This window comes from Cupressus sempervirens, chromosome 10 (genome assembly GCF_028749045.1).
Source record: "Cupressus sempervirens isolate cs-2001-9-10 chromosome 10, ASM2874904v1, whole genome shotgun sequence".
Lineage (NCBI taxonomy): Eukaryota > Viridiplantae > Streptophyta > Pinopsida > Cupressales > Cupressaceae > Cupressus > Cupressus sempervirens.
Window position 1 is genome coordinate 247932421 of NC_143127.1, and position 72089 is coordinate 248004509.

The 72089-nt window shown below is 35.4% G+C and overlaps 1 pseudogene; it reads left to right on the forward strand.

The window, feature by feature from the left end:
* Positions 1 to 23079: 23079 nt before the first annotated feature.
* LOC149533557 (septin and tuftelin-interacting protein 1 homolog 1-like) lies at positions 23080 to 49390 on the forward strand (annotated as a pseudogene).
* The last annotated feature ends 22699 nt before the right edge of the window (positions 49391 to 72089 follow it).

Below are 72089 nucleotides of genomic sequence, written 5' to 3' on the forward strand. Positions count from 1 at the left end.
TGGAACCAAGATAGGGGGATTGGCAAGGTATTGCTTGAGCTGATCGAAGCCACGTTGACATAAAGGATCCCACTTGAAGTTTTCATCCTTCTTCAGTAAATGTGTAAATGGCATACACTTATCTGCAAGCTGGGAGATGAAGCACCGAACAGATTGGAGCTTTCCTTGAAGAGAGCAAAGCTGTCACAGTGTCTGGGAAGGAGGCATGTCTAAGATAGTCTTGACCTTCTTGTGGTCGATCTCTATAACTCATTTGAAAACTATAAAGCCTAGAAGCTTGCCAGATGTGACCCCAAAGACACACTTCTTGGGATTTAGCATGAGATGATATTTGGCTAACCTATCAAAGAATTTCTCTAGGTTAGCAAGATGATCCATGAAGGTGTGAGATTTAACCAAGATATCATCCACATAATCCTCCAAAATGCTATGGATAAGATCATGGAAAATGGCTGTCATAGCTCTTTGATACGTAGCCCCTGCATTCTTTAGGCCAAAAGGCATCATGTTGTAACAAAAGGTTTCCCAAGGGGTATTGAATGCTATCTTATGCTAATCCTCTTCTACAATCTTGGTTTGATTATATCCAAAAAATTCATCCATGAGGGAGAAAATTTCATGTCCAGCTATAAGATCTACAATCATATCTATGTTGGGCAAGGGAAAATCATCTTTTGGACAAACTTTGTTAAGATCTCTAAAATTAGTGCAGATTCTGATGTCATCAGAAGGTTTAGTGATGGGGACCATGTTGGAGATCCACTCTGAGTAGTCGATAGGTCGGATAACCTTAGCAGCTAACATTCTTTCTAATTCAACTTTGACCAGTAAAGCCACCTTGGGGTGCATTTTTCTAAGCTTTTGTCTAACAGGCTTGATCTTTGGATTGATTACAAGATGATGAACTACAAGCTTTGGATCCAGCCTTGGCATGTCTTGATATGACCATGAAAATCGGCCAATGTTCTCTCTTAAGACCTCAAAGAGGAGATCAGCTTGGTCTTGTGATAGGGATGCAACAATGTGAATAAGTCTGGGGATCTCTGAAGAACCGATGATGACTTCTCTAGTATCCTCAATTAGAATAGAAGATATCTCTGGTCAATTATCTTGAGGAGGCAATGCTAAATCCTCATGTTCTGCTTGTGACTTTGGATTTTCTTGCTGAGGGGTTCTCTTCATTGCCTTAACTAGTCTCGGTTTCACCTTAGTTCCAGTTTTGGGTGTATCAAAACTAGGTTGGGGATTTTCTCGAAAATACCCCTTGGGATCTAGCTTATAGATATAGGCAGAATCTAGCTTTTTTTTCTTGTGAGGAGTTTCGGCTCCCATGAATCTCAAAAGTGCTTCCTTTGATGTGACCTCATTAATGTGTATGACGCTTGGTTGGTCCCAATCTATGAGTTGTGGATGGGCGAGTGGTAGGTCAATGAAATGGATGGATAGTTCTTGGAGAACAGAGTCTCCCAGGGAGATTTGGTCTGGGATATCTTCATAGGCTCTCTTTTCAACTTCCTCAGGAATGTCTTTGATTTTGACAAGGTCGCAGTGAATGTTTGAAAAAGCGCGACTATCCTCATTGGTGCCCCAGTTGTGGGTATGCCAAAGCCAAGACCTAACTTTGATTCCCACTTATGTGTGTTGATGGGGCACTGCATGCCTCTTTCTTGTGGTCCTAGACCACCACCTTGATAGTTCCATTTGTTAGTGATGAGCTTATGTTCTTGGGGATACTTTTGGTTGAAGTGATCAAGGCATGCTTGATTTCTTGGAGGTGCATCCTTATGTAACCAATTGTTGATATCTGGAGTGAGCTCCTCATGAAGAGGGATTTTTGAGCATACAAAGGTTGTTGGACTAAACTATTTGTATCGAGGAGGTAGAATCTCCTTAGCTTTGTGATATGTCGGTCATCCATGGGTGTGTGTATCAAGTGGGAGTACCCCGACAAGAAATGCATCTGACACACTATACTCTCCACAGCCTTTGTTATTGATCTTCATGGTAGATAGGGTGGAGGTGAGGATGGTTTCTGGGTCATTACAAGTGTGGGATGAGTTGGTGATGGCTGTGCTGATATCAATTCCAGGGAAATGGTTTGCATATGAAGCTTCAACCACATTGCATTAAGAAAAGGGTTCTGGATCGACATGGATGGTTACCTCAGTGCCCTGATGCAAAAATTTGACGCATTGATGGTAAGTGGATGGAACGACTTTAATGGCATGAATCCATGGGCGACCAAGGAGGATGTTAAATGGTAGATTTAGATCAATAACATGGCAGAGTATTTCTTGGATGACTGGCCCAACCTTGATTGGCAGAAAAATAGTTCCTTCTATGGTTCTTTCCAGGTTGTCATAAGCTTTGATGGTGATAACCTCACTGATGATATCTACCTCAGTATACCCAGCTTGTTTTATGAATTTTAGGGTGCAAATATTCAAGGCTGATCCATTATCTATCATTACTCTTTTTACAACAAAATTGGATACCATAATGGCTATGCAAAGCGAAAGGGTGTGATCTAGTTCGACCACCGGTATGTCAGTGGGTTTGAAAGATAGGGCACATGAGGAGGATAGGTGTCCAACGAGATTATGAAAATCAGTAGTGTTGATATCTAAAGGGACATGAGATTCTATGAGAGCACTGTCAAGGATGTTTTTATACATAGGACTAGTGTGGAGAAGGTCTAAAATGGAGATTTGGGTTGGCATGTTCCCAAGGTGTTCCAAGATATTGTACTGGCTTTTTGATGGAGTTGATGGTGCTGGTGAAATGGGTGGGCCTATGCTATTAAATCGTGCTCTTTGAGTGGTGATTGCACACTCATTGTTTGCTCCTTGGATATTGATAACATTGACAGAAGGCTCTTTCTCAGATATACAACCTATGAAGCTACCATAGTCTATATAGGATGAAGTGTGGTTATTGTTCTTCCCATGCTATTGGTTTGGCTGGCGGTTGTTGGTGTTGTTGTTGTTGGTTTGGATAGGTGCTTTTCTAGGATTTTGGTTGTTGTGAGGAGGAAAAGCATTTTGATAGATCTGTAAGCCTGCATTGGGAGAGGTTTGGGCACCAACGGTGATTTCTTTCCAATCAATGAGGTCCTACACATAATCTTTCAGTTTCATGCATTTGAGGGTAGTGTGACCTTTTACCCTATGAAATTTGTAGTACTCATTATCTTTGTACCATACAGCTTTGGATTGGCTTGGGTCAATTTGCTGGGTAGGAGGAAATTTGATGAGGTTTTCCTTAGTCAATTTCTCAAAAATGACATCCAATGGCTCACCAAGGGGTGTATAGTTTCTAGGTGCAGGTTGGAATCTGGGCTTTTGCCCTATAGCTACATTGATGGCATTAGCTTGATTGTTAGACCTTTGAAAGTTGGATCCTGGATTGTGGCTTTAATAGATTTGGTGATTTTGCTGTTGGTAGTTGATAGCTTGTTGATTATTTAGTTGATAAGGTGGGTTGGATTGATTTTGGGAAGGACCAACAATATTCACATGTCTCATATCAGTAACCCCATCTGTTGTAATGTTCTTTTTTTTTTTCCAATACCTAGACTTGTCATTTGAATGTGTTTGATTTTGGTTGGCTTCTTTGTAAATCTTTACCACACCATCTTTAATGAGTCCTTGCTCAAGGATCATTCCTTTCTCTTTGATATCTTTGTAGGTTTGCAAATAGTTCATGGTCATGTGGTGAGCCAAGCTAGGATGGGCATTATCAATAAAAATTTTCACCAAATGGTGCTCTAGCAAGGTACAAGATATGTGGGTGGTAAGGGTTTGACATCTTTGCAGATATTTGGGAAGGCTTTCTCCACCTTTTTTCTTAGTGTGGACAAGATCAACTACTGATAGCTCTGTTTCAACAAGATGGGCATATTGGGCTACAAATGTCTCAAACAATTCAGTAAAGTTTCTAATTGTGCCATACGGGATTCTATAAAACCATTCAAGAGCTGGTCTGGCCAAGCTTTTGGGAAAAAAGAGCAAGAGGAAGACATCATTGTATGCCACTTCTTGGCAGTGCATGTAAAATTCTTTGATATGTGTGACAGGGTCTCCTTTTCCTCTAAATTTGTCAAACTTGGGTACCTCAAAGTGTTTGGGAAATGGTGTCATGGTAATGGCTCTATCAAATGGGTAAGGAGACACATTCTCAAACTTGAAGGTTTTTGGATCATTTCCCTACTAGATGTTCTTCAAAGCCGTCTTCATGGCTTCCCATTCTGAACTAATGGGTGATGGTTGGGGTGCCCCCAATGTAGGAGTGCCCTGAGGTAGGTATGTGCTAGATGGGGCAATGGAATATGGATGGCTTTGGGGTATGGTCTGGTAAGGATTGTACATGGCTTGGGCAACTGAATGGTGGATGATGGGTTGTTGAGGTGGAGGTGGCACATATGTTGCATGTGTTGTGAGGCTTGCTGCTGATATTGGATTTGAGGTTGGGATTGAGGAACATAAGCTAGTTGTGGGAGAAATGGATTGCTTTGTGGAGATAAGGTATAAGATGGGTGTGAAGCTTGGGGAAAGAATCGGGGAGCTTGTGGAACTTGACTTTGGATTTGAGGAGTTTGACCAATATATGTGGGTTGTGCCCCCATTTGGGAAGGTATCTGCATGGAAAAAGAGGCCAAGTAATTGGTGGTTTGTGGTGGTGGATTTCCTCCTAGAAGTGGCATAAAAAAATAGTTAGTAATAGGAGGTAATGGATTAGTTGGTGGTGGAGGTGGTGGGAATTGAAAGCTTGGGAATGGAACTGATGGGGTTTGATAGCTTGGTGGCTGGATTTGAAAGCTTGGTAGAGTGGTGGCAAGAGCTTGGGTCACTTGAGAGCTTGGCAAAACATTGGTAATAGCTTGTGGGGTTTGATAGCTTTGTGGAATGAGGGTAGTAGCTTGTGGATTTGTGGCTGATGGCACTGAGCTCCAAGGACCTACTGGAAATGATGGAATTATGTTCTAAGCTAAGGTAAACAAGCTGGGGGTGATAAAAGGTTGATTACTTGGCCCCATGGGTGGCATCCCAGTTGTATATTGTTGCAATTGGCCAAAGATGCTAGCACTGATTTGGGAGAGGGGTGGATTTGGAAGGCTGGGTTGGAGAGCAGCAGAAGCAATAGTGAAGGGAGTTAATAGTGAGGTGTTTTGGGTGAAGGGGGTTTGGGATGGAGTGGTATGGACCAAGGTGGAGTGGTGGTGGTTGGATTAGCTTGCAGAATATAGATTTCAACTTGGGTGGAGGATGGTATGTTTGGGTCTATTGGATCATATAGATTGGCTTGAGGCTCTTCTTTTGGTGCAAATTGAGGATAATTCAAATCATAAGAGCCTACGGGTGGTGGGAGTTACTCAAACAAGGGATGAGATGGATCTAATAAGGGAGGAGGTCTTCCAAAGTCGAAGGCTCCTATGTTGTCCCTTCAAAAGTTAGCCATGATTGTTTCTTTGTTCTTGTCTATAATGGCATTCACCAATACTGCATTTCCTGGTTGGTTCATGAAAGCTTCAATGTTAGTAGGTGATGGTATAGCTTTCTCTAGGCTAAAGGATGTTTGGGTACTCAAGGGGAGTGAAGCTATTTGATCCAAATGATAGGGCTCCATTGTTTCCTTCTTCTTCTTGGCTAAGCGAGTGATAGGTGGCATGAAAATGCAAAATGTTCCTAGGGATGAGATACAACAATGCTAATGGATGCAAAAGGGGAAGGCTTTTCTATGCAAGTGATTTCCTAGGTTGAGGAAAAGCTATATGATAAAACCTAAGGAGGATTGGGTTGGGAATTCTAACTTCAAAGATATGTTACTAAAGAATGAAAGGTCTACTTTCCTATGTGCAAGCTTGGTGGTGATTGTGTCAACTTAAGGATAGACTGATGATCCTTTAGGAAGAACACGAGATTGACCACTTGTGGATCCCAACCTTTAGCTCAAGGTGATGAGGGATAATAAGTGACAAATCCAGATTACCCTAGACAAAGCTCTGTCAAAGGGATAACCTTGGTGAGATTGGTGGATTTGGAAGATGTTAAGAATGGCAAACTTTTGGCAAAGTGACAACAATTTTGAAGGCTTGGATGTGAAGATTTTGGATTGTTGGCTAGATTGTTTGGTTCTAAATGAGATGGATGAGCTAAAATGCTTAAGGGGAGGACTAAAGATGGCTGGATTACCTACAAGGATGACTCTAAAGTGAAGCTTATGCAAGAATATGTGGAAAAACAAGGGGGTCTAATCAGAGAAATCATGCCTAGTTGGTAATGCATAAGCAGGGTTAACTCTCGATGTTGGTTAAGTTGGATAGTGCGATCTAACCAGGTGTCTTGAAGGGCTTCGTTGATAGCTTTGTCCTCTACTTTGTGGAGTTTAGAAATTCAAGGGCTTGGTATTATTTCCTTTCTTTTGGATGAAATTTCTTGGTATGCCTGAGATGGCTTGAGTTTGACTTTGTGAAACTTCTATTTTGGTTTGGGTTGTTCTGACATAAATTCTTGAATGTGCTTGGCTTAGAGAGATTTTGGTTGTCTAAACTCATTCAACTTTTGGAACAGGCAGTGACTACGCTAAGTGTGCCCTAAGCTAGGATTGACCAAGTTTGGCAAACATTCATTCAACAAGTAAAAAATCAAGCAATAGATATGAACAACTAGATAGAATGTGATACTTGTGCCACAGAGTGTGTATGTTCTACAAATGTTTTGATTAGTCACTTCAAACACATTAACATCTTAGATGGTTGTCTACAAGGCTGATAGTTGGTTTAGCTAGGGATTCCTTGATATACCCAAGGTACATGAGGCCTGAATCCATAGATGAAACAAAAACAATGTCACACAGCCAAGAGGAGCAGTAACCCACTTCTCCTCTTTCACTTCTCAAGGGTATAAAGTTCCTTGAGGCTTAGCCTGAGTGACAATCTTGATTCCAAGAGAGGTGTCTTTGAATTTAGCTCTCGATCTTTATACTCCACTGAAACGTTGGAGTTGAGGTCATCCCAAGGGGTGATGAAATCCCCAATCAGGCCTCCTAAAACTTAAACAAGATTTTGGATCCTAATCTTATGCACCCAAGATGGCCTCAAAAGATGACAAGGGGAGAGAAGACTTGGATGATCTTGGGCTAAAAGATAGAATTCTTTTCCAACTGACATTTAAGTTTTCTAATATAGACCTTGCAAACACACATGTTTAGGATGCAAATGTTCAATTTCAACTTGAAGCATTAACAAAAGTAAAATTGATCGAAGAATGAATACACCAAGAAGATTTAGGGTCAACAAAAGTAATCTCACGTGCCCAGAGGCCCTCCACGTCAAGTATCGATTGATTTTTCTTTAAGGCATTCAAGATTGAGTGTGAGTTTGTTTTAAGTCCAAAACAAAGATGTGTGAAATTCAATTTCAAGCGTATGCCCAGAGGCCCTCCATGTCAAGATTTGTTCAATTTTTTTAATGCCCAAATGAAGTGTTAGCAAGAATAATGTGCATTCAAGGAATTTTCTAACTTAGAAAAACCAATAAAAACTTTAGTGAGTGGAATTTGATTTTTGTGGAGCACTTAACACCTTATTAAGTAGACCCATCTCCATATATGGCATTGATATTGCAACCAATGGTTAGAATGATTTGTGATTAAAGAGGGTGAGTCCAACAACAAATTCACTCAAAGTGTCTTTATTTGTTTTTATAACTTATAAAGTTTCTAAAATGTAGATTCTTTTTATGCCCCAAAAGATGAAGTGTGAGATATTGTAATGATTAATTGACCTTTTTCATTCAAGATTGGATTTGTTGTTTTAATCATGCATTCATAAAAAAAAAAAAACTTAATTTTAATCCATGGCACTCAAGAGTGATTTTAGCAACATGCATTCAAAGACAAGTGATTCAATATTCAAGTTTTTCTCCTTTGAGCATTCAAGATTGAGATTTTGTGTGTTGTTTTAAGGACTTTGAAGTGCTTTGTTTTAACCTTAGATCATTCAAGATTGTTTTGGACTCAAAAGTGAAAATGACTCTTTGGACTTTGCTTTTCATTCAAGATTTTGTGTTCTAGTTTGCATGTTTTAAGCCCAAAAATGATATTCCTAGATTGTTTTGATGCATGAAAAACCTAAGAAATATTCAAGATTTCACAACAAGACATTTGTTTGGAACAAATAACAAAGCTTTTAGGAAAATTTTGGCAACCATTTAGGACTCTTAGTTTCATGAGATTTTTAAAAGAACTTTAAAATATTTGCAAATGAGGTTCATTTTATCCTTGATTGATGCTTTGAGTTTGATTTAGATTTTAGTGTGCACTTAGTGTTGATTTTGAACTTTTTGAAATAGAAACTTGAAGTTCTTTTTAAATTTCCAAAAATGAAGTGTTCCTAACTTTGAATGAATGCATATAAAACCTTGATGTTGCAAGGATGCAAATGATTGGATTGGTTTAGTTTCACTTGTTAAAAGATTTTTTATTGTTTTGCAAATTTTTAGTTTTTAATGGATTTAAGTATGATTTGCGGGTTCATTTTAAGCACTAAAAAGAAGTGTGTATGATTTTGCTTCTTAAAAAAAAAAATGGCCAAGATCTCTCACAAGAAGAAGAAGAAGAAGTAGATGGAATAAGAAGAATATAGACAAGAAGAGGAAGAAGAATTCCAAGTGCTTTGTCCACCTATAAGCTTAAAAAATCTGCAAACACTATGAGATAGACTATGAGTTCCTTTGTCTTCTTCATGCTCATGTGGACCTACAAAACCAATTTATACAATCCTACCAATCACAAAAACAAGAAAAATTAGCCAAAATTAGCAAATGACATACAAAACTTGACTAAAAAAGCTAATGAAGATGACCCATGCAGGGTCTCACCGGGCATGCCAAAATGTATATGAGCAATGTTAGTATGCTAATAGAAATAAAATTTAAATAAAACTTCTACAAACTAAACAAAATTCATAAACTTCAAGATAGACTAAGATGAGCTCTCAATTGAGAATATGAGCCATTAATGGGCTCTCTCAATAAGAAGCTCTCTTGTTGAGTGGCTTTGTCTAAATAGATAGGATGTATGCTCAAATTTTATGCTTCAAAAAGGGCTTCAAATGGAGTTGGAATTTGGGTGTGAGTGTATGGTTTTGATGTAAAATGGCTTCTTAAAATGGCATTATGACTTTACTTCATGGATTGTGTTGTTTTGCAAAGGGGAAGGATCCAATTTATAGGCAAGAGGCTTGAGGGATTGAGGGCTAAGATGCAAGGATGGGGAAAAGCTCATGGAGGGCTCAGATTGCATGAGAGGAGAGGACATGGATTGTGCTTCCTTACAGCCAATTAGGGAGTGACACATGTCATAGGGTGAGAGGATGGAGGAAAGGGGAAGGATGAGTCAACAAAGGAGGCTCAAGGGATAAAATCTTCATAAAGACCCTCATAATGGCTTGTAAGAGCAATGAAAGAGCTTGGAAGAGTCATTTATGGCCTAGTGGGCTTCATAAAGTTTTATGGTTGGGATATTTTGAGGGAGATGAGAGGAATTTCGACTTGGGCTTGATTAGGAAATTTTTAAGCTTTCTTAAGATTGTGCAAATGATTAGAGGATGGATTAAGATGGTTTAAGATTAGCTTAGAGATAGGCAAGTGGATGGCATTTAATGAGGGTGGGTGAAGGAGGAGATATTTGTTAACTTTGGCTTGGGTTAGTAAGTCTTAACCCATGTTTAGGGAATGTGACAAGGTTAGGAGGGGATTAGGATTAGGTTTAAACACATCTTCTAGAAGAGTCTAGACTTTGGATGAGGATAAAGACTTTCTAGAATAGTCTAGAACTTCCTAGGATGAGGATGAAGACTTTCTAGAAGAGTCTACAACTTCTTAGGATGAGGATGAATTAGATTTTAGGAAATAAATAAAGTTTTATTTATTTCAAGGGTTTGGGTCGAGGAGATATTTATTAAAACTATTTTAATAAACATGAGGATTAATATTTAATCTTAATTAAATATTTTGAGTTGGGATTAGGGGTAAGAAATGATGGGATTAGCCTTTAATCAAATTTAAAGAAGGATTAGAAGATTTTGGAAGAGGTTAGTGGTCTTAAGGAAATTGGCCAAGTTTTGGGCAAAAAATAATTTTTTAAATTTATTTTGGGTTTTTTGGTCAATTTATTAATTAAATAATTAATAAATAAGGAAATAATGTTTAAATAAGATTTAAACATTTCTGGGAGGGATTCCTTGATTAAATATTTTTAATTAAGATAAAGGGATTTAATGGCATAAAAATAAATAAATAAATTAAATAATTAATTAATTAATAAATGATGATGTCATTAGGAATTTTTTTAGAAAATAAAAATACTTTATTTTCGAAAGGATTTAGGTGTCTACAGACATATGTTACACATTGATGCAGTGGATCTTAGTTTAGGAGCTACCTAAAGTAATCAAAGAGCTAAAACTACAAATCAATCATAAGCAAGGTGATAGAGGGAGAAACTAAAGAAGTTCATATCTTCATATTAAGACGATAATTCTTTGGAATTATTGTCAAAGAGGGAGATATATACAGGATAAGGGGGATTGCAACTAATTAGAAGAGACATATAATTGAAGAGAGATATACATAGTATGGGAGAGACATTTTGTCCACTAATAGAGAGTTGATTACATCTACCTAGTAAGAGGAAGATAATGTAGAGGGAGATATAAGAAGTAATTTAGAGGGAGTTATAAGGATGAGTTGATTATTTTTTGATCAGAGTAGAAAATAATTTTTTAACCTATTTAGAAGATGAAAGTTGTTGATAGAGGAAGATTTCAATATAAGGAATTATTTTCTTTTTGGTATTATGTTGGTCTTACTATTTAAACTAATTCAATTTGGTTGATCAATTTGGTTTTCCATCAATGCCAAAGAGGGAGATAGTTGAAAATAGATTGATACAAGTATGATAAATGTGTTTCAATCATTTTTTTGTCATTGATGTCAAACCTACTATTTGTTGGTAAGATAATTGCTTATATGATATAAGTACTATCACTTATTTGATTGATGAAGAGAATTTGATCAAATGACCTAGCAATAGCACCTAGAGGAAAGTTTGAGTTATAAAATGAAAAGGAGTACAAGAATCAGCTAAAATAGTGATATCATAGTGCATTGATAATCTACTTAAGGTTTCAAAGGTTGGTTGGACTAAGCATGTTTAGAAGAACATGTTAAACAAAGTTTTTCTGCCAAGTTTGACTGAATGGACAATAGGTGTCGAGAAAAGTTAATGCAATTCAAGCTAAAAATTAGTTGGAGCCTAGTAAAATTCTATTTTAGTGTATACCAAGTAAATCAGTTGATGCCGAGTAAAGTTTAGTTGATGTTGAGCAATAGTAAACTTTAGTTTGTGCCAAGTGATTTTATAGAGGATGTCGAGAAACACATTTATGTTGACCATCATAAGAAAGTTAATATCAAGTGTTAGCATTATTAGAAAGATCATGAATTCAATGGATTTGAGCCAACAAGTTTTTTTTCTTGAAATGTGTGAACTAGGTGGAAGATAAGGTTGATGAGACAGTGGCACATAATTCATGCTAAAACATTTTGAGGTGAATTCAAAAAGGATTAAAGGATAATTTTCTAGGAATAAAATGGAATTAGGGGTAGATTCATTAAATTCTACCTAATTTGTCCTAACCCTAAATTGGATGATGGAGAATGAATGACAAAATATCTTAATTCTCTATTTATAGGGATGGTTGGTCAGAAGAAATGGTTGTCATGTACAAGAACCTAAGGAAGATAAGGAGTCTAGGGTATTGCTTTATTTAGTGACCTAAGTGAACATTCTACATTGGCAAGTTAAGAAAGAAAACTTAATGGTATGGATGATTGAAGGGTGAACAAGCTATCATAGCTAAAGTGTGTGAAAGCCAAGTAGAATGGAGGGTTGAAATAAAGATATGTAGTCTACAAATGAATTTTTAAGTTGTTATCAAATCAAGCCTTATTGGTACTCTCTAATAATTGTATCAGTCTAGGGTAAATTCTTTAGATTAAGGTTGACCTAACAGTCATTTGTAAATCCTTTAACTGGGTGACATTCCAAGTGAATGGTTTAAAGTCCTCTAATAAGGCTCACTCCTAATAGGGTGATTGAAATCCTTTAACCGGGTCACATTTAATAGTGTACATTGTAACTTTTAACAAGGTTGGCCTTTCACAGGGCATCACTTTAGAAGAGTGAGAAAGAGTAGCATGTTACTGGTGGTTTTTCCCAAATTGGGTTTCCACATAAATCATTGTGTCAAATGTGTTATTGAATCTATTATGTTTCATGTTTACATTTTTGCAAATTGATTTGACAGTAACCTACAAGTTTTAAGTGATTGCATAATCTAATGGATACATGCATGATGATAAATATTTTATGGGTTCATTGATTCACCCCCTTGCTCAATTATTCTAAAGAATTCCAACATTGTGGATGTGATCTTGCTATCCTTTGTAAAGGTGGGTCCTCTACAATAACAAATAAATGGGTTAAATTAAAAAATTTTGAGACTTAAAAGAATTCATAGAACATTGTAGTGCTCTTTACCTTGTCCAACCACATCATCTTACTTGATGGCTTAAACATCAACATTCTCATTAGGAATAACTTTTACATCCCCTATAATTACAATTGTTGTAGGATCCTACATATTTTTCCTATTTCTCTATTTCCTTCAAGTTCATAGTGTAGAGCTATGAAATCTAGTATGATAAGAACATTAAGAATTAACTAACATTCACAACTAAATAACAAAGTAGTATGTATAATAAGATGAAGGGAAAATTATGAAGGAAGGAAAACTAAGAATGGTAAGCTCCTCGATTGTAACCTATGACAACTTTGATGTGTCCAATAATGAGGGATGTATGCTTAGATGTTCTTAAGCTTCAAGTGGTAGGTTGGTGATCAAGCATAGAGATGGGTCAAAGATTCAACAATGGTGGTGTTTATGGATTTTGACATGATACGGATATAAATGGCTATGCTATGGTGGTTAATGTAGCATTATAAGTTTGCATTAAAAGATGATGATTTGTGAGAGGGGAAGGGTCCAATTTATAGGCTAAGGGGTGGTGAGATGGAGGGTTGGGATGTGAGGATGGGAGATTGGTGAGGAAGGGCTAGGATGCAAGGAGTGGGAAGCACATGCATGTGCTTCTTCATAGCTCTAGCCTTTTGACAAGTGTCACAAGTGGATTGGATGGTCAAAGTGGAGGGTCAAAGGGAGGAGAAATGTGGAAGAGGCATGCAAGATGCATTTAAGGGCATTTAATGTTAGAAATGCCTTAGAATATCTAAGAGGGGGGGGAGAATTAGTTATTCAAGGTCCAAATGTCCAATTAAAATTTTTTCATCAAGCAAAGTGAGCCTATTAAACTGTTCATGTATCCAAGATTAAACTTTCCTACTTAGCAAGTTATTGTAAATCAACATGCAATCATATCACATGAAAGATCAACACATAACACAGTGATTTACATGGAAATCCAATTTGGGAAAAACCAATAGTAACATGCTACTCAATTCTCACTCTTTTGAAGTGATGCCATGTGAAAGGTCTTCCCTATTAAAGGCTACAACACACTATTAAATGTGACTTGCTTAAAGGATTTAACCACCCTGTTAGAAGTGGGCCTAGTTAGAGGACTTTAGAACATTCACTTGGAATATCACCCTATTAAAGGATTTACAAATGGATATTAAACCAACCTAAGTCCATAAGATTTTTACCCTAGCTTGCACAATTGTTAGAAAGTAACAACAAAGGCTTTTGACCTGATACAACTCACAACTTAACTTACAAATTTTAGATCATAATTCAACTCTTCACAATTTGCCTAGCTTTAAGTGTCTGCAACTCTGACAACTTGACCTCCTTTCAAGCTTCATCTCCTTGAGTCTTCATGCTCAATGTACTAGTGCAATCTTCTTTCTGACCACTTATTGAAGCAAAGTCTATGTACTTTTTTCTTCCTTCTCTTCTTCTCCTTGACACCTTTTAGCAACTTCACATTGTGGCACCTCCAACTACTCTTGCTTCTTGGCCCATGACTCCTTAAATAGAAATCTAGAATTGCTTTTCTTGCTTGATTCTCCCCTCCTTTAATTTTAGTTTGAATGGATTAGGTAGGATTCATTGAATCTAACCCATATCTTGCTCCTTCTAGAAACATCATGAAGAATCCTCTTGAATTCACCCAAAAATGGTTTACCTAAAATTCGGTGCCACCATCTCATCATCCTTATTCTCCATCTAGTTCAAAAAATTCAAGGTAACAAACTTATGGGCTCAAATCTAGTGAATCTTGAATTTTCCAATAATGCAGTAGCTTGACACTATTAAAATTCTAGTGCTTGGCACATACTATGTTACTCGACATCAACTACGTTTTACTCATGCTTGGCACCTATTGTGGATTCACTCGACATCCACTAATTTTTACTGATGCTCGGTACTTGTTACTTTGCTTGACACTTAAACATGCTCAGATCCTTCTATATCACTCAGCACACACTAGATTTTTCATTTGCTCAGCACTAACTGAAAATTTGCTCAGCTCAAACTAGCTTTCTTGGCAATCGCTAATGAACTTAGTTAAGCTTTGTAGACAACCTTGTTGCAACTTATTCTTCCAATGTTTCTAAGTGTGGCCAATCTCTGTATCTTCAAGTACATTATCAATACACCATTTTACCATTATCTTAACTAATCCTTTTATACTTTATTACAAAACCATAACTCAACCTTTCCCTTAGGTACTCTTGTTACATCTTGTTGATCAAATCCTCTTCATCAATCAACTAAGTGATAGTACTTGGATCTTACAAGCACTTTTCATTTCATAAAATAGAAAGTTTGACATTAATGACAAAAAAATGATTGAAAACATTTTTTATCAATCATCTTCCTTCTTTGCAACAATCTCCCTCTTTGGCATTGATGGCAAACCAAATTGATCAACCAAGTTATCATAATGCTAACTAGGTTAAAATAGTAAATCAAATGCCAAAATGAAAGTTCTATTTAAAACTATTCATTCTATCAACAACATAAACTAGCTTATGACTCCCTCTAAATTCTTTTGTTGATAAACTATCTTCTCCCTTTTTGTTCTGCTATTCCTCTAATTGATTCTTGTCTATAATATTTTCTCCCTCTACATGCATTGATCATTTTTTGGTATCACCTACTTCTTCCTCTATTCAAATGAATGTTGTTGATCAATTTTTTTGATCATTCATTTTCTCCCTCTTTGACACAATACCAAAGATGTACTATTTCAGCATCTTGACATGCAAGTGTAGCATTTGCAGGTACTCTAATTTCCCTCTTTGTCACCTTGCTTGTGACTGATTTGGAACTTCAGTACATTAATTACTTCAGGAATGATCCTAGAGTAAATATCCTCTACATCAATATGTAGTTTGTCAATAGTTAACTCATTTGATGTAGGGTAGTCTTGCTTTTGCTTCAAATAACCTTGGATAGGGGTATCACCCCTAATTTAGCTCTAAGATACTCAAAAGCATCTTTAGGTAGTTCTTTTGTAAAGATGTCAGCAATCTATTCCTTTGAGCTAACATATTCCATCCTTACTTTCTTGTCTTCCACTAATTCTCTTACATAGTGATACTTAATTACAATATGCTTTTTTTTGGCATGGATCACAAGATTCTTTGATATGTTGATGGCACTTGTGTTATCACAATAGAGTATCACAAGTTTTTTTACCTCTTCCTTCATACCTTAAAATAGATGTTTGATCCATACAATATTAGTATAGTTGATAGTAGCAACAACATATTCATCTTCTATTGTGGACTGTGAGGTACAACTTTTCTTTTTGTTAGTCCAAGTAATCAATCTTTTACCTAAGAAAAGTGCTCCTCCACTGGTGCTTTTTCTGTCATAAATATTACCTCCCCAATTTACATTAGTGTAGGATTTCAACTCAAACTTTTCACTCCTCTTGTATTCTTTTTACTCCCATCAAATGATTTTCTATTAGATTTGTAGAAAATCTTGCCACTATTCCAACAATCAATGTGATGTCTAGTCTACTATGCACAACATACTGCAACTTTCCAATCATTGATCTATACATTGACTAATTCATTTTGGTTGACTCATCATTCTTGGATAACTTATGTCTTGTTACCGTTGGTGTACTAACTAATTTTGAGTCTTCTAATCCAAATGTCTTAAGTACCTCCTTGATATATTTTGATTAGGTCACAAATATGCCATGCTTCAGTTGATGTACTTGCAATCCAACAAAAAAATTGATTTCTCCAAACATTGACATCTCAAACTCATGTTTCATTTGATCGGAAAAATCTTTGCATAGAGCATCTTTTCCTCCAAATATTATATCATCAACAAAGATTTTAGATATCAAAATATCTTTACCTTTTTCTGTCTTGATGTATATATTTTTGTTGTCATTTGTTCTCTCAAATCCTATCTTCACAAGGTATTTATGTAGTCTCTCATACCATGCTCTAGGTGCTTGTTTCAAACCATAGAGTGCTTTATGCAATTTGTAAACCATATCCTTGTTATTGTCATCAACAAATCCCTCTGGTTGTTCTATGTAGACTTCCTCTTCTAGTATTCCATTTAGAAAAAAAAACTTTACATCCATTTGGTAGACTTTGAAACCTTTATAGGAAGCATATGCAAGTACTGTTCTTACTCATTTTATTCTTGCAATAGGGGGAAATGTTTCCCTATAGCCCAGTCATTCTTCTTGTGCATAACCTTTGCAGACTAGTTTGGCCTTGTTTCTTGTTATCTCACCATTCTCATCAAGTTTGTTCCTAAAGACGCATTTGGTACCAATTACATTTTTATCAGCTAGTCTATGAACTAGGGTCTAGGTTTTGTTCTTCACAATCTAATCTATCTCCCTCTTACATAGCTTTATGCCAATTATCATCTTGTAGTGCATCTTTCACTATTTTGGGCTCAATCTTGCTCATCAGACATGATTCATTCCTTAGTCTATTCCTTCTAATTAGTCTAGCTTCATTGTCTCCAATGATTTGTTCTATAGGATGATGTCTTCTCACATACCTAGATAGTCTTAGTTCTGTCCTTCTTTCCATGTTTGGTCCTTCAGCTTCAGAGTCACTTTGCACATCACCATCTATTATTTCATTATCTCTTTCATGTATACTAATTTTAGAGTTAGAATGTGCATTTCCTTCATTCTGCAACTTGGCTTCTGAATGTAGCTTGGCATTCACTGACTGTGACTCAGCTGATACTGAAATTTATTGTTGATTCCTAACTTGGTTGACAACTTCATCTTTAGTTGGTATTCCTTTATAGAAGTATACAAAAGATCTATAATCTTCTGGTTTCTTGGACTTATGCATGCTCATCAAAATTTACATTTGCACTCTCCACAATCTTGTTAGTGTTAGTATTCAAACACTTATATGCTTTACTTCTAGTGGAGTATCCAAGAAATATGCCTTCATCACTCTTTGCATGGACCTTTCCATTTCTAGTATCTTTAAGAATATAACATTTACAACCAAATACTTTGAAATGTTTTACATTAGGTGAATGACCATACCATAGTTCAAAAGGTGTTGCATTTGTACCTTTCTTGACTTGGACTCGATTTAGGGTGTAAATAGCAGTACTTACAGATTCTCTCTAGTACTTTAGAGAAACATTTTTCTCCATCATCAAAGTTCTAGCATAGCCTATTACTGATCTATTCCTTCTTTCTACAATGCCATTTTGAGGTGGAGTTCTTGGTGTTGATGTTTGTCTCTTGATTCCTTTATCATTGCAAAATGTTTCAAATTCTTTTGATGTAAACTCTCCTCTATCTAATCTTGGGCATTTTAGAAATTTTCCTATTTCCTTCTCACTTAAACATTTGAAATGCATCAAATTTTTTCTTTAAGAACATGGTAGTCATCATCCTAGAATAGTCATCCACAAATAGCATTATGTATCTATCTCCTTGGTAGCTTTGTACTTCTATCGGGCCACATAAGTCAATATGCACTAACTCTAGTACTTCTTTAGAAGTTTAGTCTTTGCTTTTAAAAATTGACTTGGCCATCATTCCTAGTTGACATTGTTTGCACATTGATTTTTAGGCTTCTTTAGCTCATGCAAAACTCTAACTTTCTTCTTTTTGCTAATGCTAATCAGATTGTCAAAGTTAACATGAGAGAACCTTTTATGCCATAACCAAACATCATCAAGTCTAACAATAAGATAGGTTGCATCTTCTTTATCTAGGTAAAACACATTACTCCTAGTTTGTTCATCTTTTCCTATAAGATTTCCATCAGTATCATAGATTTTGGGAGTTTTGTTTCCAAATTCTACTTTGCAACCTACATTTTCTAACTATGATACACTCAAAAAATTGTAGTTCAATCCTTCAACATAGTATGTATTATCACATGAAATTTTCTTTATAATTTTAATAGAACCTTTTCCTTTGATTTGACATGGAGCATCATTTCCAAATCTAACACTATTTCCATCATACTAGGTAAAGCTAATAAACTTACTTTTGTCTCCTATTATGTGATGTGAGCACCCACTGTCTATGATCCATTTTCCATTCTTGTTCACATAGGTTAATAATGTTATTGTCTCATATTCATCTAACTTTTTCTTCATGGTTACATAGACTACCTCATCATCATTCTCATCAAAATCTTCTTCAGTAATGTAGCATATTTTGTCTTTGTCCTTGTAATCATTGCTATCATCTTCTCTTTTGTTCTATACTTGTTTCCTCCTTTGTAGTTCTTCTTCTATGTACACCTTGTAGCACTATGTCCTACTTCATTGCAATTAAAAAATATGATAGGCAACTTACCTTTGAATTTACCTTTGCCTCTATGAAATTTTCTAGCTAATAATGCTTACAATTATTCTACATCACTGGATGCATGTTTTCCTTTTCTACTCTTCTTCTTTGATTTCACTACCTCAATGTATTTTAATGTTAGCTTGGCCTTGAAAGTAGATTCAAGATTCTCAGGTTTATAGTTATCAAAATTGGACAACTCAAAAGTAGTGAGTCTCCCTACTATTCCTTCAAAAGTTAGCTGATTTTCTGGGACACACCTTAGCTCTTGGATGGCTAAAACTCTAATAGCATAGACAGGGAGCAAATTTTTAAATTATTTGCTATTGACAGTGTCATCTTCCAAATGAACAACTAGACTTCTTATTGCATTTACCACTTCTTTCATTATAGAGGCATATTGAGCATCATTCTCACCTTCCTCCATTTTCATGTCATCAAAATTTCCTCTAAGGCTTTCTCTTTTTGTTCTTTGAACATTTTGATCTCCTCCATAGATATATTATAGGGCTTTCCACATCTTGAATATAGAATCACATCCTTTGATGTCATTAAATTTAGCATAGTTGAGTGCAGAGGCAATCTCTATCATTTCCTAATTATGCTCATTCCTTTTGTTCAAATCATCTATAGTAAGGGCTCTAGCTAGATCTACATGCTCCACTCCAATTGAGGTTTTTACATAATCACCTATTGATCCAAGGTGTAGTTTCATTAGGATTTTCCATGCAGCGAAGTTATCTCTATTAAGCTTGGGAACTTCTCTTGGACATGTTGATATTCCTACTTCTAGTATCTTTAAACTAAATCAGTAGGTGGATCTGATACTAATTGTTATAAATTCTTTAGAATAATTGAGAGGGGGGGTGAATCATTTATTCAAGGTCCACATGTCCAATTAAAACTTTTTCATCAAGAAAAGTGAGCCTATTAAATTGTTCATGTATGCAAGCTTAAACTTTCTTACTTAGAAAGTTACTGTAAATCAACATGCAAGCATAACACATGAAAAATCAACACATAACATAGTGATTTACATGGAAACCCAATTTGGGAAAAACCACTAGTAATATGTTACTCAATTCTCACTCTTCTGATGTGATGCCCTATGAAAAGCTTGCCTTGTTAAAAGCTACAACATAGTGTTAAATGTGACCTAGTTAAAGGATTTAACCATGCTATTAGAAGTGGGCCTGGTTAGAGGACTTTAGAACATTCACTTGGAATGTCACCCTATTAAAGGATTTACAAATGGCTATTAAACCAAACTAAGTCCATAGGATTTTTACCCTAGCTTGCACAATTGTCAGAGAGTAACAACAAGGGCTTTTGACCTAATACAACTCACAACTTAATTTGCAGATTTTAGATCATAATTCAGCTCTTCACAATTTTCCTAGCTTTAAGTCTTTGTAGCTCTAATAGATTGACCTCCTTTCAAGCTTCATCTCCTTGAGTCTTCATGCTCGATGTACTAGTGCAATCTTCTTTCTAACCACTTATCAAAGCAACGTCTTTGTGCTCTATTCTTCCTTCTATTCTTCTCCTTGGAACCTTTTAGCAACTTTGCATTGTGGCACCCCCAACTACTCTTGCTTCTTGGCATATGACTCCTTAAATAGAAGTCTAGAATTTCTTTTCCTACTTGATTCTTCCCTCCTTTAATTTTAGTTTGAATGGATTAGGTAGGATTCATTAAATCTAACCCATATCTTACTCCTTCTAGAAACATTATGAAGAATCCTCTTGAATTCACCCAAAAATGGTTTACCTAAAATTTGGTGCCACCATCTCATCATCCTTATCCTCCATCTAGTTCAAAAAATTCAAGGTAACAAACTTATCATCTTAGATTTGGTGAATCTTGACTTTTCTAATAATATAGCAACTCATCACTATTGAAATTTTGGTGCTCAACACATACTATGTTACTTGGCATCAACTACATTTTACTGATGCTCAGCACCTACAGTGGATTCACTCAACATCCACTAAGTTTTACTGATGCTTGGAACCTATTACTTTTCTTAGCACTTGAATGTGCTTGGCTCCTTTTGGTCACTCATCACACACTAGATTTTTCATTTTCTTGGCACTAATTGAAATTTTCTCAGCTTGAACTAGCTTGCTCAACACTCGCTAATGAACTTAGTTAAGCTTTACAGAAAACCTTGTTGCAGCTTATTCTTTCAATGTTTCTAAGTGTGGCCAACCTTTGTATCATCAAGTACATTACCAATACACCATTTTACCATTGTCTTAACTGATCCTTTTATACTTTATTACAAAACCATAACTCAACCTTTCCCTTAGGTACTCTTTTTATATATTTTTGATTAAATCCTCTTTATCAATAAACTAAGTGATAGTACTTGGATCTTATAAGCAATTTTCATTCCAAAAAATAGTAGGTTTGACATCAATGAAAAAATAATGATTGAAAACATTCTTTATCAACCATCTTCCTTCTTTGCAACAATCTCCCTCTTTGATAGTATTCATTTTCAATCATATTTCCAACATTTAAGGCATCTAAGAGCCATTAATGCTCCTGGATAGGAATGTAAGAGGGTAAGCGGACACTTTTGACTTTGGCTTGGGTTAGAAAGTCTTAACCCATACTTAAATTTGTGCACGTGTTTAGGAGGGGGATTGGGTTTACCTTCGGATGGGATTAGGAGGCAAATAGGTTGGAGCTTAACGAGATAGGTTAATTAACTAGCTAAGTGGGATTAGCATGGGTGAATGGGTTGGATTAAGGTAAGGATAGGGTTTAGGGATGGTTAGGGGTTTATGATTGATTTATTAAATATTTTTTTTAATAAATAAAGATGTGAGATTAGACTAAATAGATTTATTTATTTAATTTAATAGAGGAATGAGGATTTAATTGATAAATTAATTTTGGGTTATCATTTGATTTTATCAATTGGTCTATAAGAAAATAAATAAATTTATTAACTAGGAGATGATGATTAATTAATTAAATATGAAATATTTAATCATTAATGTCCTAGAAGATAACTAATAAGATTACCTAGCAATGTAATCAGATTTAGGTGTCAACACATAGTGTCTGTCGAGTTCATAGTGTTGACCAAGTTGCAGTGCCAAGCATTATCATAGTTCCTATTGGTCCTAAGTTCCTATTGGTGCCAAGTTCCTACTGATGTCAAGTTCTAGTATATGTCAAGCATTGCCAAGTGATAGTATTTGTCTTGGTCTTTCTTTAACCAAGTTGTCTATGTCTAGTTCCAGTTTGGGTCAACTTTGTGCATATTTAATTTTGGTATTTGTGATTAATTATTATTGCTAGCCGACTTGTGGTTGTGCATGCAATTAATGTTTAATTTCTATGATAAACTGACCTATGGCCACACAAGTATTTAAGGAGGTCTAGGATCAAGTTTTAGAGGTGAGAAAAAATAAGTAGAAGTTAGATAGAAGGATAGTTTGTTTGGAAGAGTTAGAATGTGAAGAACATCATTGAAGAATAAAGTTTGAAATGTATTGTTGGTCATAACCCAGAAGGCCTCATAGTTAGGCGCGTATGTTGATGATTTGATGAATCAATAAGTGTTTTTCTCTTCTATCTTCTTTGGTTTATTTTCTTTGTGTTGTGTTTCTATTGTGTTTACTCTTGTAGGTGGCTTTAATAGTTGGGTTTGTCTTTGGCCCTATTTTCCATTAGTCTATTTGCGTTAGCAATACAAGATGTTTACTTAATCCCAACACATATTATAGTTAAATTTTTATTACTACATCAAGTTAAATTTAAAATTTTTACTTTTATTAATAATTTAGAAATAAAAAAATCAAATAGAAAATATATAACTTTAGTACTACACTACACATTTGAATTGATGCCTCCATGGTGCTCGAATGATGTATTAGGATTGACAAGCTACAATCCAATGCAACTACTTAGTGCATTTATTAACAATATATACATATAAATACAATAAAAATATAGAGAAATGTTAATAATTCATTTTAATACATATGCACAAGAACATGATATCCAGGTTTTCCCTTAAGTGGGAGTCACACATGATGGCCTTCAAGTTTAAGGCTTTAGAACTATTAGTATCTATCTAGATTCTGTAAAACAACAAGTGCTTGCACAATCTAGAGATAGATGTTTGATTGCATCATTAGAGCACCTAGTTGAGATGCACTGTAACCAAATTGGAGGAAATCATTGATAAACAAAACATATAATAAAGAGAAAACTTGAAAACTTGAATGCTCAAATGCTTAAATTAAAGCTATCAAGGATCAAACACCTATGACATAGTTACAACACAATGTGAAGTTGATTTTAGATATGGTAGAGGTAGATATTTAGAAGTTTGATAATAATTTAATGTATGAGGGAGTGTCTATGGAAATATACTAGAAGTAGGAGTGGCTTCAAAAAGAAACTGCATGACAAAAATAATACCTAGACAACATAGAGGATATTATGAGAGCACTGGATAGAATCTAGGAAAGTGTTGCAGTAGGTACTATGACATTGGAATCACTTGCAAGTGTATTTGAGAATTTATAGTCCAAATATTAGGAGGACTACAAGTTGTGTAATTTGTCATGTATTGCATTTGCATTTTCTTTGTCATTTCCTATAAGAGTGTTTCAAGGTTGGGAACCACTTCAAAATCATTTGCTTGGTTTAAAGGTAATGTCATTGTGGTAGAGGCTTCTAAAAGGGAATGATCCTTGTGATTATGGCATTTACATAGAAGAAAAACTTGCTTCTTCAACTCCTTACACTTAACTCTTCACTGAATTTATTCTTCCAGTAGTGAGAATAGCTACTACAAATTTTTGGGAGCCAAGGGACTGTAAATGTATGCTACATTTCATAGAGACATGGGAGAAGTTACTAACGACATCAGTACTTAGAAATATTTTGGATCATACAGTGATGCCCAAATTAACAATAGTAGTATATACTTAGAATCCTAGGAGAGAGACTATGCTAATACATGTATGGTTACATCCTTGGCTTCCATTGTTGGGCTAGTGTATGGAGCCTTTATATCCAACCATTCATTATAAGTTGGGGAGTGTGCTTCATGCTTGACATCTAATTAATGCATCTAAATATGTAATTTTATCACCTTGGAAAACTATATTTGATCTTGTTAGCTAGGAATAGTTGATTGTTCATTTTATTGTACCTAATTTGATGATAGTTCTATAGGAATTCTTAATCTACCCAGCTAATCAAAAAATAGACTAATTTAATTGGGTTATGACTTGGGCATCTTCTATTCCAATTGGTCATATGGTTGCAATGTTGGAGGCAACATTTTTTCCAAAGTGGCATCAAGTTTTGTATCATTGGCTTTGCTCAAATCTTGATTTTAGTGAAGTAACACAATGATTTTTTGGGTGGAAAGGACTATTTCTACCCAAGATTCTTGCTAATGAGAGGATAAGAAGTTAGATAAATGTAGCCCTTGAAATGATGAATCAAGTTGTACAGGGTATGATTGTTGAACAACTTGGGGCTAGAGAGAATGTTAGCTATCTTAGGGTGATGAAGCAATACCAATTTGAGGAATTTAGTAGCAACAAGAAGTGGCAAAATATGCACAACAACAAGTCTCAATTTCCATGGCTAGTGGGATTCACTTGAATAATTCCATGAGTGCACCTCATTTGTGTTTGAAGGAAGTGATTAAAACATATGCACAAGAAAATAACATCCAATTTTTCCCTAAAGTGGGATGCACACATGATGGCCTTTAGGTTTTTGGCTTTGGAATTATTATTATCTATCTAGATTCTATAAAACAACAAGTTCTTGCACAATCTAGAGATAGATGGCTGATTGCATCATTAGAGTATGTAGTTGAAATGCACTGTAATCAAATTGAAGGAAATCATTTATTAACCAAACATATCATTAAGAGAAAACCTGAAAACTTGAATGCTAAAATGTTGAAATTAAAGCTATCAAGGATCAAACACCTATGCTAGAGTTACAAGACAATGTGAAGTTGATTTTATATATGGTAAAGGAAGATATTCAAAAGTTTGATCAAAATTTAAGGCACAAGAGAGAGTCTATGGTAATATACTAGAAAGAGAAGCAACGACTTCAAAAAAAGACTACATGATAGAAACAATAGCTAGAGGATCATTGGATAGAATCTAGGATAGTATTGTAGTAGGTACTATGACATTGGAATCACTTGCAAGTATCTTTGAGAATTTACAATCCAAATATTAGGAGGACTACAAGCTATACAATTTGTCATGTATTGCATTTGCATTTGCTTTACCATTGCTTATAAGAGTGTTTCAAGGTTGTGAACCACTTCAATGTACTTTTCTTGATTTAGAGGTAATGTCATTGTGGCAGAGACTTTTGCAAGGGAATGAGCCTTATGATTATGGAATTTATACAAAAGTATAACTTGCTTCTTCAACATCTTACACTCAACTCTTCACTTAAGTTATTCTTCTAGTACTGAGAAAAGATGCCACATTTTCTAGAGACATGAGAGAAGTTACTAAAGGCATCAATACTTCACAACATTATGGATTATGCCCTAGCAATAGATACTTAGGAGCCTGACAGGGAGACTATGCCAATACATGCATGGTTACATCCTTGGATTCCATCATTGGGCCAACATATGGAGCCTTTATATCCAACCATTAATTATAAGTTTGGGAATGAGCTTCATGCCTAGCATACAAGTGATGCATCTAAATATGCAATTTTATCACCTAGAAAAACTGTATTTGATGCTACTAGTTGGGAACAATTGATTATTCATTTTATTGTACCTAAACTAAGAATTTTTCTATAGGAATTTGTAATCAACCCAACTAATAAATAACTAGACCTATTTAATTGGGTTATGGATTGGGATTATGCTATTCCCATTTATTATGTGGTTGCAATGTTGGAGGCAACATTTTTCCCAAAGTGGTAGCATATTTTGTATCATTGGCCTTGTTCAAATTTTGATTTAATGAAGTAACATAGTGGTTTTTAGGATGGAAAGAACTATTTTTCCCTAAAAAATTTTCTAATGAGAGGATGAGAAGATAGCTAAATATAACCCTTGAAATGATGAATCATATTGTAGATGGTGTGACAGTAGAATAACCTGGGGCTAGAGAGAATGCAAACTATCTTAGGGTGATAGAGTAATGCTAATTTGAGGCACTTGAGTAGCAAAAAGTAGGAATAGAATATTCTTAACAAAAAGCCTTGCCTTCCATGGGAATTGGGATTCACCTAAATAATGTCATGGGTGCACCTCAATTGAGTTTGAAGGAAGTGATTGAAACATATGCATAAGAACATGACATCCAATTTTTCCATTAAGAGGGACTCACATATGATGGTCTTTAGGTTTATGGATTTGGAACTATTAGTATCTATCTAGATTTTATAAAAAAATAAGTGCTTTCACAATCTAGAGATATATTGGTGATTTCATCATTGAAGTAACTAGTTGAGAATCATCGATAAACCAAACATATAATAAAGAGAAAACTTGAATACTTGAATACTAAAATACTGAAATGAAATCTATCAAGAATAAAAAAACCTATGCCAAAGTTACAACATAATGTGAAGTTGATTTTATATATGGTAGAGGCAGATGTCCAAAAGCTTGAACAAAATTTAAGGCACAAGAGAGAGTCTGTGGCAATATACCAGAAGGAGAAGGAGTGGAATCAAAATGAGATTGCACAATAGAAACAATAACTAGAAAATATAGAGGATATTATGGGAGCACTAGATAGAATCTAGGAAAATATTGTTGTAGGTACTATAACATTGGAATCACTTGCAAGTGTCTTTGAGAATTTATAATGCAAATATTGAGAGGACTACAAGTGTAATTTGTCATGTATTGCATCTACATTTGCTTTTCCATTTCTCATAAGAGTGTTTCAAGGTTGGGAGCCACTTCAACATCCTTTGCATCATTTAGAGCTAATGTCATTATGGTGGAGGCTTTTATAAGGGAATGAGCCTAGTGATTATAGCATTTACACAAAAGAAAAACTTGCTTCTTCAACTCCTTACACTCAAGTCTTCACTAAAGTTATTGTTCCAGCAGTGAGAATAATTGCTACAAATTCCTAGGAGTCAAGGGATGCTGAAACTATGCTACATTTTTTGGAGGAATGGGATAACTTACTACTAACTTCAGTAGTTCATAACATTCTAGATTATATAGTGATGCCCAAATTAACAATGATAGTATATACTTGGGATCCTCATAGGGTGACTCTGCCAATAGATTCATGGTTACATCCTTGGCTTCTAGTGTTGGTTCATAGTATGGAGCCTTTATATCCAACCATTTTTTATAAGTTGGGTAATGTGCTTCATGTCTAGCATGCAAGTGATGAATCTGCATATGTAATTTTATCACCTTGGAAAAATGTATTTGATCCTACTAGCTGGGAACAACTGATTGTTCATTTTATTGTACCTAATCTAATGACAGTTATACAAGAATTTGTAATAAACCAACTAATCAAAAACTAGACCAATTTAATTACATTATGGCTTGGGTATCTACTATTTCAATTTATCATATGGTTTCAATGTTGGAAGCAACATTTTTTGAAAGTGGCAATAGGTTTTGTATCATTGGCTTTGTTCGAATCTTGATTTTAATGAAGTAACACAATGGTTTTTAGGGTGGAAATAAATATTTCTCCCCGAGCTTCTTGATAATGAGAGGATAAGAAGTAAGCTAAATGTAGCCCTTGAAATGATGAATCAAGCTATAGATGGTATGATTGTGGAACAACCTATGCTAGAGAGAATGTAAGCTATCTTAAGGCGATGGAGCAATGTCAATTTTAGGCACTTCAGTAGCAAGAAGCAATTAAAACATATGCTCAATAATAAACCTTGACTTCCATGAGTAGTAGGATTCACCTGAATAATTCCAAGAGTGCACCTCGATTGAGTTTGAAGGAAGTGATTAAAACATATGCACAAGAACATGACATCCAAATTTTCCCTAAAGTGGGATGAACACATGATGTTCTTTGGGTTTATGGATTTAAAACTATTAGTATCTGTCTAGATTATGTAAAACAATAAGTGCTTTCACAATCTAGAGATAGATGGGTGCTTTCATCATTGGAGCAACTAGTTGAGATGCACCATAGTCAAACTAGAGGAAATCATTGATAAATCAAAACATTTAATGAAGAGAAAAATTGAATGTTGAAATGTTGAAATGATAACCATCGAGGATCAAAAAACCTATCCTACAATTACAACACAATGTGAGGTTGATTTTAGATATGGTAGAGGTAGATATTCAGAAGCTTGATCAAAATTTAAGGTAGGAGAGAGAGTTTGTGGCAATATATCAGAAGGAGAAGGGGCAGCTTCAGAAAGAGACTACATGAAAAAAACAACTAGAAAACATAGATGATATTATGGGAGCACTAGATAGAAGCTAGGAAAGTGTTGTGGTAGGTACTATGGCATTATAATTACTTACAAGTGTCTTTGAGAATTTACAATCTAAATATCAAGAGGACTACAAGTTGTGCAATTTTTCATGTATTATATCTACATTTTCTTTGCCATTTCTTAAAAGAGTGTTTCAAGGTTGGGAACTAATTCAACATCCTGTGCATGGTTTATAGGTAATATCATTATGGTAGAGGCTTTTGCAAGGGACCCTGAACCTATGTTACATTTTTTGGAGATATGAGAGAAATTATTACTAGGTTTAGTAATTCATAACATTCTAAAGCATATAGTGATTCCCAAATTAACAATAGTAGTAGATACTTGGGATCATCGTAGGGAGACTATACCAATACATGTATGGTTACATCATTGACATCCATTATTGGGCCAACATATGGAGCCTTTATATCTCACCATTCATTATAAGTTGGGGAATGTGCTTCATGCATGACATGCAAGTGATGCATTTACATAATTAATTTTATCAGCTTGCTAAACTGTATTTGATCTTGCTAGTTGGGAACAACTAATTTTTAATTTTATTGTACCTAATCTAATGATAATTCTATAGGAATTTTTAATCAACCCATCTAATTAGAAACTAGACCAATTTAATTTGGTTATGGCTTGGGCATCTTATATTCCCTTTTATCATATGGTTACAATGTTGGAGGCAATATTTTTTCCAAAGTGGCAGCAAGTTTTGTATCATTGGCTTTGTTCAAATCCTTATTTTAATGAAGTAACATAGTGATTTTTAGGGTGGAAAGGATTATTTCAAGTTGATATTCTTGTTACTAAGAGGATGAGAAGTTAGCTAAATGTAGCACTTGAAATGATTAATCATTTTGTAGAGGGTATGATTGTGGAACAACTTGGGTCTAGAGAGAATGCAAACTATCTTAGGGTAATAGCAACACCAATTTGAGGTATTTGAGTAGCAACAAGTAGCAGCAACATATGCTCAACAATAATCATCATCTTCCATGGGTAGTGTGATTCACCTAAATTTTTCCATTGGTGCACCTTAATTGCATTTGAAGGAAGTGATTGAAACATATGTACAAGAACATGACATCCATTTTTTTCCTAAAATGGGACTCACACGTGATGGTCTTCAAGTTTATGGCTTTAGAATTGTCAGTATCTATCTAGATTCTATAAAACAACATGTTATTGCATACTCTAGAAATAGATGGGTCTTTGCATCATTGGAGCAACTAGTTGAGATGCACCATAATCAAACTGGAGGAAATTATTGATAAACTAAACATATAATGAAGAGAAAACTTGAAAACTTGAATGCTCAAATGTTGAAATAAAAGCTATCAAGGATCAAACACCTATGCTAGAGTTATAACACAATGTGAAGTTGATTTTATATATGGTATAGGCAGATATTTAGAAGTTGAAACACAATTTAAGGCATGAGAAAGAGTCTGTGGCAATATACTAGAAGGAAAAGGAGTGACTTTAGAAAGAGACTGTATGGTAGAAAAAATAGCTAAACAACATAGAGGATGTTATGGGAGCACTAGATAGAACTTAGGAAATTTTTTCAGTAGGTACTATGATATTGCAATTTCTTACAAGTGTCTTTAAGAATTTATAGTCCAAATATTGTGAGGACTACAAGTTGTGCAATTTATCATGTATTCCATCTGCATTTGCTTTGCTATTTCTTATAAGAGTGCTTCAAGGTTGGGAACCTCTTCAACATCCTTTGCATAGCTTAGATGTAATGTCATTGTGACAGAGGCTTCTATAATGGTATGAGCCTCATGATTATGGCATTTATATAGAAGTAGAACTTGCTTCTTCAACTCCTTACACTCAACTCTTAATTGAAGTTATTGTTCCAGTAGTAATAGCTACTATAAATTCCTTGGAGCCAAGGCATAGTAAATCTATGCTACATTTTCTAAAGACATTGGAGAAGTTACTGTCGACTTTAGTACTTCATAATATTTTGGATCTGATGCAAGAGAATCCAGTGGTTTAAGGGCAATCTTTTATCACCTAAAAAAATTCATAGATATAGTTTCTATTTATTGTGTTTTTATTTTTGGATACCCATTTGGGTCAATTAAAGGTTCCAACTCTCATAGTTCCACTATTAGTTTTTTGGGTTAGAGACTTTAAGCACCTTGGGATACATGTAAATGTAGAAAATGAGTTATTTTTTAATTGAGACAAAATTATGGTGAGTTAGAGGGTGTAAGTTGGAGAGATGATTATATTTGTAATTTAAAATGCTCCAGAAAAAAAATCAAGTCAAAAGGCTTTACGGTTAGAAAGTTATTACAGTTTTAATTTTCTTGGAGACCTCCTAAGAATGCTTCAAAGTCAGATTTAGGGCACTAAACGGCCTCATATGGGGCCAAAAAATGGTCACAAGAAAATATTTTCCATAGGGTTATAGATTACTTTGAGATCTTTCCAAAAATATAAATAGTTTGTCAATCGAAGTCACAGTTCAAAAGTTATGGCTCCTGGAAGTTGGACTACTATTTTTGGATTCTTCTAATTTTACACCCACATCTAACATGACTTCTGGAACCCTCTAGTTTTGCGGTGGATGCCAATTGGCATATTCTAGAATGTATTCCTAACCCTAAACCATTTGGGGCTTATTTAAGAATACTTTTGGAATTATAAAGGTAGTTCTCGATGGAGTGAGAGAGAAGGTACTGTGCGGAGGATTTCTTTCTCTAGAATCATACTATTGTAAGACCATAGGGCATTTTTTATTGATAATAAGATTTCTCTTTCCCTGTGTGTTTATTCTGGTCTTTGGTTGTGTCTCCATTAGTATCATATAGTGATGCCTAAATTAACAAGAGTAGTAGACACTTGGGATCCTTGCAAGGAGACTATGTCAATACATGCATGGTTACATCCTTGGCTTCCATTGTTGGACTAGTGTATGGAGCCTTTATATCCAACCATGCATTATAAGTAAGGGAATATGCTTCATTCTTGGTATGCAAGTGATGCATTTGCATATGCAATTTTATCACCTTGAAAATTTGTATTTTCCCAACTAATTGTTCATTTTATTGTACCTAATCTGATGATAGTTCTACAAGAATTTGTAATCAATCTAGTTAATCAGAAAATAGAGAAATTTAACTAGGTTGTGTCTTGAGAATCTTCTATTCCCATTTATCATATGGTTGCAATATTGGAGGCATCATCTTTTACAAAGTGGCAACATATTTTTTATCATTGGCTTTGTTCAAATTCTTATTTTAATGAAGTAACATAGTGGTTTTGAGGGTGGAAAGGACTATTTCTCCCCAAGCTTCTTGCTAATGAGAGGAAAATAAGTCAGATAAATACAACCCTTGAAATGATTAATCAAGCTATAGAGGATATGACTAAGGAATAACCTAGGGCTAGAGAGAATGCAAGCTATCTTAGGGTGATGGAGCAACGCCAATTTGAGGCACTTCAATAGTAACAAGCAACAACAAAATATGCTTAACTACAAGCCGCAGCTTCCATGGTTAGTGGGATTCACCTAAATAATTCCATGGGTGTACCTCTGTTGAGTTTGAAGGAAGTGATTGAAACATATGCACAAGAACATGACAACCAAATTTTCCCTAAAGTGGGACAATCAATATCTATCTAGATTCTATAAAATAACAAGTGCTTGCACAATCAGGAGATAGATGAGTGATTACATCATTGAAGCAACTAGTTCAGATGCATTGTAATTGAATTGGAGGAAATCATTAATAAACCAAAGATAAAATGAAGAAAAAATGTACATTTTTAAAATGAAGCTCAAAAAATATCATATGTGACATTTCTGTGGAGCTGAAAATGAATGTCATAGGAATGGTATGTTGTAGAGCTTCTTCCAAATGATGTAAAGCTATACCAAAAACATGTACTCTCACCAATCAAAATAGTGTATTACTAACCATTTTTTTTCATCTGCACTTTCTCTATTAGCTATATTACATGGCAAATCATTTTAAAAGCATTCTAAATGAATTCAAAGCCTTGTTAGTAGGTACATTAGAAAATCTATATATTTTTTCATTTCCTGAGAATGACATGCCTTTGAACCCTTGTTAGCTAATAGGTTATATTGCATGTGGCTAAACATGTCTCACTCCTAAAAAAGTTCCTAGAAACCATTGTCCACAATACAAGCTCACTAAACTATTAGGCAACTCAAATATTCCTTATGTCAAGTATGATAACCATCTTACTTGCAACTACTCATGTCTAATCATTTTGAATGCTCTAATATTGCAGATTCAATTTGATCTTCCAATCTAATAGAATTTAATAACCCTAAAATGTCATTTATTGTCTATAGATTGAAGGATTGATTTGAGCTTGTTTCTTTCTAAAAATATCTGTTATGATATGTTTTTGTAAAATTTATTGTGAACTTTGCCCATTTTTCATGGTCTGCATTATTTTTGTGTAGGATCTTGAGGTAAGTCACTTAGCATGAGTTGAGTGAGTTTTATTATTTTATTCTTTGGATTATGGAATATGTATATAGCTAGATCAATTTTTCTATTGTGCTAATATGTAATAAGCACCTTTAAAAATCTCTTTGTATATATACATACATAAATACATAGACACACACACACATGTGTGTATGTATGTATATATTACACATATATACATATACATACACACACACACACACATATGTATGTATATGTATATATACATACATACATATATATGTGTATGTATGTATCTATGCATGCATGTAAGTATTTATATTAAATTCAATTAAAGTTAGTTTTAAATCATGTTACTGAAATCCCCTAACATTAATTAAAAATATAGAAGAAAATTGTTATTCTACTTTCCTTCTAAAATTCAATCTTCGTATGCATTTGTAAAAAAATTGATTCGACTCCAATTTACGTAAGCTTTTCCATTCCATTTTTCTTTGCAACTTATGTAAAAAGAAGGGAAATCATGACATTCTTGAGAAGGCCCTAATTCATGTTTGAATATGTTCAATCACCATTCCACATAAATAAAATTTCCTTCAAAAACTTGAGAAATAAAATAAATGGTAGGATGATCGTCTATGTAATGTAGGAGGATCCTAGCTTCCAAGTCATCAATCTTTTGGAGGGAAAAGCTCTAAAAATGTGGTCTTGGCATTTATGAGAAATTATAATTTCTTGATGTAAATAATAGTGTTCTCTACTTTGATGAATAATTTCTAGAGAGGATGAGTCACAGGTCTAAATGGACAGAGTTGGTTGTAATGAATTTATCTTGTTATACACTTGTGAGATTCTAGGATTGAATCATAGTAAGATTTAAATAGGATTAGTTAGAGAGATTTTAGTATCTAAAACATATATTTTTTATTTCTAAATTAGTTAGACTTAGTCATTATAATCCTAAGTAGGAGAGGCATAGAGAGGCCGATTAACAATATGATGCAGAGAAAGTGAAAAAAAATGGAAGGGCAAAAAAGAGAAAAGAGCTATTTTGTTTACTAAGATCTTATATTGGAAGCTTTCTCATATTGTAAGAAGTTAGAGTTCTCTCATCTTGGAGATTTTGTAAGGATTTTCAAGTATTAATGTATGCTTTGTAAAATATTTTCTCTTCTTTTTATCTCCACATTGTTATGTTTTTGGTTATGAGTTGATAAAGGTGGTGTTACCCTTTTTCATAGCATGTGAGTGACCAAGACAAAATATTATGTATCAAACCAAATATTATCAATGAATGAGAAGTCAATGCAATGAAAATATTTTTAAGGAAACACCCTTTATATTTTATCTACTTAATCTATTGTACATGCTCTATCTCCCCATGATTTTATATTAGAGCCAAAGTTTCATATTGTTAGAGAAGAGGTGAAAGATATTTATTAGATGTAGAGATGAGTGGTAATGTTGTTGGTTGATGTGGACTTAAATTGCCAAGGAAATCACCTCTGGGATCAACTTGTGTAATGTTTTTACTATTGAATGCTTAAGAAATTACTAGTATGTGATCATTTAGAATTTGATAATTTCAAATTTATATTAATGGTTTGATGATACACCCATATTGGATTCATTATAGCTAGTACCAATTTAAAGTGTGAGTTATAAGTATTGGCTAAGAACATTGCTATATTACATGCTTTCATTCCAAATGCAGAAATACATTGAACTTGAAGATAAATTGAAAGTCTAGAGTTTTTTATTTGAAGAGATAAATTAGTATGGTAAGAGATAATGAAGCTGAATTAGCATCACCATGTGCTAAGGAAAATAGTTGAACTGTAGCTAGAAATAATATTCTATGTTTTAAGAGCTCCAAATTATTGTTATGAATATGCTTTAAGATGAATCATAGATGAAACCCTTTGAAGGAATAATATGACAATGTCAAATTAACTATGTAACTCATAAAATATTTGAGTGAGTTGTGTTCGGACTCAAAATTAAAGCCCTAATTTTGAGTATGATTCTAAAAAATCAAGCCCTATGAGTTTCTTTTAATGCATGTGTACCTGACTATCTTTTTGAGGCCTAAGAGGTGTTTAATGTTTCTAACACCTTGAATTAAGTATTTTTATGCATTCCATGAAGATTAAATACCATCTTGAATCATTCTGTGAAGTTCCATTTTGAGCAATTTCAAAATCTGCATTTTTGCCCGTGTCAAACAACAATAGGAGGCCTAGTTTTCATTTGAATATCTTGTACCTAGTAATGTTTCATGACTCATTTATTTGGACATGTTTAATATCCATATCAAAGAACCTATATTTCATATTTTAAGTCATTTTGACATGTTTTGATTATGCTTTGAATCCCTCAAAGTTGGTTGTTTATTGTTGTCGTGCCGATGCAAATTGTTCAAAATTCTGGAAGGCCATATTTGGCCAGTTATAACTTTGACCCAGTTGATTGAAATAAGATAATTCCTTTTGCATTTAATTCTAGAGTTCAAAGACTTGCTATGTTTCAATTTTGAGCATATGAAAAATCTATTTGACTAGTTTTTGAATGCAATTCCATATGCAATTTATAATGTTTTAATGGTGTCAAGAAGTGCAGATTTGTTGGTACCCCTATTCAGGATGTTATAACTTTGAATCTATGACATGTGAGATCAAATGGATTGTACTGTTGTTTTATACTCTAAAAATCATTTAAGTGTGTCAGTTTACAAATCTTGAGAAACTCGTCTGCACACTTTCTCGATCTATTTTGTTTGCAAAAACCATTTTTCTGCTAGTATTCCTAGCTCTGCAATCTTGTGTAGCTCACTTTGACCACTCACCAAATTTTCCCAGTTATTCAAAATGAGACCTCATCATAGATTTATACTCTACTCATGACAGTGAACTAATGGTCCAGTTTTCATGCCCCTAGTGTTAGTTTTCATTGTTTTAAAGGCCAATTCTGAACGCGATTTATTATTTTCTGACATGCTTGATTGCAAGTACTTCTGAAAAGGAAACTTTGACATTCAATATCTTTTGATTGGTGATCATCATGATACGAGATTTTTTAGGCTATAAGAATGAAAAATAAAGAATCAGTTTGTATGATTTCAAGGCTCAGTCAGGTATTTTGGTCAATTTTTAAGGCCAGTTAGAGGACCTCTTGACATAAATTTCATAGTTTGCAGGAAGGGCTAAAAGTGAGTTTTAAAAGATGATGCAGTGATGGAATTTGATTCTATTCAACATGATAGGTTTAGTAAGCCAGTTTGAGATGTCATGTGTTTTAGTATGAAGTTTTTTTTAGTCATATTAACTTCAGGGCCTGACTAATCTAATCAGATTAAAATCCAAGTTATTGTAGAATTAGAAGCATAAATGAGATTGAAGACATTGACCAGTCAAATGGATTTCAAACCAACTCAAGGTTTTTCTAATAGACAGTGACACATATGCAAATCATGGTGAAGAAAATCTATTAGATAAAGACTCTAGGAGGAATGATCAAAGGTAGTTTTTGACATGGAGAAATCGAACCAATGTTGAACCAATTGAAGTAAAGGGCATTAAACCTTCTTCAAAAAAAGAAAAGACATTTTGAAAGTAAAGGATAGAGGAACAAAATGTCTTGAAGAATCTCTTGTTCCTTTTGAAAAGTCAACAAGTAGTGACAATGAAATTTCACCCAAGTATGTGAAGAAACACCGAGAAGAATCTGCTTCAGGTAACCTTGAGAAGCTATGCTATATAGTCTTCCAACAAATCATTTTGAGTATAGTAAAAATAATTGATGGACTCTTCAATATTTGTGAAGAAGAAATCAAACAAAAATCCTCCACTACTCAAATATTCTACAATCTTGTTAGCTATAGTCCTCATTATTGACTGTGACTCTTCCCAATCTTGTTTCTAATGCTTCTAACATTGACTTGATTGTTCATCGTTACTTTGGTCTCTTTCCATGAAGCTGATAGTGAACTTGGGATATGATGAGAGATGGGATATGACTATAAAATGAATGGGATTAAACCTCTACAACTACAAGGTATACTAACTAGATCAATTCTTTCATAAATCGATGGTTTTATAGTGAAAAGATGGCATAGGATTTGGAAGAAGCCAAAAATGAGAGTATGTCCATTTGAATGAGACTTAATGTTATCATTTGGGACTTTTTCCTCCCAATAATCCATATTTCCTTACATTTTTTATTTTCCCATGTGTGAGTAGGCAAGAAATTGGGAGGGTTGCATGGTCAAACCCCTTTGCCATTATTTGTTTGTCATGTTGATATGATGGGCCCCCTTTAGAAAGTAGGGTAGATAGTTAACAAGGTGGGCAAGTTCAAGAGCATACAAGCTTGAGTTTTCAATGGGTTCATCCAATTTTTTATAAGTGTGTTGCACTCATTTCATGAGGATGGGTTAGATCTAAGTTGAGATGTCCATGCTAGTTTTGGTGCAACAAAAACCTAACCATGAGGTGGACCACGTCCTATCTTACAGAGTGACAGGCTTCAAAAATTGACTTCAAAGAGAATACTTTGTGAGTGGAAAGGAAGAGCACTAGAGAATAAAATTTGGGAGGTAGAGGTTGATTTGATATTGAGGTGTCCCCTATGAAGGGATATCAGCAAGAAATGAGGTAGAGCTCCATATTAAGGCACACAAAGAGAAAATTAGTTGCAAGCCTATCAGAGCATGAAGACCATGGCTTGGAAAGGTCTAGGCACATCTTTTAGTTTACTACTTTTCTTTTCTATCCATTTTCCCTATGCCCAATCTACTTTCAAAGTGTAAAGTTTTGTTTAGAAGATGTAAGATGTCGTGGGAGCTCATAGTCAGTTAGTTGGAAGGTAAAGGTTTTATCCTACATTGAGTAGGCACCAAAATCTTCTAGTGTTTAAATATCCAAACACTCTAATGTTAAGTATCTTTAAGACAATCTTTTCAAAGGTAAGGCAATCATGCTCACATGGGGCTCATGAATAGCTAGAGGTAAATCTAGAGGTAATTTTGGATAGACTTGTAAATTGAGATGATGATGAGGATATTTTGGACCAACCATAAGTTGACATGTGGCATGTAGGTGGACAAATCTAATAATGACACCTAGTAGAGGACTTTACATGTGGCATGCTTCTAGAGGCACTAACATGGTAGAAAGTGACACATGTCATGATGTCTCTATGTCATAGTGATGTGGCACCTTGCTGAGGTGTCATGCAACATAGAAATTGATGACATGGCAGGATGACAAAGCGATGACATGGTAGGAGGTGTCACATGTCATGACATCACTATGTTGCAATGACATGGCACCATGCTGAGTAGGATGGCAACATAATGACTACTGACATGGCTACCATGTGGAAAAATAGAGACCAATAGTAGTATGATGATGCAGGAGCATCTAGAGGTATAAGGGCAATCTTGTGTCACCTAAAAAAATGTTTTTAGACTTAGTTTCTGTTTCATGTATTTTCATTTCTAGATACCCATTCGGGTCAAATAAAGGTTCCAACTCTCATAGTTCCACTATTAGTGTTCTGGGTTAGAGTTTTTTAATCACCTTGGGATACATGTAAATGCCAAAAAAATAGGAGTATGTAATTGAGCCATCATTTTGGTGAACTAGAAGGTGTAAATTGGTCAAATGATTGTCATTGTAATTTAGAGCATTCCAAAAAAAGAATCAGGTCAAAAGGCCCCACAATTTGAAAGTTATCACAGTTTTTCAATTTCTGGAGACTTCTTAAGAATGCTTCAAAGTCAGGTTAGGGGCATTAAATGACCTCAAATAGGGCCAAAAAATGGGGAATGAGTGAAGCTGGTCCATAAGGCTATAGATCACTTCGAGAGTTTTCCAAAAATGTAAACGGTTTGTCAATTGGAGCTACGGTTCAAAAGTTACGCTTCACGAAAGTTTGGTTACCATTTCTAGATTCTTCTAATTTTGTGCCAATTTCTGCGACTTTTGGAGCCTTCTATTTGGTCAGTGGATGCCAACTAGCACTTTCTAGAGTGTATTCCTATTCCTTAACTCTTTGGGGTCTATTTAAGAACATTTCTGGCATTGTAAAAGGTAGTTCGGAGTGGAGTTTGAGAGGAGGTACTAAAAAGAGAAATTATCTCCAGATTTATACTATTATAAGCCCTTAGGGCATGTTTTGAAGTCTATTTTCTCTATACTGAATGTATTAGCATATTTATATAGTTAATAAAATTTTCCTCTTTCCTGTTGTGTCCATTCTGTTACTTATCTTGATCCCATCATATGACATGTGGCACCCAGGTGACGGGTGTTAGATGACTATGCAAAAATTAGGTTGATCTAGTGGTGACATGTGTCATAGGAAAGTCAAAGCTTGTTGACCCAAATGGCAATTTGGAGGGAAAAATCAAAATGCATAAAATAATAATCTTTTATTATTTTCTCGTGCAATCAAGTCTTTTAAATAAATTTTAATTATCATATATAGTTCAAACTTTAGAAAAATTTAAATATTTGAAATGAGATGCAGTCATAGAGCTATGCCAAGGACCTAAAATTCAAACTAAGATTATGGGCATTTCAGGTAAGCCAATATAGTAATATTGTATATTTTAAGAAATGGTAAAGAATGAACTTTCAATTTTTGGAGTTTTTTTTCACATAGGAGGCCCCTGGTTCAAGTTATTCAAGGTTTTGTCTCAAGTATCCATTTTTTAGTTTCATTCAGTTAGGGCAATTTAGATTTGGTTTTCAATGAAATGGTGAATTAAATGAACATAAGAGGTAGTATGAATGTAATTAGGGGTGAATTTTGTTACCTCCAAGTTAGTTGAGTCAAGGTATTATCAGCATTTTAGATATTTTGGCAACACAAGGGTTTTCATCATTGAAGAAGAGATATTTCAAGTTTGTTACATAACAATGATGAAAATCATATCAGATTTTAGTTTTAGGAAGAGGATAGATGTTTTAAAATAGCAAAGAATGAAGATTCAAGTGGACACATGTCACTTTTAGATTAGATCTTGGATTTTATTCCTTCCCTATATCTTTCTCTTTCTAATTCATTGTAAGGGTTGGTTGTTTTCACTGTGAGATCATAATGTTGGTTCCAATTTTTCTGAGAGACCACATTGTTGGATCCAGAGCTATGATTCCACCACATTCTTCAACATATTTCACTTGTGTGAATAGTAGTAGTTAAGCTAATATAGATAGTTATGATCTATTTAGAGGTTTTACCAATTGTTTACATGCATCTTGAATGTATAGTTTCAAAGAAATGAATACAATGAGCAAGAATCTCCTTAGTTTCAATCTAATTCTCATCTCCTATCTCTATAATCTATAATATTTTTTGGTTTAGGGACAACGAACTAAGATTCATTTGCATCCCCTTAAAGTTGTATGTCTAATATGTTTTGTTGTTGGAACAAAGGGAAAAGTAAATGCTTAATGTATTTGATAGGATTGGTGGTTATTGGAGAAGGATACTTCATGAGAGTGAGGTCTTTATGAACACTAATGTATGATTCACAAAGAGATAAGATAGATCTGATATCTTGATGTATGGAATATGTCAATAGTATCATAGATGTATGTGTGTGATTCATGGAATTTCCCAATAGATAAGGCTTTGATTGGCTACAAGATCAATTTATTCTTACTCCTGCATATTTTGGGAATTTTCTGAAATCAAAATTATAATCATCCATTTCCCTTTTCATTTAAGATTTGAAAGGATTCCTTTACTTAGCTTATTGATATCTTAGGTCATGTCATTAGCTATTTCATGTCTATGATCTTTGCATAAGTGTTAGAAGATTAAGGGTTTTATTTGCTTTGTTATATTCAAGTGTATGTTATAGCACTGGTACTATATAAGTGAATCTAAGGTCCACCTGCCTAGGTTTTGCAGAGCCTAAAGTAGAAGAAGGTTCTAGCCTTATAGTTGGCCTGGTGTCTGAGAGGATATGTTGCAAATGGGAAGTAGCTACCCTTAGATGTATATTGTTCTCATCGGGGTAATTTGAAATTGTGATGTTTCAAAATACTGACAAGTTCTATTTGGAGATATATTATTTTGGGTGTGCTAGTGCAAAAGTAGAATATTCAAAGCATTGATATTTTGCTGAGAATAAATCTAAGTCACTAGACTATAGAAGATGAGATATTTTGGTTTAGGTAAAAATTTTTGAATCATTTGGTTGTACATTTATTGTGATTACATTGAGATTCTATTGATTTTGGATTAATGAAGTTAGTTTTATTCATAAAATGATTTAGAATCCACCATAAGATGTGTTAGTATAAGTAACAAATAGAACTGCCACTTGTGTTTCAAATATGTAGTTAAGTGTGTTTTTTCTAGAGGGTTGGATTTAATTAAACAAATGACTAAATATTTTGGAGGTTATATTTACAATAAATCTGAAATTATTTAACATGAAGTATAGATTTGGGGAAAATTATTGAATTCTAGTAGCAAGAACAACCTACCTACATTTTGACCCCATCTTTTGGTATTAATTTGGGTTTTCTCTTTGTTTCAAAATTGGTAGTTGGATGATTTTTTTACAAATTTTAGTAATTTAGAATCTTAAATATGGAAGGTAAAATGTTTTTGTTCTTGTTATGTCAAGATCTTTACAAAATCAGGTTGACTGCCAATGTATTGTAAATCTGTTAAAGAGAAGGATCTTGTGCCAAATGATTTTGGTAGACACCAATAATTTGGAACTGTGCATGGTGGGTGGGGGTAATGGAGGAAGCATTACTTATTTTCATAGCATTATGTATTACTTTTGTGTTGCATAAAAATGTAACTAAGGAAATAACACTAAGCAACTAATGCACATTCCTACATTATCATGCAAAACCTCAAAATATGAAAGAAGACATGTAAATAAGAAACATGAAACAAAAAAGAGAATAAAAGCATTCAAAATATCACTATGCAAACCTTATGAAACCATCAAGTGTAGATGATTTCCTTGCTCATTGGATGTAGTTTCTCACAAGTCCAGTAGCATAACAATAAGGTAGATAGTGCTTGTGAAAACGAGGAGAGGGCTCTCCATTTGTAGGAAAATGGATGCAACGGATGGTTGAGATTGAATGCAAGATGGAGGGCTAGGATCTCTCAGGATTGATGAGGTGTTAATGAGGTGGAGGCCAAGTAGACTCCAAGTAGATTAGGGTTTTGACCATTCAAAGGGGGCAATATGAACACAAATGTGTGAGCAACCTCTGCTGGTGACATGATCAATGAGGTGTGAGAAGCATGGCTTCTCACACATGTGTGAGACAACTTGATTCTCATGCAAGAGGACAAGTGTGTAAGAGGTGTGAGAAGGCATGGCTTCTCACACATTTGTGAGATACCTTGACTCTCATGCAAGAGGACAAGTGTGCAAGAGACATGCAAGACATGAGGGATGAGGGAAGTGTGAACATCTCTCACACATGTGTGAGGATTCCCCACACATGTGTGAGAACACACTTAGGATTAAGAGGTGATTAGCTAGGATGATAATGCAAAGAAAGCATGATTAGGAAGTGGGTAGGTTTAACATGATGGGTTAGGTAGGATAGTGAGGTTCGGTGAGGGTTAAAGGTAGGATCCATGTGCTCAAATAGGATTAAATGTAATATTTAATTCCTAGTGGGATTAGGAAAGGGATTAATTAAGTAAATGAAGTACTTAATTAAAGGGGATGGATTAGGCTTTAAATACACCTTATTTTATTTAAATGAAGGAATGGCTAGGATTTAGATAAACCTTAGTTTATTTAAATCAAGGTAAGGCGAGTATAATTAAATAAATGCAAATTTATTTAATTAAACATAGGGTAATTAAATAGATAATAAATATCTATTTAATTGACTATGAAATGGGTTTTGGACAAATTTAGGCATCTACATTTTGCCCCTCTTTGATATAGCATTAGTAATGTTATATCAAAGAAGAATAAAATATAGTGGCTGAAAGGATAAGACTAGTAGCATGATGCCCCAGTCATGGAAGGATGAGGAAGGATGACGAGGGTGGAAAGGTATGCTCCCTCAAGAGGACATGTGGGTTAGAAGAACACAAATGTTCTATCAAAATGGAAAGGAAGAGGATGGAAGGGAGTTATGCTGCAATGGCGTGAACAACCTAAGTTTGATATTGTATTTAACACTATGCACCAAGGTATGAGGAACCAAGATGACAATGTGTCAAGTACACGATAAAAAGGGGTCTAATACAACCATATGCCTTATGAAACCATGATATGGAAGATCATGATTCCTAGGACAATAGGATGCAAAGACCATAATACATGCAAAAAATGCTAATGCATACAAGTAATCAAGAAACCATGCACAAAAGACCAAAAGCAAACGACCATTTTGCCCCTAGTCAAGCTTAAAACCCATGAATGGACTAATTGATGATGATTGATTAAGGATGGAAAAGCTAATGCTAAGTGTAATGCACATCCAAGGATTGGGAAGGATTCATCCCATGATAATGATGTTTGAATATGGTCAATGGATTATCAGCTGATCAAGTCAAATGGATGAATTGAGTAAAGATTGATGTACAAGATTACAAGATTAGATTTATTGAATTAGTATTGATTGCATAGTTGATATGTTTTTTTGATTTTTTGATTTTATGGTAGATAGAAGAATGAACATGGATGAGATTGGAAGAATGATGTTGATAGGATGAAGAATGATGAGAGTAGAATCGATTTGATGTGAAAGGATTAAAAGAAGGGAAATTTGAGTGAAGTATGAATTTGATTGAAGTGATTAGAAGAATTAGATTGAATGAATGTGATATAGAATGGATAGAAATGAATTGATTGATGAATGTGTGAGAGAAGGGATAAAATGAATGGGTTGAATGAATGTGAGAGAGAATGAATAGAATGGAACCAATGACAAGGGAGAGTCAAGGTAGGGTAAATGGAGGAAAAGTAATGTGATGTTGTTGGATGTAAGGAATAGTGAAAGGATATGAGGGGCCAAATGATATGGTAGCAGAAAATGTGGAGCCAAGGGCCATGTTTCGAAGGAGTCCAAATGACCTATACCAAGGATATGAAAATGGAGGGAAATATGGTGGGAAAGGATGCATGAAATTGGAAAGATGGAATGAAGGCTAGCGTGTGGAGGAAAAGAAGGCATGGCTCTTCCAAAGCATGTATGAATGTTTTGTTATTGTGCCTCTAGTAGTGATCACAAGCATGGGATGAAAGTGGAATGAATAAGGGATATGGGAGGGAGGGTATGAAAAAGAGATAATGATATGGATAAAAAGTGTGATATGAAGTGGAGGAAAGGTATGGGATAACCAAGATCAAGGACATATGAAAGGGGGATGAAAATATGTAGGAGTATGGATGGAAAATGGATGAAAATGACAAGGACTATGGAAGGGAAGATATGGATAGCATGTCAAGATCAAAGATATGGAAGGATGATGGAAGTATGTAGGATGAATGTGTGGATAATGTGCAAGGGATATGGAAAGTGCATAGATGGATGGAAGGAAAGTGAAAGTCAAGATCAAAGATGGAAGAGGATGATGAACAGGAGATGAAAGTATGGAAGATATGTATGGAAGTTTGGTATAGATGGAGCTTGCCCCCAATGTAGAGTGCAAGTGGATGAGGAAAAGTGAATGGATGGATAAGCAGAATTGGAAGACAATGGATAGAAAGGGAGGACTCAAGCACCTAGATACATGGATGGGATCCCTTGATATCTTTTCCTTTTTCTTTTTTATTTTCAAGGAATTTGTATTATGTTCTCATAGATGTTGGTAGGATAGTGAATGGAAGAAAATGGCTCATGAAAAGGTTTGGATTAATAGGATGGAGTGGTTGGGAGAAAGACATGGTTGATGGATGCTAGGTTGGAAGATGTGTGAATGAGTGGATGAAGTAAGTGGAAAGATCATCATCGGCAAACATCTTGAAGGGTGATGGAAAGGAGGAAATTGTGGAGGATAGGTAGGAGAAAGTTTGGATTTTGGGATATCGGTACCCAAAATGGATGAAGGAGGTGATGGATTTAGGATGGTGGATTTTGGGGCATAAGGACCAAAAATGGATTTAGAAAATGGAAGCTTAGATGGTTTAGGAATGTGGGAAGCCTTTGGATTAGCAAAATTGGATGTCATTGTGAATCTTTCTTTGAGATTCATTGCTACATAAAGTAGCTTTGGTATCCACAAAATTTTTGTATTTTTGATTTTCAGCCTTTGTGGCCTTTTTATTTTTTTTTGGATCAGATTTTTCTTCTCTTGAACATGTCGTTTAGAAGGGACATGTTGATCCTTGTGCTTTTGTGGATTTTTGGCTTTATGCTCTTTTTCTTTAGCATCCAATTTGCTTCCATTGGCTATGGTATGGGTGCATGAAGGAGAGAGTATGGATGGTGAACATTGGAAGGAAGTCAAGGATGTGTGCCTTTGTTGATCTGTAATAGGGGATGCAGGGGAAAACATGGATATGGTAGATGGATGTATGTAGGGACCCAAAATGGATGGAAGGGATGAAGGATTTGGCGGTGGAATATAAGGACCTAGAATGGATGGAAATGAGGAAGGAATGGGAATATGGATATAAGGTCCCAAAATGGATTTGGAAGAGGAATGATGTGAAGCTTTAGGTTTGGAAGGAGGAAATTTAGGTTTGGAAGGAGTGGAAGGTGTACCAACATCTTGAGCCATATTTTCTACAATGGGATACTTATTATTTTCAACACAAGATGCGAGTCCAAGCATATGGGGTTCATGAGTGGTAGGATCATGTGGAGGATTAGGATTGCAAGGGGGATTATGAGGGATAATAGGATTTTGGGATGGGGTGGGATCATGAAAGGGAAGTGAAGGGTTGCTTTGACCTGGACTTAGAAGGTGATCATGAAGCAGAATGTGTGGATCATGAGATGGAATAGGATAATTGAATGGAATTGAGGGAATGGAGCCATGAGATAGGGTGATTTGATCTTGACATGGAGGAATATTAGTGGATGGAGTGGAAGGAACTTCATTAGGAGATGGAGTGGAATCAGTAAGGTGTGTAGTACATGGAATATCTTGATCTTGGTTAGGAAGGTGATCATGAAATGGACAAGGAGGGATAAATGGATCTTAAGGGATAGGGGAATGATGGGATGTAGAAATGCTTAGATATAGAGGAGAAGAGGAATCTATAATGTCATGCTTTGGAGGAAGGTCTTGAGATGGAATTAGGGGTATCATTTTGGGTGATTGGCTCTCCTCATTTTGAATTTTACACTTAGCCAAGAGTGATGTGAAAAACCCCTTACGAGGTGGGGATGATGTGGATTTTGGAGGATTAGGATTGTGTGAAGGTGGAACTATGGGTAGGGGATTGCATGGAGGGTTGGGGTTGGATGGGACATGAGGACTAGGATCTTCGAAACATGGGGGAAGAGGACACATGGCATGGAAGTTTGACTCTTTTTGTTGACTTGCTAGGAGATAATTCTTTAATTGTTCCATTTCCATGGCAAGGGCATTTGTGTTTGAGGAAGTGTGTGGGCTATGAATGGAATTGTGCATAGTTGAAGGGTAATGCTCAGGTGGATTTCCCTTGTCAAAAGGTAGAGGAATAATGAACATGAGATGGATTAGATTTGGATATGAAGTGTTGGGGATGGATTTGATATGTAGGTTGAACGAGAGGTATAACTCCATATTGTCTTTGAAGATTATCAACCATTTGATTAAGAAAATTTAAATCCATAGGTGTTAGAAGTAGAGTCACGAAAGATGATGGAATATGAACTTAGGACCATGAGCAATTTTGGACTTTGACTTGATTTGATTTGAAATGGATTTGATTTGATGTTGGTTTGATTGAATTTGATATTGATTGGATTGAATTTGATTTGATATTGGATTTGATTTGATTGGATATAATTTGATTTGATTAGATTAGGGTTTGATTTGATGTGATAAAAACCCTATGAGATTGCAAACAAGTGAATGTTAGATTTGAATTAAAGTCTAATGTTCATGAAAATGCTCCTATGCCCAAAGTAGAAGATTGATGAAAAGTTGAATTAGAAGAAAACATGAATGGAATTAGGAAGATTGATTGTGGAGGAATATGTAAATAGATCAAATTAAGAATTGGTTAGAAATGATTTAATTTGACAAGGGATTGGATTAGAATGATGATGACGTGAAGGATTGAATTATGAATGCATTATGAGATTGGCAGAGGAAATTGAAGCTAGATGATGATGAAGCATGACTAGGATGAAGATTATGATTTAGATTGAATGACGAGGGAATGATTTGGATGAATGAAGATGATTAAGATGTCAAGAAAATGGTTTGAATGATGAAGACTAGATGTATGAAGGTGATGAATGTGATGGAAAGAAGAAGTGACATGGAATTGATGTGGACAACTTGACTAAGAGATCTTAAACCAAGACTTTTTTTTGTTGTTTTTGAAAAAAATTTGATTTTTTTGGATTTTTGAAGTTTTATGATTTTTATGGGTTTTTATGTTTTATGATGTTTTTGGATTTTTCAATTTTGAGATGCAAAATATATACAATGAAATATGTACAAGCCAAGTGTGTTTCAAACACTCAAGAACATCAAACACACCAACAATCCTATAAGGTTTTGACTAGGATGTACAAGGATCAACTAAAGGGCATCCTCGATATATGCAAGGTATGTGAGGCCCAAATCTGTAGATGAAAGAAAATACTACCACACAGCCGGGAGGAGATGGTAACCCAAATCTCCTCCTTCACTTACCAAAGGTATAAATTTCTTTTGGGCTTAGCCAAGAGTGAAAATATTATGCTTCCAAGAGAGGTGTCTTTTGATTCACCTCCTAAGATTTATACTCCACTAGAACACTGGAGTTGAGGTCATCCCAAGTGGTGATGAAATCCCCAAGCAGGCCTCCTAAAAAGAAAAACAAGACCACTTATTTCTTGTGCACCCAAGATCACCTGAAGGCGCAAGAGGAGATAATACCTAAGTGGCCTTGGGGTTCAAAAAGACATGCATTTTTTCCAAATGAAACTTTAGGTTATGTAATCTACTTGAAGACACATGTGTTTAAAGCATACAATGTTCTTTCCAACTTAAAATTGTCATCAACATAAATGAAATGCAGATTCGTCAACAAGAAAGAAAATCAAGCGTGTACATAAGCAAAATGTTGAAAATGAAATCAATTTCCCTTAAGGCATTCAAGATTGTGTGAGTTCATTTTAAGCACCAATTCCAAATGTGATCTAGCCTAGGCATACATGTCCATTTCCTTAAGGCATTCAAGAGTGTGTGATTGTTCATTTTAAACACCAAGCCCAAATGTTTGCTACCCTAAACATGCATGTCAATTCCCTTAGGGCATTCAAGATTGAATTTGATTGTTTTAGCATTTAACCATGCATTCAAAGACGAGTGTTTAAGCATACAAGTTCATTCCAAAACAAACTTAAAGCAAAAATCTGTAAGCAATATGGTTAGTGATCAAAATATCCTTGCAAAAAACACAAGTTAATGCAGTGAAAATGTGGAAAAAATGTGAAACAACCCTGCAATGAAAGAGTTAGCACAAAGTTTTATCTTTGAAAGGAAAAATAGAGATATAAACAACATCAAAATCTCATGAAACCAACACCATGATGATGCGCTCAGAATCAACTTTCCGACGATATTTTGTTTTTCAAAAATGGAGCTCGTATGCTCAAGTTATGAGCAAAAAATGGAAGACTACTCCTTATGGCTTAGAAAGGAAAGTGGACTATTGATGCAGTGCTAACATCAGCGACCTGCGAGGAAAAAATTGATGGTTAAGAGAACGTCAAGAAATTTTTTTTTTGCTTTTGGACATTTTTGCTAAAAAGATATGTGAAAATTTACATTGTATATAAAAAAGAGAATTAAGTTTTATAAAAGGAATAAAGTTGATCAAAAAAACAAAAACAAAAACTTATAATTGAATCCTAATATTTAAAAAAAGCAAAAGAAAATTTCTTTTAAAACAAAACTAAAGGGCAAAAGTGGAGGAGGAGCGTTGGAGCAGGTAAGAAAAGGGGAGAAGGTAGCAACGGCTGGCGGGAGGAGGTGGCGATGGTGGTGAATGGTGAGGCTGTAGCAAGGGGAGTGGTAGGGCCAAGAAGAGGTACCGCTCGCGGGGGTTTTTACAAAGGCAAGTGAAGGGCTGCGGAGGGAAGTGCAGAGAAGGGCGGTGGTGAGGGTTGCCGCTAAACAGAGGAGCAAACGCAGAGGGTTTTGGTGTCGGGCGAGCGGCAGTGGAATGATCCGTGGGAGAATTGGGGGTTGCTGACTGGCGCGTTGCTAGGAGTAGCCACTGGGGAGAGAACAGGTAAGTGGCGTCAGAGTTGGGGGAGCGATGCAGGCAGCGACGGGGATTGCGAAAGTTTAGGGCGAGGGAGGCGGTGGTTATCCACACGAGGAATAGCGGCGAGGCAAAGTAGAGGTGTCGCGATTGGGTTTCACACCACCGACGAGCAGAGAAGGAGGGGTTTTCGATAGTAATGGCCACAGTGGCGTTTGGGACTTTCGCACTCAGAAGGTAGAGTGGGTTGCAGAAAGAGGATGCAAGGCAGAGCCATGAGTTACAGCTGGTGCCGCGGCCAAGCAATTATAGTGCCTTCAGCAGCGGTAGTGGTGAGAAAGTGGGGGCAGTGCTTTGCGAGGGTTTTCACGGTGGTAAGGCCATGGGCGGTGCTCGCGGGTGCCATCGCTGGTGGCGCCTGCAGGTGCCTATGCCCAAAAAAAGAATAGTGTTAAATAATTTTATTTTTTATTTTTGGTTTGTTTTTATTTTTTTATTTTGTTTTTTTTTTAATAATTTTTTTTTGTTATTTATTTATTTATTTATTTATTTTCTTTTTTGATTTTTGATTTTAAATTTGAACTAACCCCATTAAATTTTTAATTTTTTTTAAAAATCTATATATGTAAAAAGAAAAGCATTAATAAAATAAAAACAACCCCCCCCTTTTTTTTTTTGCTTTTAACCTATTTATCTATGAACAAAGAAGGAGTAAATTTTTTTTTTTCCTAATAATGAATATTTAATGCATATGTACCCTAGAATTTGAAAATAAAGCCATAAGGAAAATATAAAGTGTTTTATGTCAAAAAAAACTTCCCTTAGGTCCTCCAAATGCAATGATGAGCTTTATGGCTTGATTAGACCCTCCTCATGAAACTTGACCTCCAAATGCAAGTCTTCAACCTACAAGCTTGAACACTCACAAAACACTCAAAAACACATTAGATGGTTAGTTCGAACCCGTGAAGTGGGTCCCACCGGGTGTACCAAAATGTGTTGCATAAAAATGTAACTAAGGAATAACACTAAGCAACTAATGCACATTCCTACATTATCATGCAAAACCTCAAAATATGAAAGAAGACATGTAAATAAGCAACATGAAACAAAAAAAAGAGCATAAAAGCATTCAAAATATCACTATGCAAACCTCATGAAACCATCAAGTGTTGATGATTTCCTTGCTCATCGGATGTGGTTTCTCACAAGTCCAGCAGCATAATAATAAGGTAGATAGTGCTTGTGAAAACGAGGAGAGGGCTCTCCATTTATAGGAAAATGGATGCAACAGACAGTTGAGATTGAATGCAAGATGGAGGGCTAGGATCTCTCAGGATTGATGAGGTGTCAATGAGGTGGAGGCCAAGTAGACTCCAAGTGGATTAGGATTTTGACCATTCAAAAGGGGCAATATGCTCACACATGTGTGAGCAACCTCTAATGGTGACATGATCAATGAGGTGTGAGAAGCATGACTTCTCACACATGTGTGAGACAACTTGATTCTCATGCAAGAGGACAAGTGTGCAAGAGGTGTGAGAAGTCATGGCTTCTCACACATGTGTGAGATACCTTGACTCTCATGCAAGAGGACAAGTGTACAAGAGACATGCAAGACATGAGGGATGAGTGAAGTGTGAACATCTCTCACACATGTGTGAGGATTCCTCACACATGTGTGAGAACACACTTAGGATTAAGAGGTGATTAGCTAGGATGATTATGCAAAGCAAGCATGATTAGGAAGTGGGTAGGTTTATCATGATGGGTTAGGTAGGATAGTGAGGTTAGGTGAGGGTTAAAGGTAGGAGCCATGTGCTCAAATAGGATTAAATGTAATATTTAATTCCTAGTGGGATTAGGAAAGGGATTAATTAAGTAAATGAAGTACTTAATTAAAGGGGATGGGTTAGGCTTTAAATAAACCTTAGTTTATTTAAATCAAGGAATGGCTAGGATTTAGATAAACCTTAGTTTATTTAAATCAAGGTAAGGCAAGTATAATTAAATAAATGCAAATTTATTTAATTAAACATAGGGTAATTAAATAGATAATAAATATTTATTTAATTGACTATGAAATGGGTTTTGGACAAATTTAGATGTCTACAACTTATAGAAACAACAAAATAAAAAGTGTTTTTGCTAGAAAAATTCCCTTCTTGGATATTCATGTGCTAGTGTTTCTACTAAGCCAAAACCAAATTTCATCCCAATTATTTCTAGAGACTAAAAAATTCCCTTACCTCTTATTGTATTGATTATTTGGTTGGTAAATATCTTTGATACATATTGCATCAAGATTAGTAAAACCTTGATTTTATATGATTCAAAGAGGCAATGTTTGATGTGTTGGAATTATAATAGGAAAGGCAAACTTTTGAGGGGGAGGGGGGGTGAATTAGTAGTTCAAACTTTTATCCATAAAACATTCAACACACATCCATCTAATACATTCAATAAGTAAACTAAAATACCATGTAAAATATGTACATCTAAATCATGTAAACAAGTAAACATTCACACATGCATGACACCAGATATGATTACCCAAAAACCCTCCAATGAGAAGGTAAAACTAGGGTGGGAATGACACCCACAAATATTCACTACTATAGTAATAAAGTATATCTAATGAAGGTTACAATGTTTGATCATGAAACATGATCTACCCTGTGAAAAGTTTGCCCTATTAAAAGCTTACAAAGACTATTAGGTCTTACCTTGTTAAATAATTTCAACACCCTATTAGAAGTGTGCCTTGTTAAAGGACTTTAACTCACAATTAAGTAAGCACCATATTAAAGGATTTCAATACAACCTACTAGGACTACTTCATTAAGATATTTAACTGATTCACCTACTAGAATGACTCAACATTGATCCTACAATTAGTACTTAGTTTCTTGATGATAGATCACCTCTAAACTAATGTATTCTTGATCCTTCTTGATCATATGTCTCTCTGATGTATTTTGTTCCCTTCCTCTATTCCCCTTTAGTTGATTCTGTAATGCAATTTCAATTCGCAATTCCTTAGCCACCATGAATTCTCTATTTGTGCATGCAAACTTTTCTCTTCACTTCTTTCATGTGCATATGAAGTTTAGGGTTTGTCCTCCTTAAGAAGACTTAGGTGATTTAGGGTTAGGTATGAATCAATAGCTATGATTCATCCATTTTTTTTCTTAAACCTTCCCTTTATTTGAATTGAGTCTCCAAAATATTGTAAGTTAATCTTTAAGCTGGCTCAAAAATGGTTTGCATAGTAGTTTGTGCCACTACAAGAAACTATGTCAAAACTATGTTACTCAGCATCTAAAGTCTCTGATGGTTGACATATATTGATTCTTATACTATGACTTGGCATCTAAATGACTTAGCATGCACTGCTTGCTCCACTCCTATATCACTTGGCATAAACTGTCTGCTCGACCCTTGAGTGACTTAGGACATGAATGGCTCGGCACTCACTATGAACCCAACATGATCTATCTTATACATGTGCTCAACATGTACTACTTGTTTGGAATGAACTAAGTAAATGACTTTAGTGTATAGACACTCACTTGTCAAAACCAATTTGAGATCAACATGATGAAGATTAGTAAATTGTTATACAAGAAAATGTAGTTGGTAACACTTTTTTTTTCTATTATAGTTGTTAGAGATGATGTAAACACAAAAATTATATTATTGTAGATATACACTTTCTTACTTTTTTCATTGAGGTATAGATAACATACTCTTCTTCCACTCCAAGGAAATGTAGAGAAAGGGCACAGAGATCAGAAGGGAATGATGTGGCAATGAAATCATAGAGCAAAGGTGAGAAGATAACAAGGGCATGGTATGGAAAAAAATCATAGAGAAAAGGCACAAAGATCACAAGGGCATGAAAAAAAAAAGCTAAGATCACAAGGACATGGCAATGAAATCCTAGATCCACACTCTGTTGCAATTGATCTCCACCAATATTCAAATCTCTCTGCCCTCATTTAGAGCTCTCCACACTCTTTTGTGTATAGCTCTCCACAATTAATTAAATGAGGAATGGTTAATGTCATGTTTTCTTTTTTTGTTTATAATCACATAGATGTCACATTTACAATACCAATGTTGATATAACAATGATGCAAGGGACAGTTGCAAAAAAAACATAAAACTCACAAACAAATCACACCACCATCACAATTTGACTCCAAATATTATAATTACTCTATAAAACTTTCATTTCAAAGTATGCTCACTTGATTCAGACAAAACTATCAGTGGTTGACTATTCTACATAGAATAGAAAAGAGGTGAAAGCATTTCTGACTTCCTACAAAGGTGGAAAAACCTTACAACCTGAGTATCATGCAACTTATCAAAATGCCACCTTGTCAAGATGTTTATCATAAACATACACCCAAAGCTTGTGTATCATATGTGGATGAATTTCTTGTAGAAGGATATTAGAGAGAAGGGTATGAACCTAGAATAAGGACATCAATGATGGAGTTATAAAGATATATAAAGAAAATACCCAAGAGTGGGGTCACTGTAATGAAAAATTGCAGTATTGGAACAAGAAAAAAAGTACAGTAATAGATGATGCCACCAACATAAAACATGTCCATGTGGTTGGTGCAATGCCAAACACACCAACCCCATGTTACCAAAAAAAGACCATTTCAGAAATAAACCACCTTTTATCAACAACCCCAATGTCAAGAAACCATTTCAACAAAAAACTATCATGAGATTATTTCAAGAACAAGTCATATCATGGGAATAAATATGGGCATCCACAAAATTATGTTCTCATGAGTTATGAAGTGGAAAATGAGTTTGAAACCTTCTAGCACCCTTGTAAGTTGAGATAAGTCTCAATAATTATTGTCATAATATGTCTCTACCCATCTTTTCATGATGTAAAGAGGTTTATTGGAGTCATAGAATTTTATAATAAAATATAGAGCATTATGGACTTAATTAAAAACTTTCAATCTGAAGCATTCTTGGTAAGTAAAGAAACAAACAATCTATTTCAAGACACAAGAAAAAGGAAAATCATTTCATTACAATCTTGGAATGGTAAATTTCCTCAAAATTTCCTTGAAATCAACCAAATTAGTTGCACACAATATTGTTGCAAATGCTAGAAAAATATCTAAATAATATCTCTATAGAACATGGAATGAGGTACTAGTGAGTTAAATCTTGTGGAGGGTGTGTATGAATATTGATTTGGATAAGTTCGTGAGGGTAAAGGGCATCATGGATGAAGTAATGAGGATGTTGGTAGATTTCATGGAGTCTTGCATAGCCAAAGCACTAGACATCATAATGGAGGATAGTGAGAAGTGGGAGACTATGACTACACAACTCATATTTGGAAAGATGCATAAGTTTTTGTGAAGTAAAGAGAATTATGGAAAAAGTGGAATGAAATTTAATGTGCAAGTCAAAGGAATCTATTAAGAATACTTAAGCCACCACCACTCAAATTCTTACTTTTGGGAAGTGTGCAACTTTCTAGAGTCAGACTAGCTAGTAAGGATTTCTACTTGTCACTTCTTTCTTTAATCTAAAGGAGTTGTGTTACAAGTCACTATGTAGTGGTATGTGTTGGATTTATAGAATGGAGTCTCTATAATTTTAGTGCTAATTTGTATTATATAACATATTGCACTTGGGAATGAACATAACCACAAAATGGTAATTATTGTTAATAAAATAGATAATGAGAATGACACTTAAAAGGAGTGGTTAATACATGCATCAAGAAAATACACAATCTCAAAAGAAGGTATGGTAATCCAATGTAATACATATAGATGTATAATACAACATGACACCTATAGAACACTTAAGATGTAGACCAATATCAAAGTATGACCAAGAAATGATATCATTAAAAGCACACCCATGATGGTACTCCAATCGATCAAGATTATAAAGTAGGGACTCGGGGAGAATTATCATTGCTCAACTTGTGGTTGACCAAGTAGCATCAATCTTCAATTGAAATCTACATGTACCCAAACTAAGTATGTGCCTTTGAGCAACATCCTTCGGTGGACACATAAGGTGGCTGCTATCAACATGTTTAGATGGATAAGTATTGACTTACCTTCTCTTGACTCTCTCAGGTGGTTAGATGGTCATGAATCACTCTTTTTAAAGTTTTTTTTTACCCATTTTATTTTATTATTTTATCACTTATTAAGAAATTATTCACGTGACTTGTACCAACCACTTATGGGTCACAATCCATATAAGAAGCCAATCCACTCCTCTACCCATACAATAAGCCATCACATTTTACAATGAGGCATAATGCAAAATGAAAACATGCACAATGTGAGAAATGACTCTCAAAGCCATATAACTAGAATGTAACATAATAAGCTCTATTGGTCTCAAACAAAGAGCACATGTAAATTAGACCTTGACATAAGAGCATTACTCAAGTGCATTCGTAGATGTGGTCTCAACACTCTACATACACATATCACATGTGATATCAACTCAAGCATAGAAGATGTCAATAGAGAATGTGACACTACTAGCTTGTGGTGATTGATCAGGGAAGTATTCTACACTCTCCATAATTACTTAGTAGGGTTTGGGGTTAGGCTAGGCCCCAAGTGGGGGTTTGGGGGAGACAACCCCCAATATAGCCATAGTCGATAGGCCATGGGTGTCTAGGTTCAAGGGTGTAGCACTCGAGAATTTTTTTGGGGAGCTATTTTATCATCAATTTTTGGTTCGACATATTGTAATTAATTATAACCCTAAACCAGCAAAAAATCTTGTATAAAATGGCTTAGGGTTAGGGATTTTATAACATGTGATGTGATAGTTTCTTCTTGTAGTGGTATTGAGTTGTAAGGGATTACAAATTGTAATTATGTTGTAATCACTGGATAATAAAGATATTAGACTTTTTATTTGGTGGACATAGCCCAAGGATTAGGTGAACCATGTTAAATCTTCATGTGTTGTGTTTTCTTTTGTGCAATTTATTATTTTCTAATATTGGTTAATTTTACATATAACTTTTATTTGTGTCTTTTTAATCTTTACAAGTGGTATTAGAGCCTAGTTGTTTTAGTTATCCTCTACAAGAAAGTCTCACAGTTGAGTGGGAGCAATGATAGATGAGGGTAAGCTGGAGGTTGAGAAGTTTAATGAGAATATTTTTTAGTTATGGAATATGCAAATGGATGAATATATTTATCAAAAGGATTTGTGGCAGCCATTGGAATGAAAACCTAAGAAACTAATTTCTATGATAGCTGAGGACTAGAATATTTTGGACTTAAAGAAACTTTTGAGTATTTGTTCATGTCTGGCATAGTCAATGACATTTAATATTACAAAAGAGATGATAATAAAAGAGTTGATATAAACCGTAGCAAGGTTATATGAAAATCTCTACACTTCAAGCAAAGTATTTCTCATGAAGAATTTATTTAATATGAAGATGGCAAAAGGTGGATCTATTATAGATCATTTAAATGGGTTTAATATGTTTACTAGTAATTTATCTTATGTAAGTGTTAATTTTGATGAAGAAATTAGGGCTCTCTTGATTTTTCTTTTCTTTCTTGAAAGATGGAATGGCTTGGTAATGGTTATAAGTAATATTGTTTCTAGACCTAATACCCTAAACTTTGATGATGTGATTGGTGTTATTCTAAGTGAGAAAACTCATAGGAAAATCTCATGTGGATCTACATTAGGAAGTGTTTTGAATGGAGAAAGAAGAGGAAGATTGACCAAGAGAGGAAATAGTTATAGAAATAGTAGAAAATCAAGAGGAAAATCAAAGGGGAAGAGGTCTCAATCAAGAGGACAGAGAGATTGCTAGTACTATGGAAAACTAGGGCACAAGAAGAAAGATTATTGGACTTGAAAGAAAAATGAAGGAGATAAACAAGATGGAAACAAGGAGGCAAATGTGGTAAGCAATAAATCTGAAGAGGATACTTTGCTTCTTTCATTTGAAAGTGTTGATGATTCATGAGTTTTAGATTCTAAGGTCATTTCATGCTACTCCCCATAGAGGTTATTTTCTTAATTATGTCCAAGGAGATTTTGGGCATATTTATTTGGGTAATAATGAACCCTATCAGATTGTTGGGAAGGAAAAAATTGAGATTAAGTTGTAGAATGGGAATCATTGGCTACTATTTGAGGTAAGACATATTCCAAGACTGAGTAGGAATTTAATTTCAGGAGAGCAACTAGGTGATGAGGGTTGCATAGTTACTTTTAATGATAAAAATGGAAGGTTTCAAAAGGTTCCCATGTAGTATAAAAAGGTGTAAAAGTATGTACCTTATATCTTTGTAAAGGTCATACTATTCCTTCTACTTTGATTGTTTCAAAGAAAAATGAATGTTCAAGAACAATTGTTGATGTTGAGCAAGGAGAACAAACATTTCTTGTGGATTCTAAAACAACACCATGGAACAATAAACTTGGGCACATGAGTGACAAAGGTATGAAATTACTTTATTCAAAGAAAGTTTACCAAATCTAAAATGTGTGAATATGGATTTTTGTGAAAGTTGTGTGTATGGAAAACAAAAGAGTGTGAGTTTTGTGAAGAGTGAGAAAGAAAAGAAAGATAAGAAATTAGAGCTTGTACATATAGATGTATGGGGACCAAGTCAGGTATCTTCCCTTGGTGGCTCTTATTGATGATGCAACTAGAAAAGTATGGTTTTATTTCCTTAGACATAAATCTGATGTATCTGTAACTTTTAAGAAATGGAAATGTTTGGTTGAAAATGAGACCAGTAAAAGATTAAAATATATTAGATCTAATAATAGTGGTGAGTATTGCAATAATTAATTTGAATATTCTTATTCCACTAATTCTATTCATAGACATAAAACTATTCCAAGGACTCCACAAGAAAATGGAGTGGATGAACATAATTACATGACAATAATAGAGTGTGCAAGGAGTATGAGGTTGCATGTTGGGCTACCATTAAACATGTGAGAAGAGCTGTCAATATTGTTGTATATTTGATTAAGAGAAGCCCCTCTACTCTATGGTTATGGTATTCTAGAGGAAACATGGACTGGTAAGAAGGTGAGTTATTCTTTTCTCAAAACCTTTGGTTGTAAAACATTTGAACATATAGATTCTAAAAACACAACTAATCTAGAAGTTAAATCTAATAAATTTATATTTGTTAGATATGACATTGATGAATTTGGTTATAGGCTTTGGGATTTTTAAAATCATAAAGTTGTAAGAAACAGGGATCTCATATTCAACAAGAAAGTGTTGTACAAATATATTTTGCAGGAACATAAGAAAAAATAAAATGACTATGTAGTGTTGGATGATACTCAAAAGGATAATGGTCCAATAGTTCCTCATGCTCTACAACAACAAATATCACACACCCCAATAAATTTTATATGGTCAACAAGGCTAAGTAGATCTCCAAAAATATTTTCTTCCCCTTTGTATTCTATTTTACTAATAGATGATAGTGAACTTGAATGTTATGATGAAGTTGTGTGGAAAGATACAAAGATTCAATGGGAGTCGGCAATGACAGAAGAAATGGACTCCTTGCTAAGAAATAAGACTTGAGATATATGTATGTTGCTTGTAGGTAAAAGGGCTTTAAAAAATAAATGCATTTATAGGTTGAAAGAAGAGGGTGGAGGTAAGAAAAGATTTAAATCTAGGTTAGTTGTAAAATGATTTGCACAGAAAAAGGGCATTGATTTTGATGAAATTTTTGTCACGTTGTCAAAATGACTTCTATTTGCATTGTTGTAAGTCTTATTGCTACTGAAGATTTGCATTTGGAGCAGCTTGGTGTTAAAATAAGTTTTCTTCATGATAATTTGGATGAATAGCTATAAATGACACAACCATGAGGATTTGAGATCAAAAGTAAGGAGAATTTAGTGTGAAAATTGAAGAAATGTTTATATGGCTTGAAGCAAGCACCTTGGAAATGGTATCTTAAATTTGATACTTTTATGAATGAGTATGGTTATACTCAGTTTCATTTTGACCATTATGTTTATTTTAAGAGGATGGATGATAAGAGCTATATTATTTTATTTTTATATATTGATGATATTCTTATAGCTATGTCTAACATGGATCACATTATAGGGTTAAAATAATAGTTAGCATATTCATTTTCTATGAAGTATTTGGGGAAAAATAATCCTTGGTATGAAAATTTATAGAGATATGAACAACAAAAAATTGGCATTATTTCAGGATGATTATATTAAGAAGGTGTTGCAACATTTCTCTATGGAGAATGTTAAAGCTGCCAGAACACGTTTTCTTGGTCATTTGAAATTGACTAAGGGGATGTGTCTAAACACACAAGAAGAGGAGGATAAGATGTACAAGGTAACTTATGCTTTAGATATAGGGATCTTAATGTATGCCATGGTATGTACTAGGCTATATAGTGTACATGCAGTGGGAGTTTTTAATAGGTATATAAGTCATCTTGAAATTAAGCATTGTAATGCAATCAAATGGATGCTCAGATATTTTAGAGGAAAATCTAGTAAATGTGTACATTTTTGGGGCTCTATTACTAATTTACAAGGCCATGTTGACTCCAAGTTGGCAAGGGATCTTGGTACTAGATAGAGTACTATAGGTTATGTAATTACTATTGGTGGGGTAGTAGTGATCTGGGTTTCTCAATTATAGAAGGTGAAAGATTTATCCATTACATAGGAAGAGTATGTTGCTACTACAGAAGCAACTAAGGAGATGATATAGCTTTAGTTCTTCATGGAAGAGTTGGGACACCTATAAAGGGATAAACATATGTATACAAATAGTTAGGGTGCCATTCATCTTGGTAAGAATTCCTCTCTATACTCAAAGACAAAACACATAAAATTGTAGTATTATTTCATTTAATTAGTTTTGGATGATGGACAATTAAATATGGACAAGATACATACATATGAAAATATAGAAGATATATTTACAAATATAGTAGCACATGAGAAGTTGAACTCCTCTTCAACTATGGTTGTTCTTCTAGATAGAAAATAATAAAGGAACAACTAAGTTCAGGGTGGTACAATCTAGTGGGAGCCTCATGGAGTAGTGATATTGCTACATGATCAGTCTCTAAGTAGGATACTATTGTCTACACTAGAGCTTGATCAGTCCCAAAGTGAGATTTTTTAGTTTTTTGTGACTAATTAGGGAAGTAATGTACACTCTCCATAATTCCTTGATAGGGTTTGGGGGTGTAGCCCCAAAGAAATTATTTTTTGGGGCTATTTTATTTGCAATTTTTGGGTCAACATGTTGTAACCAATTATAACCCTAAAATAGAAAAAAAAAACTTGTATAAAATGGCTTAGGATTAGGGATTTTATAAGTTGTGATGTGATAGTTACTTCTTACAGTAGTATTGAGCTATAATAGATTACAGATTGTGATCAGGTTGTAATCAATAGATAATAAAAATATTGGACTCGTTATTTGGTGGACGTAGCCCAGGGATTGGGTGAACCACATTAAATCTTTGTGTCTGGTGTTCTATTTTGTGTGATTTATTATTTTCTAATATTGGTTATATTTGCATGTAACTATTTTTTTTCTCATTAATCCTAACAAAGACAACAATAATGTGCAGCTAACATGGGTGATCTAGCTCAAATGGTGTCAGCTGATGCAACCCCCCCCCCCCGAAGGAAACTGTGGCTGAAGAGGGGGGTATATCACCAAAAGAGCTTGCACATCATGACAAGAGGTATGAACCACCCATCTCCAATGAGAGAAAATCTCTAAGGATGGAAAAACCCTACTCCAATGGTAGGCAAGTATCTCCTTAAAAGATTTCCCCTAGGCCTTTGGCTTCCCCAACCCATCCCTCTAGAACAAATTTCAAGCAGAAGATTGACCCATCTGTTCCCAAGGGATTGGAGGCAAAAATCCTTCAAGTCATCAACAATGCATCTCCTGACTAGATCTCTCATTGGGAAGAATGGATTGATAGTTTCTCTCTTGATAGCCTTAATGGCTGTTGCATGAAAAAAAAAGAAAAGAAGAACCAACTTTGTGAGCACCCCCCTTTGTCCCCTATGACAACTAGAAGCAAGGTTAGGGTTGATGTTGGGACAACCCCCAAGCAACAAGGAAGGAAGAAATCTAATAAACTGTTGCAAGAAGAAACCAAAAGGAACTTGGTAGATGGGAGCTAGAGAACCATCAAAGAATTCTTAGAAAGTAAGAAATGAAGGTCATTTCTTGGAACATAAGGGGCCTTAATGGGGCTCATAAATAGGAACTAGCTAGAAATTTTATTAGAGATCAAAGACCCAATTTTTTGTTGATCCAAGGGACCAAGATGAAAAGGGAGTTGGTTAAAAATATTTATTTCAGAAAACACATGAACTGTGAGGCCACTGACTCGATCGGTGCCTCAGGATGGTTGATGATTCTTTTTAACAACAAGGCATTCAAGTTGATCCCCATCTTCAATGATAATAATGCTCTCCTATGCAAGGTGTCTCATATCCATAGTGATGACTGTTGGTTTATCTTGAACCTGTATGCCCCCAACTCTAAAAGGGAAAGGAAAGCCTATAAGGATAAGATCTTTTCTATCATCACCAACAATGACATCAACAAAGGGATCATCATGGGGGACTTTAACTCTCCACTCACTAATGAGGAAAAATGTGGTGGTCTTTCCCTAGATTAGGATAGCAAGCTTGACCTCTCCAACTTCATCCTCAACCTAGCTTTCATGGACATGGACCTCCAGGGAGGAAGATTCACTTGGTCTAACCAAAGAGTTGGCAATGAATGTATCCAGGTTCATCTTGACAAAGCCCTCATTTCTCCTAGGTGGCTACAAACACACTCTTGTAGAATTTCCCTTCTTCCTAGAATAGGCTTAGACCATTCTCCTATTTCTCTCTTTGTCTCTCCTTTTTCTATCAAAAGGATGTTCCCTTTTAGGTTTGAGAAAATGTGGATTACCCACCTAGCTCTAGAATCTAAGATCTCTTCATGGTAGAATATTGAGGTTGAAGACACTGCTATGTACAGAGTTGCCCAAAAATTGAAAAATGTCAAGAGAAACATTAAGATCTAGAATAAGTCAAACTTTGGCCAAATTTTCTAGGATAAAGATGAGAAGACTGACTAGCTCTACATCATCCAAGAAGAAATTCAACATTTTGGATATAATGACCAGAACAAGATGGAAGAGAGGACCATCCTCTCTGACCTCCACAACATTATTTCAAAGGAAGAAAATTTAAGGAAACAAAGATCTAGAGTCAACTGGTTGAGAGAGGGTGACTAGAACTCAAGATTCTTCCACATGACCACTGCTAAACATAGGGAAAACAACATAATCTCTAACATTAAGAAGGGCTAGCCTCAATTAAACAAGGATGGAAAGATTTTAGAGGAATTTTTTTAGTTCTTCTCATCCCTCCTCTCCAAGGACCCTTATCTCTTGGTGCTTTATCAAGTAGACTTTTTGTCTTCTATTCCTTCCTTGTTGCAAGGGCATCACAATTCAATGCTAAAAGCTATTCCCTCCCTAGAGGAAATCTTCTAGGCTCTCAAATCTCTTCTGAGGGACAAAGCTCCTAGCCTAGATGGTTTCATGACTTTCTTTTTCTAGGTCTATTGGGAGGTGGTCAGTAGGGATGTGATTAAGGTTGTTCAAGAATTCTTTGGAGCTAGATTTTTTTTGAAAGAACTCAATGCCATGTTCCTAGTTCTCATTCCTGAGATTCTGGGAGCTGACTCAATGGACAAGTTTAGGCCCATTAGCCCTTGCAATTATTTTTACAAAATCATATCTAAGGTCCTTACTTTCAGGCTCCTCAACATTCTTCACTTTATCATTTCTCCTCAGTAGACTGGCTTTGTCCCTGGGAGGCAAATTCTTGACTCCATTGTTATGGTCCACAAAGTCATCCACTCTCTCAAGGCTGGTAAGAAGGAAGGTTTTCTACTCAAACTAGATATGATTAAAGCCTATGACAGGGTGGACTAGAATTTCCTTTAGGCTTTTGGGTTTGATGCTTAGGTTTGTAAGCTCATCTCCCAACTTGTTACTTCTCATTCTTTATCTATTTTGGTTAATTTCTCCCCCTCTCTTTTCTTCTTCCCTTTGAGAGGACTGAGGCAAGGTGATCCCTTATCCCCTATACTCTTTATCATCCTGGATAAATTCTCAGAAAAACAAATCCAGAGGAAAAGTTAGGACAAGATTTTACAAGGGCTCAAGCCCTGTTTGACTCCCTATTCCTTCACTCATTAGCAATTTGTGGACAACACTATCTTGGGAAGAGAGGCCTCTACTAGAGAGGCTAGAGTTTTTAAGGATCTCCTTAACACCTATAACAGAGGCTTAGGCCAAGCTATTAATTAAGAGAAGAGCTTAGTTTACTTTATCAATACCCCTTTGGAGAGATAGAGGAAAATTTTTCACATCCTTGGAAGTGGCATTGGATCCCTGCCAGCTAGATATCTTGGCCTACCTCTGGGCACTAGACCCTCAGATTCATTCTAAAATAGCATCATTGATAGATTAAATAAGAAGCTTTCTGGCTAGAAAGGGGCCACCCTGAGTTAGGTTGGCAAGTGTACTCTGGTTAAATCCATTTTCCAAAACCTCCCTACCTATGCATTAAGCCTATTTGGTATCCTGGCCAAACATGCAGATAGAATGGAGAAGATTCAGAGGGACTTCCTCTAGTCTAGGTCTAAAGATCACAAGAGATACCACATTGTTGCTTGGGACCTCATTTTCCTTCCAAAATGCCACAGGGGGCTAGGTATCAAAAAGTTTAGACATCTTAATAATGCCCTTTTAGCTAAAAAACTATTGCAAATTTTTCAAAGCATAGGTGTTTGGAGGGATATCCTATTTGAGAAATATCTAAGAAGACAATCCATCACTTTCTTGATTTATAAGACTTAGATTCCCCAAGGGTCCTACATTTGGAATGGGATCTTGAAGGCCAAACCCCTAGCCAAATCCAAGGCCAAATGGAAAGTAGGAAAAGGTGACAAAATTTTATTTTGGTAGGACAACTGGACATGTTAGGGTCCACTAATCAACCACCCTAGCTACAGAAGATGGGCAGAGCAATGCATAGAAAGGTTTGGCATGAAAGTTAGTGAGTATAAATTTGAGAATGGCTAGCACAACCTGTCTGTGATATCCCTGGACCTTAACCCCTTGATGGTTTTACTAAATGCCACCTTCATTAACAAGATGGGGACTCCATTATTTTGGGAGACACCTTGAATGGAATTTATTCTATTGCTTCTGGCTATTTCTCATTATGGGACAAGATGGAGAAACCTATTTGGGCCAAAGCCTAGATTTTTGGTCTCACACCTAAAATCAACATTTTCTTCTGGCTCCTCCTACAAGACAAAATTCTCACCTTGGATAATTTAGCCAAGACAAGCCAAATTATCCCCAATAGATGTTTCCTCTGCAAGCATGAACTAGAAATGGTCAATCATTTATTCATCCACTACCCCTACTAATCCAAGGTGTGAAACTTAATTACCAAGGATCTTAGATTAAGTTGGTGCCCCCTAGCTAGTATCCTAGATTTCTTCTACCACTGGAGAAGCCATCACTCTAGTTTGAACTCTTAGTTAATGAGTACTTGGACTCTCCCACACTTTTGCTAGGGAATCTGGAAAAAGTGCAACAACAAAATATTCAGAGAAAGAGAGTCTCTAGAGTTCATAATCACTAAGAAAATCAAAGGTCTCATTCTAGAGAACTTTGTAATAAAAAAAGGAGGAAATATCAAGGAAGGTGGGATCAGAAAATATAGTAAGAAAGATAGGCCATGAGAAGACAAGAAGCAAGATGGTCTTTTTTCCCTAAGGAATGGCACAAAGCCAACTTTGATGGGGTGGCAAAGGAGAACCCTAGTCTGGCTGAAAGTGGAGGCATAATTCAAAATAGTTTAGGTAGAGGAATCATGGCCATTTAATTCCCTCTTGGTCACCAGACAAATCACCTTGTGGAAGCTAGTGTGGCTAGACATATTGTTAATCTGGCCTTGGCCTCTGGGATTGAGCACCTATGGCTTGAGGGCAACTCCCTAAACATCATCAATTACATCAAAGGTCAATGTGTGCCTTCTTGGAAAATTGCCAACATCATAGAGGACATTAAATCTGACTTGGGCAAGTTTAAAATGACTCAAGTTAGCCACACTTATTGGGAAGCCCACTCAATTGCTAACTGCTTTGCTAATGATGTAGTCACCAAAAACTTGGTGATGACATGGATGAACGAAGACAAAATCCTAGTTATGGTGATTGAGTTGATCCAACAAGATAGAATCTAGGGTAAAAATAAAATCCCATTTTAATAATGAAAAGATTTCCTAAATCACATGTGGAAGAGGGAGTTATTAGAAATCATGCAGAGCCCTTTTCAAGTCACAATTATGCATATGAAAGGCATGCTTTGAGGGATGGAAAGAACAAAACCACTAAATATCATAAAAATGTTTTTGTTTTAAGCACCCAAAGGAAAATTGAGCACTACAAAATAGCTAGTGGTATAGGGTTTGCAGAGCCAAAGGCAACCATAGTCGAAGAGAGGATCAAAATAGAGCCCTAGGGGGAGTCAGAGAGCTAGAAGGAGAAGAAAAAGGTGTGGCACAAACTCAAAAAATGTAACATCACTAGGTTCATGGAAAAGCTTCATGGCTTCGATGCGGCATTGACCAAGATCATGGTAGAAAAATGGAGCAATGGGAGAGTCAAAATTGATGGTGTCACCCATCAAATTTCTGAGGGCTTGATCATAGAGGTGATGGACATTCACCAAGAAGGCATGAATTTCTATAGGGACAAAAAGATGTCGGTCAATGAAGTTAGTATTTTTGTCAAGGATGAAATGGAGAAAGATAATCTTGTCAAGATTGACACCTACTATGACATAGAATCCATCAAAAAAATTTGGAGGTATGTTCTTAGGATCTTTATTGAGTATATCACTCTCAACCCAAAGTTTGATAGGATAAGAATGCACCATTTTGTTTTGTTAAACCACTTTAGGCATCGTGTTAAAATTTCTCTTCCCTTTTATCTTTACACTTCCATGTCCAAGAGTATTGAGGGTTTCAAGAAAAAACCTATTTCCAACCCTGCCCTCCATGAAGGCCTTCTTCTCTTGTTTTACGAGTTTTTGAAAACTCAAACAAGAGGAAAATCCCTTCATGACCCAGGTTGTGCTTTAGAGGACACTACCAGCTTCGATTCTGGGGATGTTTAGGTAGTGAAAACTGAGAATGAGAAAAATAGCACCAATCCCATCTTTGCCTGCAATCCCCGCATTCCTAGTAGAAAGAGCCCTAGATGCCTCCCTCCCCCTCTCCCCAAGCATAAACCTCAAGAGGCAGATAGTGAGGAAGATGAGCAGACTGACATGGGCTCTAAGGATGAGGATAAGAAGATGGGGAAGGATAATTTGATAGAAAAGGAGAAGGGGAGAGAAAGCAACAAGGAGGAGGAAGCTCTTGATGCCCCCTTAGGAAACCCCAAGAAAAGAAAAGCCAACTAGGCCCTACCCCAAGTAGACCTAAAAGCCTAGAGTGTTGAGACCCTTGGCCCTATCCTGCCCACATCACCGCCTAAGGAGATGATTGAAATTATGGTAGAAAAAAGTGAGGAGATGATTAGGAAGAACAAGAGGAGGGCTTGGAGGAATTTTAACTTGGATAATGCAAGTTTGGGTATTGTTAGAGAGCTAATGAACATCCAAGTGTTGGAAGACCTTGACAGTAGAACCCACTATGATGAGTTAATTGACCCTTCTCTGTTGGTCATTTCTGACAATGTGTGAGAAACTAACCTCAACCTCTTGAAAAATGTAAATAATAGCTTGATTGATAGCTTCTATTCCATCAAATGGTTGTTTTAGGAAATTGAGGCTCTAAAGGATAAGAAAATCTAGGATAGTAGCTAGAACATCCACAAGGACCAGGTGACCATAGGAGGGAAGAGAGATCAGGAGAGCAGTCAAAATATCTATAGCGGCCAGGACACCAAAGACAAATAGGAGGATAGACTTGCCTTGGTTGAATAGAAAGTCTAGAGGTTTGATTCCATCCACTAAATCATGACAAAAAAAATCATGGACACTCTACACACACTGAATTAGAACATTGCCAATCTGGGGGATTCTCTGATGAGAGCCGAAATTGGTGGGGACAGGATGTAGAAGACTAGGTTGGACTTTAGCCAAGAAGAGACTATTCAAATAGACTCCAAGGACTAGGTGAACAAGGTGGAAACCTAGAATAAGAACCAGGAAGGAACGAACAATCAGAAGGATAGCGAAGCTGTAGAAACTCTACAACATCTAGATAAGGACAAACATTAGTTTATTTCTCTTTTGGTTTTTCTCATAGTTTTTCTGGGTGTTGGCTTTTGCTTCTTGGCCTTGGGCCTTATGTTGGTTTTGGCTTTTTGTAGTAGTTTTATGTTAGTTGGACTTTTTTAATTTCTATCTTTATGTTGTAAAAGTTTTGGGTTTCAGGATCCTTGTAAAACCTATTTTACTTAATCAAAAACAATAATGTGCAGTAGTAAAATGCACCACATAGTACAACCACTTCATCACATCACATGGACAATTATAAAATAATAAAATCCTTACACAAGTAATAATTCCTAATCAAAATAATATCTAACCAAGTATTCATTATTACATACATCGATGAGACCACCACTCACATCATAAGCCATATAATCAACAATGTCTCATAAGCCAAATGTCATAATGATCACAACAATAATCTCATAAAGAACACAAGAATAAATGGAGCTAGGTGCATCTCAGAATGCCATCATAAAGAACACAAGAATAAATGGAGCTAGGTGCATCTCAGAATTCCATTATAAAATTAAAACATGGAAATAGTCATTGAATCACATAAATCTATCAAAATCATATGAAAACACCAAAAAATAAAATAAAGGCCTTAAAAGGTCTAGCATTGTGAATCAGGTATACAACCAACCACAACATGATGATTGTTAAAGCCAAGCACAAGGGCATAAATAAATTATTAATTCCATTACATAGATAGGATCACTCCAAAGTTATAACTCTCTTATAAGTCCAACATGATCATACAATAAACACATTTATAACTATCAAATCATAAGATAAACTTATCTAGTCACATTAGAGAAACAATAAAGAAACCAAAGACAAAATACATAATCACCAAATATCTCATCTAATTACACTCAAGCATACCTAAAGTAAACTCCACATCCATCTAGATGTCATGCAAAATAAAAAATGAGAAAGGCACTACAAATATTCAAGATATATTGAGTTAGTTGAACTAGTTAACTTTGTGGAAGATGAAAACCAATATACAATAAATTTTGTTAAAAAAATGAGAGAAGAAATTTAAACAACTCAAAAATTCCTAGAGAATAATCATGCTCTTAATCTAACTCTAGCCCATAACCCTCTTTTGATTCATAACAAAAATGTACCTTCCCCTTGTAGCTCAAAGAGAAGAATGGTATTTAAAGTTGATACACTTGTTGAAAATAATTGATCGATTATATATTGCCTTTGATGTTACAAAAAATATCATATCTTTACCAGTCAATATTTGTCAAGCTCACTAAGGTGATGAAGAAATTTTTCAGTGTCTGCTGAGAATTCCACAGTTAACCAAGTTCAAAAGATAGTGTCTATCAAGTTCACTCGAGCACCAAAGAGAAGTTTGCAGAAGTTTAATGTTAATTGAGGAACAAGTGTTAACCATGATCACTCAGTTACCAAAGGAAGTTTACAAAGTTATAGTGTTAACCAAGTTTACTTGTTTGACATAGGACAACCATTACAGAGTGATGCGAACACAACCCAAGAACAGAATGGACACAACAGAAAAGGGAAATTATATTAACTAAGAAAATAAGCTAGTACAAATAGTACAGAGAAAATAAACTTTAGAACATGCCCTAAGGGACTACAATAGCATAAATCTGGAGAATATTTCTCCTTTTAGCACCTTCTCTCAAACTCCACTCCGAACTTCCTTTTACAATGCCAGAAATCTCCTTAAATAGACCTCGAAGGGTTAAGGACTAAGAGTACATTCTAGAAAGTGCTAGTAGGCATCCACTGACAAAATAGAAGGTTTTGGAAGTTGCATTAGAAGTCGGTGCAAATCTAGAAGAATCCAAAAATGGTAACCGAACTTTCGGGAGGCATAACTTTTGAACCATAGCTCCGATTGACAAACCGTTTACATTTTTGGAAAGATCTCAAAGTGCTCTATAGCCCTATGGACAAGCTTTGCTAGTCCCACATTTTTCAACCCTTTTCGAGGTCATTTAATGCCCCAAACCTGACTTTGAAGCATTCTTAGGAGGTCTCCAAAACTTGAAAAACTATAATAATTTTCAAACCGTGGGGCCTATTGACCTAATTCTTTTTCTGGAATACTCTAAATCATGATTACATTCATCTGGCAAATTCACACCTTCTAGATTACTGAAATGATGGCCCAAATACATGCTCCTATTTTTTTGGGATTTTCAAACGCACTGATAGTTGAACTATGAGAGTTGGAACCTTTATTTGAGCCAAATGGGTATCCAAAAATGTAAAGACATGAAACAGAAACTAAGTCTAAGTACATTTTTTTGGGTGACACAGGATTGCCCTTATACCTCTGGATGCTCCTGCATCAGACACCCAGGGTAGATTGAAAAGTGACCCTGTCACTTTATGGATGGTAGAGGAAATCCCAAATGGGAAACCTAAGCTGCTGAAATCCAAGTTAAGTCCTTGAACGGTCGTCCTTTCCATTTGACCAAATACTCTTCATACTGCCTGTTTCTGATACTCCTACCCACACGATGATCTAGAATGTCTTCTATCTCCTCCTTCTTAGAAGCAGGAATTGGACATGGCTCTAAAACCAGCTCCTCATCTGCACCATCATCATGATACTCTGTTAAATCTGCAATGTTGAAAATGGGAGAAATGTGAATACCATCTGGTAGCTCCACCTCATATGCATTTCCTGAGTTATGTTTCTTCAAAACTTTGCAGGGGCCAAATTTCTTCATTTTCAGCTTGTTGTAAGTACCAACTGGAAATCTTTCTTTTCGTAAGTGCACCATGACTAGATCCCCTACTTGGAATTCCTTATGTCTTCTCCTTTGATCAGCCCTAGCTTTATACTCTTGATTCATCTTGATAATGTGTGCTTGAACCTCCTCATGTAGATGCTTGAGGTGTTCAGCAAATTCCTCAGCTTCAGCACTTGTCCTCTCCCCTTGTTCTATCTTCCTCAATTCTGGTGCAGTCTTTGGGCTATTCCCATATACAATTTGAAATGGTGATTTTCCAGTACTCCTATTTACAGAGTTATTATAAGCAAACTCTTCCTATGGTAGAATCAAATCCCATCCCTTGGGCTTATCTCCAACTAAACATCTTAGCAAATTGCCCAGACTTCTATTTACCACTTCTGTTTGGCCATTAGTCTGTGGGTGATGCGTGGAACTGAATTTCAAGTCTGTTCTCAACTTCTTCCACAATGTCCTCCAGAAATACCCCACAAATTTAGTATCTCTGTCAGAAACTATACTCCTTGGAAGACCATGTAGTCTTACCACCTCTTTGAAAAACAAGTCTGCAATATGGATAGCACCATGAGTTTTGTGGCATGGAATGAAATGTGCCATTTTGGAGAACCTATAAACCACCACGAATACTGAGTCATTACCCCTTTGTGTCCTTGGCAATCCAAGAACAAAATCCATACTTATGTCCTCCCATGGCCTTGATGGAACAGGCAATGGCTGATATAGGCCAGTATTTTGACTAAACCCCTTGGCAACTTGACAAACCTAGCAACTCTGTATAAACTTCTTCACATCCTCTGTAATTTGAGGCCAAAAATAATGTTCTCTAAGAATGGCAATGGTCTTATCCCGACCAAAATGTCCTGCCATCCCTCCACTGTGTTTCTCCTTAATCAGATTTTCCCTCATGGAACTCCTTGGAATGCACAATTGACTACCTTTGAACAACATGCCATCCTGAATCAAATAGTCTAACCACTTGGTTCTATCTACAGCAACAGGTTCTTTACAAGCTTTCCATGCTTCAGCAAAATCAGGATCCTCGGGGTACAAATTATTGAGTTCATCAAACCCAACTACTTCAACCTACATTGTTGTAAGCAACAACTGTCTCCTACTTAGTGCATCTGCAACCCTGTTAGATTTTCCACTTCTATGCTTCAACACAAATGTATAACTCTGCAAGAATTCTACCCACTTCATATGCCTCTGATTCAATTTACCTTGGCTATTTAGGTACTGTAATGCCTGATGATTAGTATACAAAACAAATTCCTTTGGCAATAAATAATGCCTCCATTTCTTTAAGGCCTGAACTATTGCATAGAACTCTTGATCATAAACAGAATACTTCTTCTTTGCATCATTCAATTTTTCACTAAAATATGCAATAGGCTTACCTTCTTGGCTTAATACAGCCCCAATAGCGCTACCACTAGCATCACAATCCACTTGGAATACTTTTCTAAAATTTGGAAGTGCCAACACAGGCTATTCAGTCACCTTCTTCTTCAGCAATTCAAAACTTCTCGTAGCTGCTGCAGTCCATTTGAAGTCTTTTCTATCCCCTCTTATTGTATCAGTTAGGGATGCACATATGCCACTAAAATTCTTAATAAACTTCCTGTAAAAACTAACCAGACCATGAAATGATCTTACCTCAGTAGCAAACCTTGGAGTAGGCCATTCCAAGATGGCTTTTACCTTCTCTGCATCCATTTTGAGACCTTCAGGTGATA